Below are 72,089 nucleotides of genomic sequence, written 5' to 3' on the forward strand. Positions count from 1 at the left end.
CTCCTGTACTCAGGAGCGAACCTGCACTTTCAACGGATCTGAAGGGAGAACCATAGTGCAGAACTGGTGAGGGGGATGTCTCTTGAAGGAGACAGCGTACCTGTGAAAGTCAACTTCCAGTACCCATGCGTCTGAAGTGGTCGTAAGCCAGACCTGAGCGAACTGTAGTAGTCGGCCTCCCACCCTGGGGTCCCCCAGGTAAAGGTCCGCCACACGTCATGCAGCAGGCTTATCATGTTTTGCAGCAGGCTGCCCAAGACTGTATCACTTTGGGCTTGGTGGTTTTGGGAGCAGAGATTATCTCGGGTATGTCCGACCTTTTGCTTCCCCTTGAGGCCGATAGGAGCGAAAGGTGGTACCCTTTACCTTCTGTGCAGAAGGATTAGTAGTTGGGAGAAAATCTGTCAAAGCAGCTGCCAGTTCAGACACAATTTTATTTAGGTCTTCCCCAAACAAAATATCCCCAGTGAAGGGGAGGAGCTCCAAAGTCTTTTTGTAGTCCAGGTTCACTTTCCATAACCTCAACCACAGCATGGGGCATGCCAGGATAGACGTAGCCGACGCCTTGGCTGCCAATACTCCCACCTCAGAGGACTCCTCTTGAATGTAATAAGAGGCGGTGGCATACCTCCCAACATGACCCTCTCCAGGAGGGACACAATGCTCTGCTTCTGGACTTTTTTCTTAATTTGTGATTGCCAGCACCTGTTTTGAACAGGTAAATGGATAAGAAAGGTGTTACACCACAGGTGATGGCAATCATAAATTAAGAGGGAAGTCCAGGAGCAGAGCATTCTGTCCCTCCTGGAGAGGGTCATGTTGGGAGGTATGCGGTGGTAATGTGAGACAGGTAGTGTCTGGCATTGCCAGAAATATCCTCGGGCAGCTCCTCCTCTAACACCTGAACCCACACCTCAGTACCTTTTGCAGCCCAAGAGGCAGCTATAGTGGGTCTATGAATATCCCCTGTAAGGGAGTACACAGATTTCAGGCATCCCTCCACATGCTTATCTGTCGGTTCCCTCAGTGAGGTTACAGTGGTGACAGGCAGAGTGGACGACACCACTAGGCTGGTGACATGAGAATCCACCAGTGGTGGAGTCTCCCAGTTGTTACACAACTCTGTAGGGAGAGGGTAGCGAGCCAAGGCCCGTTTGGGTATAGGGAATTTCTTTCCTGGATTAGACCAGGGTTCCCGTGGATGTCCACTAAATGATCAGAATGAGGTAAGAAAGGTTTAACCACCTTCTGCTGTTTAAATTTATCAGTTGTCTTTGCCACAGCAGTGGAATCCTCCTCATCTGTGATTTGAAGGATATGTTTAAGAGCAACCACCAGGACAGGGACATCTATTTGTAAGGGAGAATCCTCATTAGTAACACAGGATTCAGTGTCTGACAATACCGTATGCTCCCCCTCCTCTTCAGATGAGACATCAGAGCGATTTGTAGATTGTGAGGAAGAAGCAGCCCGCTTAGAAGGCCCAGGGGCACGGCAGTGACCCGAGGTAGATTTCTGTCTAACCATAGACTGGTTTAGTTGTTGTAGTTGATTAGACAAATTTTCCACCCAAGGCGGATTAACCATAGGGACAATATGAGGAGGTAGTGGCACAGGCGGCCCCATAGGAGGTCAAAGACGCTCCACCAGAGTACCCAGCAAGGTAGTGAAAGCTGCCCATAGTGGCTTCTGACTAAGTGCAGGGGCTGCGGACTGACTGGGAGGTGCATGACAAGCAGTACACAGACCATCACACAACACTTTCCTCTCTGATAAATCCTTGGAGCATGCTCTGCATGATGGAGGAGCTTCCACAGATTTACTGCCCTTTCTGATAGACATTATACAGTATATGCAACAAATGGGCTGACACAGTACGTTTATAAAGCCAGACAAAAGCAAAAACCTGTAAACACTTTGTATAACTGTATTGTTAGACCCAAACGCACCTAGCCCATGGTACAGAAAATAGTGACAGTTATATCTGGGAAACAATGAAAGTGAAACCACACAGCAGATACAGGCACACAGTCACATGCAATGCAGAAATTATTATTACAATAAAGCTGCACTGGACTCACAGTCCGGAAGATATAGCAGATATAGCAGAATACTCAGATTTACCGCCGGACACAATACCGACGGCCATAATCCCTACAGCCATTGAACGACAGTCAAAATACCGACACGGTCAAAATACCGATATTCATTATACCTACATGTCCAAAATGCCGACATAGCCAGAATACCGACATTTAAAATGCAGACGGGTCAAAATGCCGACATGTGTTTTTAAGGAATTTTTGCCCCAAAACAGACTTGTTCATATTTTACGATCCCAGTGGACCTGGAGGGGCAATATAATAGTGTGCTGAGCGCAGCGAGCCATGCGAGGGGACGCGGCACACTTACATGGTGTCCATGTCGACCTATGTCCCCATTGACACCAAAAAACCCAGAAAAAAATCATGTCGGTATTTTGAAATGTCGGCATTTCAAATGTCGGTATTTTGTTTAGGTCAGCATTTTGAACATGTCGGCATAATGAATGTCGGTATTTTGACTGTGTCTGTATTTTGACTGTCGGTCAATGGCTGTCGGGATTATGACCGTCGGTATTGTGTCCGTAGGTAAATCATACCGAACCCATTCTCAGCAATGTACACCTTTTCTCAACTAACGCTGTCTCTAAGACATGTAGGATACTCAAGTGAATGTAAAGTCTCAGGGCTATACACAGGCAGCTTTACATGGGAGACCTTGCCCTGCAATCCCGGAGACCTTCTGCAGCTATGCTGTTAAGATGGCACCCAGAGTCTCTGTGACGGAGAGTGAGGTAGCTCCAGGGCGGGAAATCTGCAAGGAGATGGCACCCTGGGCCAGGAGAGGGGCTACAGGTCGCCTCCCCTATGCTGGTCTTCCACCCCAGGTACTGTGGAGCCTTATTAAACAGGTGTTAATACACCTGACCTGTGCTCGGAATGCCCTGGTAGTCTAGCGTTGTCCCCTGCCCAGTGACAGTGTCTACGCCAGCGCCGTGGTCCTTCTCCCCAGACCGCGGATGGAACGCAATTTAATGGCGGGTCCCACTTAGGAGACCCTTCTTCCTCCTCCCCGTAGCAGCCGTGCAGCCACTTGATACAGGAGAGCAGTCTGCGACTGTGCCTAGGTTGGGATGCCTCCGCCGCAGGTACCCGGGAACCAGGCCAACGGGAGTATGCGGCACCGCTTGGGAGGTGATGGAGCTGCAGCGCTGAATGTCACCCTGACATACAGTGCTGCCAGCCCAGTCTGAAGAGCCAAAAGTCTTTCTTGTTTCAGTCTTTCAGGCACCAACTCAAAACTGAGCTCTCAGTGCCTGGAGTAGGGGTTATGGAGGAGGCACCTATGCATCTTGGGATAGCTTTACCTGTTGGTGCCTCTGGATCGAGATCCACTCTACACCCCGATGTTTCCCTGTGGAAACCAATGTACCCTGCATCAAAAAGTGCATAATAACCCAAACCCTTTACATTTTCGGTAATATACATACATTTACAATATCTGGCCTGATATACTGTAGAGGTAAAAGCTGTGTTACATATAGAATATGGGTTCACTTAGTATCTCGTTAAGGACAGTTTATCTAAATTTTCTTCCTGCTGCAGCTGCATGAAAAGCCCCATGTAATAATCCACACTATACATAGGGATCAGGTGCAGGGGGTGCACTGAGGGCTGCCTGCATCACTTTCACAATCCCTTATGTACCTACATGACCTTTCCACCATTGGGAGGTATATTTTTGCTATGAGGCCCCCAAATGTGTAGTTATGCCCTTAATCAACATGTAGCCATTCGGGAAAGGACAATGTGCAACTTTTTAAATATTGACCTTGAAGACCTTTTTACAATATTCCCCACCACCTGCTGCCTGTGTCTTGCCTCAGTGTGAAACCAAAGAAGCAGCACCAGCAATGACGGGTCAAACTAAACCAAACGGTACAGCTGCTTCCGGAGACAGACACAGAGGATGCCAGAGGATGTTCACCACAAGCTGCACAAGCCTAAATTCAGACTCAAGGTCATTGCTCTGACCTTCAGAGAAGCACAACAAATCATGCATCTGCTGTTTCAACAACTGTTTAGAAAATGCAGTAAGGACAAGTATTGCCCACAGGAGATAATGAAGCCAATCTAAGTGTAATGCTAATGCAGTAGACCAGGCATGTCCAAACTGCGGCCCTCCAGCTGTTGAGAAACTACACATCCCAGCATGCCCTGACACAGCTTTAACATTCTCTGACAGCAAAGTGGTGTCAGGGCATGCTGGGATATGTAGTTTCTCAACAGCTGGAGGGCCGCAGTTTGGACATGCCTGCAGTAGACTGTCGGTAGCACAGTCATTTGAACAGTAAATAATAAATAGTTTTGCATGTGCAATGAAATGCAGGCGGTATGTAACAGGTGTGCAACAGGTTCTGATATCATGAAATGGGTGTGATATTAGCAAGTTTGCAGCTAAATTTAAAGTGGCAATTGGTTATAAGGCTGGTGTTGCCTTTTAACTGATTGGCGCTTTAAATCTAGCGGCAAACTCTCCAAAATGTTGTAATCTCAGAACCTACTCAACCTCTCTACAGCTGTTCCCCATGCTATGTCACATATAGGGGCATAACAAGAACTTTTCTAAGGAGGAACACCTTAACTCATAGATGCATCATGGGGGTCATTCCGAGTTGTTCGCTCGCAAGCGGATTTTAGCAGATTTGCTCATGCTAAGCCGCCGCCTACTGGGAGTGAATCTTAGCATCTTAAAATTGCGAACGATGTATTCGCAATATTGCGATTACACACCTCGTAGCAGTTTCTGAGTAGCTCCAGACTTACTCGGCATCTGCGATCAGTTCAGTGCTTGTCGTTCCTGGTTTGACGTCACAAACACACCCAGCGTTCGCCCAGACCCTCCCCCGTTTCTCCGGCCACTCCTGCGTTTTTTCCGGAAACGGTAGCGTTGTTTCCCACACGCCCATAAAACGGCCTGTTTCCGCCCAGTAACACCCATTTCCTGTCAATCACATTACGATCGCCAGAACGATGAAAATGCCGTGAGTAAAATTCCTAAGTGCATAGCAAATTTACTTGGCGCAGTCGCAGTGCGGACATTGCGCATGCGCATTAAGCGGAAAATCGCTGCGATGCGAAGATTTTTACCGAGCGAACAACTCGGAATGACCCCCCATGTTCTTCTGCTTCCGCTTCACACCCTGGGGTAGATGTATGAACTGTTTTTCTGTGTAAAAACGGTAACTGCGCACGCTATTTGCTGCAGTTACCGCACCTCCCGATGTATGAATGAGGATTTGGTTGTTTTTTTCGTGCTGCGCTATGGGCCCCTCCCCTTTTCGCCGTCACCACCCTCTAGCTGGCGGCGGCAGGACTTACCAATGTATGAAGGGCTTTTTCGGATCTCCACTTCGGCGCCTGCAGTCTTCGACTTCGCTGTTGTTTTCCATGCGGTGCGGCTCCCAAATGTATTTTTTTCTGCCGGCGGCCATGTTTGTTTGTGATATTTTGAATAAAGTTAATTGTAACCCGCCACCTCGGCACACATCCACGGCATCACAGGACAGAGGACGCGCATGCGCACTACTACAGGAGCGGAGGACAGTGGGAAGGAGGTCTCGTGTGCATGCGCAGACCCACACCGACAGCCGCAAGGACACAGGAGCACACTTCACCAGCGGGCCAACATAGCGCAGCGGTAAAAGACCTCACCAGGGGGACATACATTCAGGTGAAGTGCGAGAGCATATCGCCGGTAAAAAACTGCGATATGCTCCAGCATCCATAACGCACCAAAAATAAAAATTTATACATCTACCTGTCTGTTCATAAAGAAAGAGAATACCAGAGGGCAGCAGGACCCCAAAACAGAACTGGAAGTTCCCAATCATCTTTGGCTTTTGGATTTGCTGGATGGCAACTTCCATAGATTCTGAGGATTTTGCAAGTCCTATTAGTGGAACCCTGAAGTGAAAACTGAAACATAGCTTTGTGAAGCTCCTATGTTTTCATGGCACACGAATAAGTAATAGTTTGCTATTAAAAAATGGTTGTAAGTCAGAGGACCAATAGCAATTCACAAGCCTTGGACTCCCGGCTTCTCATTGGTGCATACAGTCACACCCCCATAGGTATTTGCAAACTGTATCAGCTCTCATTTCCTTATGTTTCACTGAGGGGAATGAGCAAGTCAGTCAAAGTTTAACAGGTATCTTGGGCTTTCACTGTAACACTATCATCCATACAAAGTGGGGTGATGCAACCGATTCCTAAAAAGGATAGCTGTAGGTAGTTTAATATTATCAAAACATAGAAATGTGTATAGTATGTTCTGCAATGCAATTCCTTTGTTATAATAATAATAATAATAATAATTAAAAAAAAAGTAACTTGAATATACTGTATTTTTGTGTATGCATAGAGCACTAGGGTATAATTTGCAGTAAAATCTGAGAATCTGAGAATATAGGGGACAAAGGTGTAATCAACTTTAAAAAAATAAAAATAATAACTGCTTTATTCCGAGTAGCGGTGGAACGTGACAATTCCACGTGGGCCGCAAGCATTATGAACCTGAATAGTTGTTCTCAACAGTGGAACAGCGTACAGAATTTAACCATTTACATTATAATTACAAAGCTTCATAAAGTGCTCAGAATGGAAGAAAGAAATCACTTATGAAGTATATATTTATTGTTCTTTTCTAGAGCCCTGCAGGAGACAGAATATATAATAGTACAAAGAACACTGAAAAGGTTTGATAGGTAGAATGCTATTAAGCGAAAATAAACAACCTTGTTTGTTCTGCAAATATCACTATCCAGATACTGTAGTTTGATTGACTTCCGTGACTTAAGCAGATTACTAATACTAACAACTACTCCAGCGACTCATTATAATGCTGTAAATGGCACAAAAATTAATAATTCTGAAACAAAAAGCCACTTTGTTTAATTATTATGTGCAACTATAAAAAAATATACTATTTTATTATCATCCCTTATTTGAAAATCACCAGCATCCTGCACTACACTTAACAGTGGTAAGTTACATATTTTACACAGACACACAAAAAAGCTAATTTAGCATTCCTTACACAGGTTGCCCATTAATACAGTAACAGTATATATATATATTTTTTCGTTTTGCAAGCTAGCCACTAATTTATTCTTAGAGGTCATGACAGGGGCATGTTAACGCCTGAGAGGACCCATGTGCAGCAGGCGTCCTCCTCTGAGTAGTGGGCCCCCCATTCCCACTGTATCTTACCAAGCGGGTCCCTCCTTCTCATGGCTCCATCTTCCCAATGATATTCGGGAAGATGATGCATGCACACAAGAGAGCAAAGGTTCTGGAAACAGAGCCAGTCTTTGCATTCACTGCACGGCGCCATCTTTCCGAAGATGTCACTGGGAAGAAAGCGCAGGGAAGCAGGAGGGACTGGCTTGCCGTCAAAAAATAAGTATACTCTGGATGCAGGCTGTGCAGTGCAAGGCTTCTCTCAAACACAGGGGCCCATGTGCACCAGACACCTTGCACCCATTATATGGTGTGGGTATGTTTACCGGTGGCATACCTCCGCCGGTATCTCGGCAACGGAATGCCGATGGTGGGAAGGGGGTGGGAGAGAGCGCAACAAACCCCTTGTGGGCTCGCTGCGCTCGCCATGCTGCGGGCTCGGTGACAAGTGGGAATAGTCCCTGCTAGTCAGCATGCCGACTGTCAGGATTCTCAGGGAGTGGGATGTAGGGGGAGGTATTGTGGCCGGTGACTGCATATAACTACATCCCCATTATAAACATGCCTATGGGTCATGATAGAGGAGGAAAGGAGGAAAAATTTATTTTTTCATCCTATGCAAAGATGCCAAACCATTCGCACGGCTTCAAGTCAAACGCATCACATAACCATTGCCTACTGAATCTTGCTGCATTCATAGCAGCCGCCTGTTCTGCCTAACACTTGTCCTGGCCCAGTGCCCCGATATAACATATACCATCTAACGCTCATATTGAGGACTACATAAAATGATTGTCACAAAGAGCCTATAAACAGGGACATTATATGATATATATATATTTCAAATAAACCTGATGAATTGCGCACTTCACTGAAATGTAGTCTGTCTGGACTTGCTATCCTGGAGTAATACTTCTGTGGGATCTCCTGTCACTCCAGTTGCACAGTCTACTTTTCTATGTCCTCAATAAATGCTTCTGAGGGAGTGACTGACTTTCACCATAAGAGAAACATGAGTGTTGCTTACAGAGAGTGCACCCTGGTTCTGTTTTAAATAAAATATGCAATATATTTGCTTTAACATCAACATAATGACTACACTGAGTATTGGGTCTGACACAAATGGGAGCCAGTTACTAGAGATGAGCGCCGGAAATTTTTCGGGTTTTGTGTTTTGGTTTTGGGTTCGGTTCCGCTGCCGTGTTTTGGGTTCGACCGCGTTTTGGCAAAACCTCACCGAATTTTTTTTGTCGGATTCGGGTGTGTTTTGGATTCGGGTGTTTTTTTCAAAAAACCCTAAAAAACAGCTTAAATCATAGAATTTGGGGGTAATTTTGATCCCAAAGTATTATTAACCTCAAAAAACATAATTTACACTCATTTTCAGCCTATTCTGAACACATCACACCTCACAATATTATTTTTAGTCCTAAAATTTGCACCGAGGTCGCTGTGTGAGTAAGATAAGCGACCCTAGTGGCCGACACAAACACCGGGCCCATCTAGGAGTGGCACTGCAGTGTCACGCAGGATGGCCCTTCCAAAAAACCCTCCCCAAACAGCACATGACGCAAAGAAAAAAAGAGGCGCAATGAGGTAGCTGACTGTGTGAGTAAGATTAGCGACCCTAGTGGCCGACACAAACACCGGGCACATCTAGGAGTGGCACTGCAGTGTCACGCAGGATGTCCCTTCCAAAAAACCCTCCCCAAACAGCACATGACGCAAAGAAAAAAAGAGGCGCAATGAGGTAGCTGACTGTGTGAGTAAGATTAGCGACCCTAGTGGCCGACACAAACACCGGGCCCATCTAGGAGTGGCACTGCAGTGTCACGCAGGATGTCCCTTCCAAAAAACCCTCCCCAAACAGCACATGACGCAAAGAAAAAAAGAGGCGCAATGAGGTAGCTGACTGTGTGAGTAAGATTAGCGACCCTAGTGGCCGACACAAACACCGGGCCCATCTAGGAGTGGCACTGCAGTGTCACGCAGGATGTCCCTTCCAAAAAACCCTCCCCAATCAGCACATGATGCAAAGAAAAAGAAAAGAAAAAAGAGGTGCAAGATGGAATTATCCTTGGGCCCTCCCACCCACCCTTATGTTGTATAAACAAAACAGGACATGCACACTTTAACCAACCCATCATTTCAGTGACAGGGTCTGCCACACGACTGTGACTGATATGACGGGTTGGTTTGGACCCCCCCCAAAAAAGAAGCAATTAATCTCTCCTTGCACAAACTGGCTCTACAGAGGCAAGATGTCCACCTCATCTTCACCCTCCGATATATCACCGTGTACATCCCCCTCCTCACAGATTATCAATTCGTCCCCACTGGAATCCACCATCTCAGCTCCCTGTGTACTTTGTGGAGGCAATTGCTGCTGGTCAATGTCTCCGCGGAGGAATTGATTATAATTCATTTTAATGAACATCATCTTCTCCACATTTTCTGGATGTAACCTCGTACGCCGATTGCTGACAAGGTGAGCGGCGGCACTAAACACTCTTTCGGAGTACACACTTGTGGGAGGGCAACTTAGGTAGAATAAAGCCAGTTTGTGCAAGGGCCTCCAAATTGCCTCTTTTTCCTGCCAGTATAAGTACGGACTGTGTGACGTGCCTACTTGGATGCGGTCACTCATATAATCCTCCACCATTCTATCAATGTTGAGAGAATCATATGCAGTGACAGTAGACGACATGTCCGTAATCGTTGTCAGGTCCTTCAGTCCGGACCAGATGTCAGCATCAGCAGTCGCTCCAGACTGCCCTGCATCACCGCCAGCGGGTGGGCTCGGAATTCTGAGCCTTTTCCTCGCACCCCCAGTTGCGGGAGAATGTGAAGGAGGAGATGTTGACAGGTCGCGTTCCGCTTGACTTGACAATTTTGTCACCAGCAGGTCTTTCAACCCCAGCAGACCTGTGTCTGCCGGAAAGAGAGATCCAAGGTAGGCTTTAAATCTAGGATCGAGCACGGTGGCCAAAATGTAGTGCTCTGATTTCAACAGATTGACCACCCGTGAATCCTTGTTAAGCGAATTAAGGGCTGCATCCACAAGTCCCACATGCCTAGCGGAATCGCTCCGTGTTAGCTCCTTCTTCAATGCCTCCAGCTTCTTCTGCAAAAGCCTGATGAGGGGAATGACCTGACTCAGGCTGGCAGTGTCTGAACTGACTTCACGTGTGGCAAGTTCAAAGGGCATCAGAACCTTGCACAACGTTGAAATCATTCTCCACTGCACTTGAGACAGGTGCATTCCATCTCCTATATCGTGCTCAATTGTATAGGCTTGAATGGCCTTTTGCTGCTCCTCCAACCTCTGAAGCATATAGAGGGTTGAATTCCACCTCGTTACCACTTCTTGCTTCAGATGATGGCAGGGCAGGTTCAGTAGTTTTTGGTGGTGCTCCAGTCTTCTGTACGTGGTGCCTGTACGCCGAAAGTGTCCCGCAATTTTTCTGGCCACCGACAGCATCTCTTGCACGCCCCTGTCGTTTTTTAAAAAATTCTGCACCACCAAATTCAAGGTATGTGCAAAACATGGGACGTGCTGGAATTTGCCCATATTTAATGCACACACAATATTGCTGGCGTTGTCCGATGCCACAAATCCACAGGAGAGTCCAATTGGGGTAAGCCATTCCGCGATGATCTTCCTCAGTTGCCGTAAGAGGTTTTCAGCTGTGTGCGTATTCTGGAAAGCGGTGATACAAAGCGTAGCCTGCCTAGGAAAGAGTTGGCGTTTGCGAGATGCTGCTACTGGTGCCGCCGCTGCTGTTCTTGCGGCGGGAGTCCATACATCTACCCAGTGGGCTGTCACAGTCATATAGTCCTGACCCTGCCCTGCTCCACTTGTCCACATGTCCGTGGTTAAGTGGACATTGGGTACAACTGCATTTTTTAGGACACTGGTGAGTCTTTTTCTGACGTCCGTGTACATTCTCGGTATCGCCTGCCTAGAGAAGTGGAACCTAGATGGTATTTGGTAACGGGGGCACACTGCCTCAATAAATTGTCTAGTTCCCTGTGAACTAACGGCGGATACCGGACGCACGTCTAACACCAACATAGTTGTCAAGGACTCAGTTATCCGCTTTGCAGTAGGATGACTGCTGTGATATTTCATCTTCCTCGCAAAGGACTGTTGAACAGTCAATTGCTTACTGGAAGTAGTACAAGTGGGCTTACGACTTCCCCTCTGGGATGACCATCGACTCCCAGCGGCAACAACAGCAGCGCCAGCAGCAGTAGGCGTTACACGCAAGGATGCATCGGAGGAATCCCAGGCAGGAAAGGACTCGTCAGACTTGCCAGTGACATGGCCTGCAGGACTATTGGCATTCCTGGGGAAGGAGGAAATTGACACTGAGGGAGTTGGTGGGGTGGTTTGCGTGAGCTTGGTTACAAGAGGAAGGGATTTACTGGTCAGTGGACTGCTTCCGCTGTCACCCAAAGTTTTTGAACTTGTCACTGACTTATTATGAATGCGCTGCAGGTGACGTATAAGGGAGGATGTTCCGAGGTGGTTAACGTCCTTACCCCTACTTATTACAGCTTGACAAAGGGAACACACGGCTTGACACCTGTTGTCCGCATTTCTGGTGAAATACCTCCACACCGAAGAGCTGATTTTTTTGGTATTTTCACCTGGCATGTCAACGGCCATATTCCTCCCACGGACAACAGGTGTCTCCCCGGGTGCCTGACTTAAACAAACCACCTCACCATCAGAATCCTCCTGGTCAATTTCCTCCCCAGCGCCAGCAACACCCATATCCTCCTCATCCTGGTGTACTTCAACACTGACATCTTCAATCTGACTATCAGGAACTGGACTGCGGGTGCTCCTTCCAGCACTTGCAGGGGGCATGCAAATAGTGGAAGGCGCATGCTCTTCACGTCCAGTGTTGGGAAGGTCAGGCATCGCAAACGACACAATTGGACTCTCCTTGTGGATTTGGGATTTCAAAGAACGCACAGTTCTTTGCGGTGCTTTTGCCAGCTTGAGTCTTTTCAGTTTTCTAGCGAGAGGCTGAGTGCTTCCATCCTCATGTGAAGCTGAACCACTAGCCATGAACATAGGCCAGGGCCTCAGCCGTTCCTTGCCACTCCGTGTGGTAAATGGCATATTGGCAAGTTTACGCTTCTCCTCCGACAATTTTATTTTAGGTTTTGGAGTCCTTTTTTTTCTGATATTTGGTGTTTTGGATTTGACATGCTCTGTACTATGACATTGGGCATCGGCCTTGGCAGACGACGTTGCTGGCATTTCATCGTCTCGGCCATGACTAGTGGCAGCAGCTTCAGCACGAGGTGGAAGTGGATCTTGATCTTTCCCTAATTTTGGAACCTCAACTTTTTTGTTCTCCATATTTTATAGGCAGAACTAAAAGGCACCTCAGGTAAACAATGGAGATGGATGGATTGGATACTAGTATACAATTATGGACGGACTGCCACGGTTAGGTGGTATAAAAAAACCACGGTTAGGTGGTATATATTATAATAATAATACAATTATGGATGGACGGACTGCCTGCCGACTGCCGACACAGAGGTAGCCACAGCCGTGAACTACCGCACTGTACACTGGTTGATAAAGAGATAGTAGTATACTCGTAACAACTAGTATGACACTATGACGACGGTATAAAGAATGGAAAAAAAACCACGGTTAGGTGGTATATATTATAATAATAATACAATTATGGATGGACGGACTGCCTGCCGACTGCCGACACAGAGGTAGCCACAGCCGTGAACTACCGCACTGTACACTGGTTGATAAAGAGATAGTAGTATACTCGTAACAACTAGTATGACACTATGACGACGGTATAAAGAATGAAAAAAAAACCACGGTTAGGTGGTATATATTATAATAATAATACAATTATGGATGGACGGACTGCCTGCCGACTGCCGACACAGAGGTAGCCACAGCCGTGAACTACCGCACTGTACACTGGTTGATAAAGAGATAGTAGTATACTCGTAACAACTAGTATGACACTATGACGACGGTATAAAGAATGAAAAAAAAACCACGGTTAGGTGGTATATATTATAATAATAATACAATTATGGATGGACGGACTGCCTGCCGACTGCCGACACAGAGGTAGCCACAGCCGTGAACTACCGCACTGTACACTGGTTGATAAAGAGATAGTAGTATACTCGTAACAATTAGGATGACACTATGACGGTATAAAGAATGAAAAAAAAAACCACGGTTAGGTGGTAGGTATATAATAATAAATAATACAATTCTGGTCGGACGGACTGCCTGCCGTGTGCCGACACAGAGGTAGCCACAGCCGTGAACTACCGCACTGTACACTGGTTGATAAAGAGATAGTAGTATACTCGTAACAATTAGGATGACACTATGACGGTATAAAGAATGAAAAAAAAAACCACGGTTAGGTGGTAGGTATATAATAATAAATAATACAATTCTGGTCGGACGGACTGCCTGCCGTGTGCCGACACAGAGGTAGCCACAGCCGTGAACTACCGCACTGTACACTGGTTGATAAAGAGATAGTAGTATACTCGTAACAATTAGGATGACACTATGACGGTATAAAGAATGAAAAAAAAAACCACGGTTAGGTGGTAGGTATATAATAATAAATAATACAATTCTGGTCGGACGGACTGCCTGCCGTGTGCCGACACAGAGGTAGCCACAGCCGTGAACTACCGCACTGTACACTGGTTGATAAAGAGATAGTAGTATACTCGTAACAATTAGGATGACACTATGACGGTATAAAGAATGAAAAAAAAAACCACGGTTAGGTGGTAGGTATATAATAATAAATAATACAATTCTGGTCGGACGGACTGCCTGCCGTGTGCCGACACAGAGGTAGCCACAGCCGTGAACTACCGCACTGTACACTGGTTGATAAAGAGATAGTAGTATACTCGTAACAATTAGGATGACACTATGACGGTATAAAGAATGAAAAAAAAACCACGGTTAGGTGGTAGGTATATAATAATAAATAATACAATTCTGGTCGGACGGACTGCCTGCCGTGTGCCGACACAGAGGTAGCCACAGCCGTGAACTACCGCACTGTACACTGGTTGATAAAGAGATAGTAGTATACTCGTAACAATTAGGATGACACTATGACGGTATAAAGAATGAAAAAAAAACCACGGTTAGGTGGTAGGTATATAATAATAAATAATACAATTCTGGTCGGACGGACTGCCTGCCGTGTGCCGACACAGAGGTAGCCACAGCCGTGAACTACCGCACTGTACACTGGTTGATAAAGAGATAGTAGTATACTCGTAACAATTAGGATGACACTATGACGGTATAAAGAATGGAAAAAAAAACCACGGTTAGGTGGTAGGTATATAATAATAAATAATACAATTCTGGTCGGACGGACTGCCTGCCGTGTGCCGACACAGAGGTAGCCACAGCCGTGAACTACCGCACTGTACACTGGTTGATAAAGAGATAGTAGTATACTCGTAACAATTAGGATGACACTATGACGGTATAAAGAATGAAAAAAAAAACCACGGTTAGGTGGTAGGTATATAATAATAAATAATACAATTCTGGTCGGACGGACTGCCTGCCGTGTGCCGACACAGAGGTAGCCACAGCCGTGAACTACCGCACTGTACACTGGTTGATAAAGAGATAGTAGTATACTCGTAACAATTAGGATGACACTATGACGGTATAAAGAATGAAAAAAAAACCACGGTTAGGTGGTAGGTATATAATAATAAATAATACAATTCTGGTCGGACGGACTGCCTGCCGTGTGCCGACACAGAGGTAGCCACAGCCGTGAACTACCGCACTGTACTGTGTCTGCTGCTAATATAGACTGGTTGATATTTAAAGAGATATTAGTAGTATACAACAATACTATACTGGTGGTCAGGCACTGGTCACCACTCCTGCAGCAAAAGTGTGCACTGTTAATTAATATAATTGTACTCCTGGCTCCTGCTAACAACCTGCAGTGCTCCCCAGTCTCCCCCACAATTAATTATAAGCTTTTAATTTATACATTGATGACTGTGCAGCACACTGGGCTGAGCTGAGTGCACACAGACTGAGTCACACTGTGTGACTGACTGTGCTGTGTATCGTTTTTTTTTTCAGGCAGAGAACGGATATAGCAGAGAGAAGTGAACGGATATATTATATTAAATAAAAGTTAACTAGCAACTGCACTGGTCACTGACTGTGGTAAACTAACTCTGTCTGCGACTCTGCACAATCTCTCTCTCTCTATCTAATCTATCTCTATTCTAATGGAGAGGACGCCAGACACGTCCTCTCCCTATCAATCTCAATGCACGAGTGAAAATGGCGGCGACGCGCGGCTCCTTATATAGAATCCGAGTCTCGCGATAGAATCCGAGCCTCGCGAGAATCCGACAGCGTCATGATGACGTTCGGGCGCGCTCGGGTTAACCGAGCAAGGCGGGAAGATCCGAGTCGCTCGGACCCGTGAAAAAAAACATGAAGTTCGGGCGGGTTCGGATTCCGAGGAACCGAACCCGCTCATCTCTACCAGTTACATGGAGGAAGATGTACAGGTATGAGATACTACTACTATCCCTGTACTTGCTCTATTCCAGGTGGTAGTCTGTATTCTTGGTTTAGCTACCAAATCTCCATCTTATAAAGCATGTAATTCAAAAATATACTGGCAGGTTAACTGAATTCTTATTAAACAGACCCCCGTGTATATGCGTAGGTTAAACTCCACTGGGCAGAGGGGGCTAATCAGAGATAGACACAGATCTTGGTTTTGCAGAAAGATCTGTGTCCATATACTCACATGCTGGGGGCTGCCCAGGACAGGGCAAGGCCACCCAGCATGTGTGTTGTGCCGCCCCGCGATGTGTTTGCAATTGAATTGCGAATGCATCGACTAAAGGATGACCCCTGCCTGCGCAGGTGGGCGGGCACCATCTTTTTTCTCAGAGCGGCTGCATGTGATGTCACGCAGCTGGCCCGAAAGCAGTCCGGACACGCCAGCGTTGTCCAGACCACACCCATGAAACGCTGTGATGCCACCCCCCGGGGCTGTCAATCATGATGTGATCGCATCATGACAGCCTGTGCACGCACACTGCAGCCAGCGCAAATTCGCAGGCTCTGGATGCAGACTGGAAATTCTCTATAAAGTGTAACATGTCTGTGTTAATATAAAGTTTCAAAATAATAATATTAGTGATGTGCACCGGACATTTTTCGGGTTTTGTGTTTTGGTTTTGGTTCCGCGGCCGTGTTTTGGATTCGGACGCGTTTTGGCAAAACCTCCTTGAACATTTTTTGTCGGATTCGGGTGTGTTTTGGATTCGGGTGTTTTTTTACAAAAACCCCTCAAAGACAGCTTAAATCATAGAATTTGGGGTCATTTTGATCCCATAGTATTATTAACCTCAATAACCATAATTTCCACTCATTTTCAGTCTATTCTGAACACCTCACAATATTATTTTTAGTCCTAAAATTTGCACCGAGGTCGTTGGATGACTAAGCTAAGCGACCCAAGTGGCCAACACAAACACCTGGCCCATCTAGGAGTGGCACTGCAGTGTCAGACAGGATGGCACTTCAAAAAATAGTCCCCAAACAGCACATGATGCAAAGAAAAAAAGAGGTGCACCAAGGTCGCTGGATGGCTAAGCTAAGCGACCCAAGTGGCCGAAACAAACACCTTGCCCATCTAGGAGTGGCACTGCAGTGTCAGACAGGATGGCACTTCAAAAAATAGTCCCCAAACAGAACATGATGCAAAGAAAAAAAGAGGTGCACCAAGGTCGCTGGATGGCTAAGCTAAGCGACCCAAGTGGCCGACACAAACACCTGGCAAATCTAGGAGTGGCACTGCAGTGCCAGACAGGATGGAAGATTTAAAAAATAGTCCCCAAACAGCACATGATGCAAAGAAAAAAAGAGGTGCAATGAGGTAGCTGTGTGACTAAGCTAAGCGACCCAAGTGGCCGACACAAACACCTGGCCCATCTAGGAGTGGCACTGCAGTGTCAGACAGGATGGCACTTCAAAAAATAGTCCCCAAACAGCACATGATGCAAAGAAAAAAAGAGCTGCACCAAGGTCGCTGGATGGCTAAGCTAAGCGACCCAAGTGGCTGACACAAACACCTGGCACATCTAGGAGTGGCACTGCAGTGCCAGATAGGATGTGATAAAGCCTATTCTTTACCTTATAACATTCACTATATATTTGTAACAGACTCAGTACGCAATTGGCGTATGAAGTACCGTAATGGTACGCACTTAGCGTAGCAGACGCTAGGCCGTGGTCGAGACGCACGAGCGGCACGTTTGCTCACAGCTTACGCTTAGTATCGAGTACGCTATAGGCGGCTCGAGTACCGTAATGCTACGCTATTGGCGTAGCGGACGCTGTACCGCGAGAGCGGGATACGAGCGGCGCTAACGCTCACTGAATTACACACACAAAGCCTTGTTATCAACACACTGTAAGGGTATGCTTATGCTGTAAACCTTATTACTGTAATATTACCACAATGTAACACTGATTAACCCTTATCATATGAAAGCTGTTGGAGCGATTAAGACGCTCAGAAACCCTATATAATAACTAGTAAAACACACACTCCTTGCTAAGGTTCCAACACCTTTACTAGATGATTTTAGTAAGTAAAAGGGAAAAGTACAGTTAACAGCTTATACACTACAAAACTAACATTAATATCTAAACAGAACAACTAGACATGAATATACAATAGCGGCACAATCGCAAACAATAACAGAGAGAAAGAGTAAATGGCTAACACAGAAGGAGAACAAGATGGTCACAGAGAAACTTACACACGTGGGAATGATCGCAAGCGCAGTCCTGGAAACCAGCTCTCAGTCATCACAGAGAAAACCTTGTAGAGAGAAGTGAGTGAGCTGTCCCAGGCTGGCTGCCTTATATACACAACATACAGTACATTACAAAGGGCCCTACAATCTCATTGTTCATTGGACACAGGAATGTCCCTCTGCATTATAACAAAAGGTCATAGGTGGATTCGAACAGGTGGGCTGTGACTATTTCAAACTGCTCAGATGAGAGGTATCCTCAGGATTCCCGCCGCATGGATAATGAACCGCAAATACAGTAAATGTCCATAAACTACTCATAGACATAACTATACGCAGGAGCGATTAATCTCTACCAAACCAGCACCGGGTTGTTTCTAATAAAATACTCTTCAGTTAGGTACCAGACACCACTGTTCAACTTTTGTCAGACCCTTCGTATCATGAAAAGAGGAATTCCCAAGTCCATGAACCATTTACACTAAACATACTTACAGATATGATTAAGGGGACTATTACCTATAAAACACATTATATTGGTTACATATGTAGCGATCGAGTTGCCCGCCAGACGCACACAAACTCTACCGTACATGCGCATACCATGCGCCAAAGCGCACGGCCGTGAAGGCATCGTCACGCAACTGCGAATATGCGCACGCACGGGAGAGCGTGTGCACGCGCAGCGGGCATGTGTAGGGGGTTAGTGCAAGGCATTGTGGATCATGATATTTTTCGACTTTGACAGTCCACCCTTTGGCAGTCACCAATAACTGCCACTTCCTAAACAATTCAAACAGAAAAATATATGTCATCATGTAAATACCTTTTTATGATTGGGTAAAGGGAGGAGAGGAGAAGGTGGGAAAGGTATGACCTAGTGAGATAGTAAAAGCATGTGTGTATGAATCCATGTCTGAGGGGTCATGTATCATCGTGCCGAACGTGTTCTAAATCAAGCTTCGAGGTATTGCGAAGTATACATTTGAATCCTTCTTATCCCGTATTAAGGGTCTGTGGATGGGCTGTCAAACTCTACCGAGCTCTTCTCGGCTTTTGGTTGCAACAAATGGGGTGCACATTAGTTGATGATACATGAAGGGGGAGAGTATGTGGATGCTAATATGTGAGAATCACCTGTCGACTATGTGGGATACTACCTGGAGGTTGTAGAGATGAAGATAAGAAACAATTGTTATAAATGCAGTCATATAACTATGTGAGTTTTAGTAGACAGTCGCCGATTGGGGTCTTGTTGATGTCTTGTCTGATGTACGTGTTGTCTGATGTCTCGCGGTGCTTTTGCTGTAAGTGGCGAACAAAAGCTTTTCCAGTGTCCATAAAATTACAGTCTCTAAAGTATTGGGTTTCCAGTAGATAGTTAAAGTCACTAAAAGTATTGGGTGTCTGTGACACAGTTCATCAATGGTCTGTATAAAAGAGGTTGTCAAATTCTTCTTCCAAGTGGATGTCCTTGTACCTCGGAGGAAAACAAAGGAGAAATGGGTGAAAGAAACGGACCGGGGAATCACATTTTCATCACAACATTGGCCCTCATTCCGAGTTGATCGCTCGCAAGGCGATTTTAGCAGAGTTACACACGCTAAGCCGCCGCCTACTGGGAGTGAATCTTAGCTTCTTAAAATTGCGACCGATGTATTCGCAATATTGCGATTACTAACTACTTAGCAGTTTCAGAGTAGCTTCAGACTTACTCTGACTGTGCGATCAGTTCAGTGCTTGTCGTTCCTGTTTTGACGTCACAAACACACCCAGCGTTCGCCCAGACACTCCCCCGTTTCCCCGGCCACTCCTGCGTTTTTTCCGGAAACGGTAGCGTTTTTTCCCGCACGCCCATAAAACGGCCTGTTTCCGCCCAGTAACACCCATTTCCTGTCAATCACATTACGATCGCCGGAGCGATGAAAAAGCCGTGAGTAAAAATACTATCTCCATTGTAAAATTACTTGGCGCAGTCGCAGTGCGAATATTGCGCATGCGTACTAAGCGGAATTTCACTGCGATGCGATGAAAAATACTGAGCGATCAACTCGGAATGAGGGCCATTGTCTCTATCGTTGGGTCGTAAATTAAACCAATTGGTATTACAGTGTCCTTGCTCCTCAGACTCATCACTCTGGTACTACGTTTACACTTCATTAAAGTCCGAACGCATCTAAATATCAGACCAATCAATATGACGACTCCCAGAATACACAAGAGAAATTTCCCTACATCCATGATAATGCCTTGGGCCCATTCTCCTAAACCAGAGAACCAATTTCGTGGGTTCAACCATGACACCCAGCCGGTCAGCTCATTACCCACTGCAGCGAGTGTAAGGTTGTGTCTCCTTCGGAACTCCCACTTCAATTGCAAAATGTCATCCATCTTTTGGTCTATGACCTCGTTCGGGTCCTCAGTGCTGTTTGTAATATACGTGCAGCACTTTACACCATACTGAGTTGCTAGGGTAACACAATACCTGCCTGTCACTGCTGTGAGGTAATTGAGAATCATCCTATGCTGAACCAGCTCTGTTTTGTAGGCTTGTAGCTCTCTCCCAGTATACCTGAACGTGTCGTCATACATTTCGGTGATATTGTCTATCAGGTTCGCAAGCGCGTTTATATACCTAAAGTTTATCACTCCTCTGGCGGTACGAGTGATATTTAACGCGAGTAGGAATTGAATCCCGGTGGATTCATGGATCAGATCAGAGGCCGAATGATCTGTCCTCTCTATCGGGTGCCTTTTAACGATGTGCTCGTAATGAGTGTGAGTATAAGGAGCTTGGGCACCGCGGTGAATGTCTTTCATTTTGTTATGGGATACAGTCATTACTTCAGGCAGTACTTTTCCAATGTAACACAATCCCTCTGAGTTTGGGGCAAGCCACTTATACGCCTTCCTCCCGCATATGAAATATGCATCATCGGGGAGAACATATGGGACGGAGTATGACATAACCATGTTACAAACTTTCCATGTGAAATCTCCTAACCCTAATTCTCCCATCTGTCTAGTACACGTATCCGGTTGTACGATATGTGCACAGTATCCTGGTGATACTTCTCCAACTCGCATGATCCTACTTCCTAGAGTGTACCTATACCGGAAATATTTTCCACTGTCGGCTATCTGGCGTATAAGCTCTGAATCTATGGGCATTCTATCGGCTCTATGTGAAAATGTCATGGTTTGGTTGTTCCATGACACTTCCCAATTTCCTGGCTTTCGGGGATTGGAAATGTTAAAGCATACTAAGGACCTATCTACATGATATTGGTGGAGCTTCAAACTAGGAGGACTAGAGATATTAAACCTCTTGTCCACCGGCCTCCCACCACTTAACTCAAGTACCTCTCCTATCGTTAAAGGGAATGGTACTAGTCCTGATTTGCTATGACCTTGAGGTACTTGAGAGCACACCCAACAGTCTGTCTGGTTTAACACTTTACCCACTAAGGAGTGATAGTCACTCAATGGATGCCGGTCCATGTGGATATTAAAACTGGACTGACATTTCTTGATGCACCCATCCTCGACTATACTATCACAATGCCTACAGATGCAGTTCTCTTCAGCTAACAATCCTTCACAATTTCTTCTATTGTCAATGCTACCAGATCGTTTTCTGATACTCGCCTTTACTCAGTGATTGTGTTGCTCTTGGAAATCTACGCCTCCATCCTGGTCATCAGAACCCATTCCAGATCCTTTCTCGACCTCCATGGTACTCTCACCGAAACAGACTGCTCTGGTCAACAATAGGGTCAACAGGAAAATCCGGATCACAGTCTCTTGGGGTAAGTCCTCCTTATAGGAGGAAAAGGAGAAAAATGAGGAGGGGGAAGGAGAAACTGAGGGAGATGGGAAATGGAGAAAACAATAAAAGGGAAAAAGAAATCTAGCTCGACAACCGCCTCCGATCTTATTATTCTCAGTGCTCAGGTGCCGTCTCAACCTTCCTGAAACAGACACTCTAGTGATACAACTTCCTCTACCGTCTGTTCTTTGTCACGAGACCTCTCTGGACCAGCAACATTCTTACAATGAGACGAGTGGACCCAAGTCTCCCTCTCGGTAACCTTCAATGCTGTTGTGCTGGTTAATAAGACTTGATATGGTCCTTCCCATCTGTCAATAAGGCAACCTGTGCGTAGAAAATTCCGTATCATTACATAATCCCCAGGTTCAATGTCATGACAATTACTGTCTGGCAGATCAGGAATCACCAACTTTAGATTATCATTCTGATTCCTCAATTGCTTACTCATCTTAACCAAATACTTTACGGTTACTTCATTGTTACACTTCAAATCATCCTGGGGGTTAATCATAACATGGGGTTGTCGACCAAACAGAATTTCAAAGGGGGACGGATTAAGAGGGGACCTGGGAGTGGTTCTGATGCTATATAGTACAAGTGGCAAAGCTTCCGGCCATAACAATCCTGTTTCAGCCATCACTTTGCTTAACTTGTTTTTAATAGTGCTGTTTACTCTTTCCACTTTCGCACTCGCCTGGGGGCGGTACGGAGTATGCAGCTTACTATTAATTCCCATTAACTTACACATTGCTTGAAAGACGTCACCTGTAAAATGGGTACCCCTATCACTTTCAATGATTCTAGGGATACCATACCTGCACACAAATTCCTGCACTATTTTCTTTGCAGTAAACACAGCGGTATTTGTGGCCGCGGGAAATGCTTCAACCCAATTTGAGAACACGTCAATACAGACCAATACATACTTTAAATTTCTACAAGGTGGCAATTGTATGAAATCAATTTGTATTACTTGGAAAGGGCCATCTGTAGGAGGGATATGGGATGGCTCTGTTGGTATTGCCTTTCTGATATTCTTCCTCAAGCAGGTGAGACATGTCATCGCTCTTTTACCCGCATGGGAAGAAAATCTTGGGGCGCACCAATAAGCTCTTACCAACTTACACATTCCTTCATTGCCTAGATGAGTCAGCCCATGTGCCGCTTCCGCTAGACTTGGAAGGTATGCTCTGGGTGCCACTGGCTTACCCTGTCCATCTGTCCAGAGTCCTGAGGACTCCTGGCCATATCCTTTTGACCCCCAGACTGCCTTTTCTTGTGGTGAACACAAATGTTGCATTTCACACAATTTCTGTGTGTTGACAGTATTGAATACCATCAGTTGTGTGATGTCTGTCTGTATGGGGGTACTGGCTGCTGATTTAGCAGCTTCGTCTGCTCGGCTGTTACCAAGTGATATCGGGTCTTGGCTATACGTGTGAGCTTTACACTTGATAACAGCCACTCTGTCGGGTTCCTGTATCGCTGTTAGAAGTCTTTTGATGTGGGCTGCATGCGCTACGGGTGTGCCAGCTGCCGTCATGAAATTTCTGAGGCGCCATAGGGCCCCGAAATCATGGACTACTCCAAAGGCATACCTAGAATCCGTGTAGATATTGGCCACTTTACCTTTAGCCAATTCGCATGCTCTGGTTAGGGCCACCAGCTCAGCAACTTGTGCTGAGTGTGGTGGGCCTAGGGGTTCCGCTTCTATGATACCTTGGTCATCTACAACTGTGTATCCAGTACACAAGTCTCCCGAGTCCGTCTGTCTGTGACAGCTACCGTCAGTGTAGAAAGTAAAATCTACATCTTCCAGTGGGTTGTCACTGATGTCAGGCCTTGCCGTGAAATTTTGGGTCAAATATTCCATACAATCATGCATGTCGTTTCCTGTACTAAATCCTCCTACACCATCACTCTCATCCTCCACCCTTTGTGCCTGTCCAGGCACACCTGGGAGATATGTTGCAGGATTTAGTGCGCTGCATCTCCTTATGGTGATGTTTACCGGGGCCATCAATGCCAATTCCCATCTCGTAAACCATGCTGATGAGACGTGTCTGGTTTGGGCTGAATTCAGTAAGGCTGACACTGCATGTGGTGTATGAATTGTGAGGTTGTGTCCTAGCACTACATCTTCGCTTTTACTTACTAGCAATGCTATTGCTGCAACACTTCGCAAGCATGTGGGGAGGGATCGCGCTACCATGTCTAGCTGAGCGCTATAGTATGCTACCGGCCTGCTGGCATCACCATGCTTCTGGGTTAAGACACCTGCCGCGCACCCAGCACTCTCTGTTCCATACAGCTCAAAGGGTTTCCCATAATCTGGCATACCTAATGCTGGTGCCTTCGTTAGGCACTGTTTAAGTCTTTCAAATGCCATCTCAGACTCGTCTGTGTGCGAAATCCGATCTGGTTTGTTTGATGAGACCATCTCCTGCAAAGGTAGGGCTAGTATGGAAAACCCTGGGATCCAGTTACGGCAATACCCACACATTCCTAAAAATGTTTTAATCTGTTGCTGGATTTGTGGCAGAGTCATGTCATGAATTGCTTGAATTCTATCAGCGGTGAGGTGTCTCAGTCCTTGTGTCAGACAATGTCCTAAATATTTTACCTTGGTCTGGCATAATTGTAACTTATCTTTTGAAACCTTGTGTCCTGTGTCTGAAAGATGAAACAGAAGCTGTTTCGTATCTCTCAAGGACGATTCGAGTGAATCAGAACACAGCAATAAGTCATCTACATACTGTATTAATACTGATCCGCTCTCAGGTTGAAAAGACTGTAAACAATCGTGCAAGGCCTGCGAGAAAATACTTGGACTGTCAATAAAACCTTGTGGTAAACGAGTCCAGGTGTACTGAACTCCTCTGTATGTGAATGCAAATAAGTATTGACTGTCAGGGTGCAGAGGTACCGAGAAGAAAGCGGAGCAGTGGTCAATCACAGTGAAAAATTTGGCAGTGGGAGGGATTTGCATAAGGATGACAGCTGGATTTGGCACTACGGGGAATTGACTCTCAACTATTTTGTTGATCCCCCTTAGATCCTGCACTAGTCTGTAACCCCTCCCCCCACTCTTTTTAACAGGGAAGATGGGACTATTGGCAGTGCTGGACGTCCTTACCAGAATGCCCTGTTGTAGCAAGCGTTCTATTACAGGGTAAACTCCTAACTCCACCTCTGGCTTCAGAGGGTATTGTGGGATTTTTGGAGCTATCCTACCATCTTTTACTTGTACAACTACTGGGTCTACATTTGCCATTAATCCAGTGTCTTGTCCATCCTTGGTCCAAAGTGACTCCGGTATCTGGGAAGTCATTTCCTCTACCTTGGACGGACACCTATCTACAACAACAGTGTGTGACATTAATCTTGCTGGGGAATCTAGCATATCCTGCACTTCCTGAGCGTGGCCCTCGGGTATGTCCAAGAACACACCTTCAGGAGTACAATATATGACACATCCCATTTTGCACAGTAAATCTCTCCCAAGTAGATTAGTCAGAGCCGATGCAGCCAGCAAAAAGGAATGCTTGGTATGCAAAGGCCCTATCGTAATCTCTGCAGGTTTGCTTAAAGGATAGTGCTGTACTACTCCTGTTACTCCCATGGCTGGAATTGTTTTACCAGTGGTTCTCATGCCCATGGTCGAATTTATCACTGACTTGGCCGCCCCCCGTATCTACAAGGAAAGGTAGAGATCTACCAGCTACATCAATTGTGACTTCGGGTTCACTTCCAAGGCTCGCAATCAATTTCACTGGCTGCAAACTACAGGTGTGGCCCCACCCCTATGGTGTGTGGTGACCTCCCTGCATTGCGCTGGCAGCTATTACCTGTGAAGCGGGTAAATGGGAATTGTCAGAGACTTGCCAGTCTCTTCTTGGGGGATACCTTCTTGTTTCCCCTGCGTGTGGCTCATAACTCCGTCTCTGCGGTCCTTGATCCCAATTTCGTGTTTCATGTCGTTGCCTAGGGGTTTGATATGATTTTTGTGTATTTTTCAATCTACAGTCTCGTGCAAAATGTCCCTCTTTGTGACAGTGATAACAAGTTACCACATTTGACTTACCCACAGGGGTCTGAGACTTATGCTGAGGTGGCCTTGTGGTAAGTGCCTGTATACTTACGGCCATCAGCTTATCGCTCTGCGACTCCCTGTGTCTGGTGATGTTCCGATCATGCCCAACAGCGGCCTCTCCCAAAGCAGCCACTGACATACCTCTCCAATCTGGTCTAGTGGTCTGTACCCTAGTCCTCAAAGTTTCTTTTAAACCATCCATTAACACAGAAACTGCTACTTCCCTATGATGTACATTTGTCTTGATGTCTTCTATACCAGTGTACTTAGCCATTTCCTGCAGTGCCCGATGGAAATACTCAGAAGCAGTTTCCCCTTCTTTTTGTTTTATGGAAAAAAATTTGTTCCACTTAACAACAGCAGGGAAATATACTCCTAGCTGTAGATTGATTCTTTTTACATTATCTTGATTGTACTCCTCCGTGAGGGGTACCTCTTCATCTAATTTACAGTCAGCGATAAATTTCACTGAGTCGACATTGGGGGGTAAACATGCCCTCAGCAATGTCCGCCAATCTTTGTTATTGGGCTCTGCAGAATTACCTAGCTCTCTAATGTACCTCTGGCTTGCAACTAGATCTTTCCTAGGATCAGGGAATTCAGACATCATTGATCTTAATTCCGTTCGGGAAAAGGGGCAGTGCATGGCGATGTTTCTGACAGGAGTGACTCCTGAAGTGTCAGTTTTCCCATTTGGGACCGCAATTACCCTAACGGGATTAAGTTCAATAACATCACTCTGGGTTGATTTTACAACATGTGGTGTAATGGTTTCTGCATAGTGTACTGTACCGTACTTACCTGCCGACACGACCTCACCTGTCCCTCCACTAGGGGCCTTTGATACTGCTCTTACTGGTTGGGACATACCCACTGTAGTCTCTTGTATGGTGGCTGCTAGAGAGAGTGCCGATATTGTGGTGGGCTCATCTTCCTGGTCGCAATCCTAGGGAAAGTTTAAAACAGGGTACAGCTTGCACGGGTTAGTATTAGCATCAACAATCTTAGTTACGTTATTCTTAACATCTATACATTTACTAAGTGCATGTTTATCATACACCAGTGTGCCATTCTCTGTAACCACTTTCTCTCCTGTCATGTATGGTGGTGGTGGTGCGGTGGCTATCAGTTTCCTGATAGGGTTTGAACCAGCCGCTTGAGCCAATCCTCTTTGTATTTCACCTTCCTGTTGCCATAACTGTAAATAATCATAATGTCTGATCCGTCTCTTCGCGGATTTAATTAGACATATCCTTCTCCTTAGATTTTGTAACACCTCAGGACTAAAACTGCCTACTCTTGGGAACTTTTCCCCGTCATGTACAGTCATTCTTTCCCATTCATTGCACAAAACCTCTGTGTGTGATCCGTATTTTTCACACATGATATACCTGGCCGACTCGACTGGTCGCGGTACTAAATCAACCTGAACCTGGGTTGATCGTCCCTTACCTGAACAACTGGCCTCCATCTTTGCAGGTGTTGCTTTCACTACCTCTGACCTTCAAATCAGGGTCTTCAGCGAACTCTTACAAAAACCAAGTTGCCCGGGGTAAGCCGATGGTGAAAGTTCAACCGAGTGCTTCCACCCACTCTCGCCCACGTTGACCAATACGTCCAATCACTGTCGCAGCGCTGTCGTACCCAACCTAGGGCCCCTATGAACCTTTATTTACTGGGGCGCGTGGGAGTAGGTTACCCTCCCCAGTAAGTATCGGTTGTTAGAGAATTCCTGAGTGATCAGCGAACCTCCCTTAAAATAAAAAAAATCTACACAAATCATGTTAGAATGTACAAATAGCGTTTATGATCCCACAGCAAATTTTTAGTGGGTATCAAGGTAACAAACTAATGCACACAATTACATGCGGTACAGTCGCACTGCGTATAAGTAACTATACTTATGCGCTGAACGACCAGCGGAATCGATAATTGCGGCTGCGAATTCCTTTCAGCCAGAGCATAATGGCCTATATGGGTATTGCACCAACCCTCCCGGGGTTGTGCCTATTGACTCTATCTCTAGCGGACTTCCTAGTCTGCTGTACCTGGACCTCCTGGTCTGTATCTACAGTAGACTTCCTAGTCTGCTGTACTTCTAATGCTCTTATTTCAATATTAACAAGGGATGCCTCCCAAGCCACCACGTGCTATCACTTTCACGGATGTACCTCACGAGAACTCGACTTCCGGGGGTTCCAACTAAAATGAGAAACTTATATATGTATACACACTCTTTCACCTCATATACTCTTTACTTTTTCTGTACAGAAAATTCCTTTCACTCAGGTAACACAGGCTAGTCCCAGAGGAGTTGCAACTAGAGAAGGATTAAAATTTTGGACACTGAGATTAACTTGCGCTATTATCGCGTTGCTTCCGTATCGCCTTACTAAAACAATGCTATCGTGTGATTTGTATTAAGTGGGCGTACCTGTACGCTCCGTTGCGTAATATACGCTACATGTGTAGGCCCTTGCGTCGCGTTCGCTTGTCCCGCCCTTTGTTAGGGACACGTGAACGCAGGCCAGACACGTCCGCAGTAACACAAATAACACGTGTCTATCAATGCAAATGATATTTAGCTATAATCATTTACCGAACACCACACAGATTCCACTGTATCAACCTTTAACTAGGCCAGGCTGTGTGCGTGTTTTTATAATTACTCCCTTAAGTATGAATTTTATTTTTTTATTTTTTTTAACTACCAATAGCAACAAATCTTTCTCAGCACGTTATCAATGATAAATGGCAAACAGGAAAGCGAGATATGTGAACGTACACAAATGAAAATGCAGGTGTGTGCGTGTGTTGCGTACGCAATGTGTATCAAACATAAATAAACAGTTTTAAAAGACAATAGCGTACTGTTCTTACCTTCCGGTTCCGGATTCCACCAGCACTCCTACAACTAAGCGATGCAGACGCTTATCTAGTCAGCACTACCGTATCCCCAACCACCAACACGGATACAAGGGATACTGTCTTTCCGCCCTTTGCTGACGGATAAATTCTGCGTGTTTTCGCTAGTGCGGATATGTGGAGGACGGACGAGGCCCCAATTGATAAAGCCTATTCTTTACCTTATAACATTCACTATATATTTGTAACAGACTCAGTACGCAATTGGCGTATGAAGTACCGTAATGGTACGCACTTAGCGTAGCAGACGCTAGGCCGTGGTCGAGACGCACGAGCGGCACGTTCGCTCACAGCTTACGCTTAGTATCGAGTATGCTATAGGCGGCTCGAGTACCGCAATGCTACGCTATTGGCGTAGCGGACGCTGTACCGCGAGAGCGGGATACGAGCGGCGCTGACGCTCACTGAATTACACACACAAAGCCTTGTTATCAACACACTGTAAGGGTATGCTTATGCTGTAAACCTTATTACTGTAATATTACCACAATGTAACACTGATTAACCCTTATCATATGAAAGCTGTTGGAGCGATTAAGACGCTCAGAAACCCTATATAATAACTAGTAAAACACACACTCCTTGCTAAGGTTCCAACACCTTTACTAGATGATTTTAGTAAGTAAAAGGGAAAAGTACAGTTAACAGCTTATACACTACAAAACTAACATTAATATCTAAACAGAACAACTAGACATGAATATACAATAGCGGCACAATCGCAAACAATAACAGAGAGAAAGAGTAAATGGCTAACACAGAAGGAGAACAAGATGGTCACAGAGAAACTTACACACGTAGGAATGATCGCAAGCGCAGTCCTGGAAACCAGCTCTCAGTCATCACAGAGAAAACCTTGTAGAGAGAAGTGAGTGAGCTGGCCCAGGCTGGCTGCCTTATATACACAACATACAGTACACTACAAAGGGCCCTACAATCTCATTGTTCATTGGACACAGGAATGTCCCTCTGCATTATAACAAAAGGTCATAGGTGGATTCGAACAGGTGGGCTGTGACTATTTCAAACTGCTCAGATGGGAGGTATCCTCAGGATTCCCGCCGCATGGATAATGAACCACAAATACAGTAAATGTCCATAAACTACTCATAGACATAACTATACGCAGGAGCGATTAATCTCTACCTAACCAGCACCGGGTTGTTTCTAATAAAATACTCTTCAGTTAGGTACCAGACACCACTGTTCAACTTTTGTCAGACCCTTCGTATCATGAAAAGAGGAATTCCCAAGTCCATGAACCATTTACACTAAACATACTTACAGATATGATTAAGGGGACTATTACCTATAAAACACATTATATTGGTTACATATGTAGCGATTGAGTTGCCCGCCAGACGCACACAAACTCTACCGTAAATGCGCATACCACGCGCCAAAGTGCACGGCCGTGAAGGCATTGTCACGCAACTGCGAATATGCGCACGCACGGGAGAGCGTGTGCACGCGCAGCGGGCATGTGTTGGGGGTTAGTGCAAGGCATTGTGGATCACAATATTTTTCGACTTTGACAGATGGAAGATTTAAAAAATAGTCCCCAAACAGCACATGATGCAAAGAAAAAAAGAGGTGCAATGAGGTAGCTGTGTGACTAAGCTAAGCGACCGAAGTGGCCGACACAAACACCTGGCCCATCTAGGAGTGGCACTGCAGTTTCAGACAGGATGGCACTTCAAAAAATAGTCCCCAAACAGCACATGATGCAAAGAAAAAAAGAGGTGCACCAAGGTCGCTGGATGGATAGTATACTTGACGACACAGAGGTAGGTAGAGCATTGGACTACTGTACCGTACTGCTATATATTATATACTGGTGGTCAGCAAAATTATGCACTGTCCTCCTACTATATATATACTGCGCAAAACTTAAATGCATCACAGGTATGGATGGATAGTATACTTGACGACACAGAGGTAGGTAGAGCAGTGGACTACTGTACCGTACTGCTATATATTATATACTGGTGGTCAGCAAAATTATGCACTGTCCTCCTACTATATATATACTGCGCAAAACTTAAATGCACCACAGGTATGGATGGATAGTATACTTGACGACACAGAGGTAGGTAGAGCAGTGGACTACTGTACCGTACTGCTATATATTATATACTGGTGGTCAGCAAAATTATGCACTGTCCTCCTACTATATATATACTGCGCAAAACTTAAATGCACCACAGGTATGGATGGATAGTATACTTGACGACACAGAGGTAGGTAGAGCAGTGGACTACTGTACCGTACTGATATAATACTGGTGGTCACTGGTCAGCAAAATTCTGCACTGTCCTCCTACTATATACTACAATGCAGCACAGATATGGAGCATTTTTCAGGCAGAGAACGTAGATATTTTCACTTCAGCACACTGAGCACAGATATTTTCAAGCACACTGAGCACAGATATTTGCAGCACACAGATATTTGCAGCAAACTGAACACAACTGAGAGAACGCTGCACACGTCCTCTCCCTATCATCTCCAATGCACGAGTGAAAATGGCGGCGACGTGCGGCTCCTTATATAGAATACGAATCTCGCGAGAATCCGACAGCGGGATGATGACGTTCGGGCGCGCTCGGGTTAACTGAGCAACGCGGGAGGATCCGAGTCTGCCTCGGACCCGTGTAAAATGGGTGAAGTTCGGGGGGGTTCGGATTCCGAGGAACTGAACCCGCTCATCACTAAATAATATTAATTCGATTTGCACAGGTACACCACTGCTTCCCCTCATGGCTATTAGACTGCTTCTCAGTGGCATAACTAGACCTTTGTGGGCCCAATAGCAACATATTAAAGGTGCCCCTGTTCCAATGCTTCTTGAGAATCACCTTTGTGCAATAGTTATTACTTTTATGCCCCATAGTAGTGCCCAAGTTCATTTTATGAACCATCATAGTTCCCTAGTTTACATATTGTCTCATTGTAGGGCTGCCAGTAGTGGGGTAAATTTACTAAGATGGGAGTTCTATTTAAGATGGGATGTTACCGATAGCAACCAATCAGATTCTACTTCTCATTTATCTAGCACCTTCTAGAACATAATACCTGGAATCTGATTGGTTGCTATGGGCAATATCCCATCTTAAATAGGACTCCCATCTTAGTAAATATACCCTAGTGTCTCCAAGCTCAATTTATGCCATGTTACAGTGTTCCATTTCATATTTTGCCACACTACTTGCCTCCATTTCATTTTGTGCCCCATTATGTAACATTATATTGCCCTCTACATTACAATGAGCAGATTAGAATAAGACACATTACAGTGGCTGCCAGTTCATATTGCGCCACATTACAGTGGCTCTGAGTTCAAATTATGCCACATTAATGTGCCCACTTACCATTATAACGTCCATTACACACACATGTCACTGAAAATGTAATGTCACACAATTCGGGCTGGGCAATGGATCAAACTCTATTGCTTAGCAGGCAAATCTGGGAAATTGGTATGCAACATAACCTGGGTCCAGGTCCACTAAGCCTCTGGGCCCCATGCTGCTCCTCATATCAGTCATACCGTCCCAACACCAGTGTAAGATGGCGGGGGTTGGCGGAGACATTGAGGTGCGTAGTGTGATCAGATTTTGTGAAATACATCGCCACCTTGTCGAGGTGTACGTTGACAACGTCATGTCATGGGAAAGGGTTTGGTGCAGTGCCTTTGAGACCTTTCATCGCTGATCATCTTGAACGCCTGTCCTGATCTTATCAAAGACAGTGCATCAACCTTAAAACTATTTCCTGTTGGCCATGAATTTCAGCTGCTGATATGCCCTTTAGACTGGTGGGAAATTAGAATGAAACGGAGAACATTAGACACATGAGGGGACTTGTTACTTATTGAGCCACCCTCGTACCGTTTAAGACATTGAATACAGTCATTAAAGATACATATGCAAAGATAAAACCGTAAACAATGAAGGTTGTCTTCACCCATACATTTCATTAACTGATTTATTGATTTCAAATTTAATTAAAACTTGAACATTTACTCCAAAAACAGGGCAAACAGCAGGATTGCTGGCTCACAGGGCAAAACATATAATCCACAACCAATCAAGAGTTTACATACTTCAGAATTTCACTATTTGTGGCCTGTAGATGGTAGGTTATGGTAGGTCATAAGCCATCTATGATTAACAACTATCGATGGTTGGATGGTGGTGATGAATGATTTCACTATCGATGGAAGGCCACCAGTGGTAAACATTTGTGGCTGATCCCGGATGATGAGCATCGACTCCGTTATGCATGGGTACCGCCTGCGCATTGGCAAACCATCAATGGCTCACTGATGGATAACCAGACCATTGATGGCCTCCATTATCAAGCTATACATGTAGGATATGTTATTTACTTTGTCACCAGAAACTTACTTACCCTCCTAAATGTAGCCGATGATATTAATGACCATTTCTGGGAATTCATGCCCCTGCCTGAACACATGGAATTGTGACACTAAACTAAATTGTCCCCCATTTACGTATTTCAAAGAAATAAAAGGAAACTCTAGCACTATAACATTTAATATGCAGAAACAAATGTGGCAACTCGTATGATAAAAGTCATTTAACAAAGTAGACAGCTGGTTTGGGTACATAATGGCTTTCCGTAGATGAGAATAAATTATTGCAAAATGCATCATCACTTTTAAATAAAACTCCCACATGTTTAAATTCTACCTTTGGGTAAACTTTGTGGGTGACCCAATCTACAGACAGATGAATAACTGAAACACATGTGCTATCTGCAATTACGGCAGAATCTAGCGTTGCTGGGAAAGTCCATTGTCATTTTCTAAAATCTCCAGCAATATCTACTTTGTACTAATAAATATCCTACAAAACCAGCTGATTGCTTTCTTCATTGCACAACAATATTTGACAATCCTTTGGAGAATGTGTGTTGAAATTGTTGTTATTTTTGGGTTGCTATTTGGACAGTGTCCCGTGTTTATACCTAGCTGTGAGAACAATAGGAATCCCATTCGTTTTTGGAACAAACACGTTTGCCAAGCTGTTTAGGTGTTCGTTGTTGTAGGATTGTGTAGGAAGATCTGAATTGCCAAAATTGAATCATACAAGTTAACATTTGTACATCCCCGCTGTTAGCTACTGTGCTACATTGTTACACAATACCAGGGGGGGGGAAACTTTTTGAATGAGTGCAATATAACATGATTCTAAAATAACTCTGCCAAATTGTTCCTGACTTCCCTGCTGAGTCATTTAACCTGCAGAGCACTTGTGATTCTTTCATTTTGTCCCTTGGAAGTGAGAACTCCCACAGTGGCAATCTTTTAAGCCCAGCTCTCCCATAGATGTACAGTGCTTTCATTGTTCCAAAGCTGCTTTAGAACATGACTAATCCCTGTTTTCAATTTCTCCCTGTCAACAGCCTACAGCACACATTGGGACTACCTACTTTCCGAAAAAAGGCGTTTCTATTACATTTAGTGTCGGTCACTTTCTAATACTGGTAAATGGTAGGAAACCATATTGTCTACAAATATATGTTGCCAGGCAGGCACTGCAGCAATATGTTTACTGAATATAATAAACAAATGTAAAAGTATATTATAACTCTGACAAAAGAAATCTAATCATTTATTTACCATAAAATTAAATAACTTAATTAACGCTCCCCTGTGTTGAAGCCATTTTTCCACGTATGGACTCCTCACATTACAACTTCAATATCAATTATTTTTTTATGAGGCACCCACGCAAATTATACCTTTGTTTCTTTTCAGAAGACTTTGTAAATACAGAAAATACCATATCTTTTTTTCTCATTCCAACACATTAAAGGCCAAAAAAGTGTGTGGGGGGGGGGGGTTTAAATGAAATTTCAAGAAAGTGAATGGAAAGCAATTTTTTTTTTTTAGTTTTTTGTAAACACCACAAAAGAATAGGGATAATATTGCACCCAAACAAGTCCTACCATTTATCTAAAGTAGTAAAACTTCTGCAATAAATAAGGGGACCTTTTTTTTATTTTATTTGATACAATATAAGGGAGATTTGAGCTTTAGATACCCAACCCAACCTACCCCCCTGGGGTAAATCCAGAGGGGGTGGTCGCTCCCCCCTACACACCCGCACAGGCAGAAGAAAGCAGGAAGGCTGCTACCTTCCTGCAACACCACAGACCTGCCAACACACAGCAGCGTGTGCTGACTGTAGCACAATGCTGCTGCTGTTGCTGGCAGGACGGGGGAGCTTCAGAGCTGGGACATCTGTCTGTCACCACTGTTTTGTCCCTAATACTAATCTCTCCCATGCCCTGTGTTCTGTCATGTCCCTGTCACCCCTGACCTGGCCCCGTCACCCCTGTTCTGACCCTGTCACCCCTCTCCTGGTCCTGTTACTGCATACCCTCTAACTACCTTTTTGGCAGGTACAGTACCTGCAGTGCCTCCAGACCCCTCCCCAATGCACCACACCTCCGCACCTTCCCCTCCACCACATGCGGCACTCCACCCCTCCCCACACGCTGTGCCTCCACACACCCCTACACCACCCGCGGCTCCTACTCCCCTCCACCACCCAAAGCACCTCCAGACCCCTCCACCATCCACCCCCCCTATATGTCTCCCCCCACACCTGCCCCCCCTCCACCCACAGCATCTGCAGACACCCTCCCCCCCTCACCCACCCCTCCCCCACCCACGGCACCCCTGCACCTGCTCCTCCGCCACCTGCAGCGCCTCCAGACCCCCTTCCCCATCCGCCGCACCACCCGCACCTGCCCCTCACCCACCTGCAGTGCCTCCAGACCCCCTACCCCACCCCTGGCACCCCCGCCCCTTCCCATCCCACAGCATCTCCGGAACCCTTCACCCATCTGCAACATCCCTGCACCTGCCCCTCCCCCACCCATGGCACCCCTGCCCCTCCCCCACCTACAGTGCCTCCGGACCCCTCCTCCATCTGCAGCCCCCACTCCTCTGCCCCTCCCCCACCTGCAGCACTTCCCGACCCTTCCCCATCCGAGCCCCCTCCCGCGCATCCGCTCCCCCCCTCCACCCGCAGCATCTACAGACACCCTCCCCCATCCGCAGTCCCCCCGCACCCGCTACATACTGTACATCGTGCCCTGCAGGCGCTGTTCACACCGTCGCAAGGGCCTGCGCCTCCTTCACCATTGCACGCTCTTTCATCGTGTAATATTTAACCACTAACAAAGTAATGTAGGTAATACTCCATATAATACAAATATTGAACCCCAGAAAGGCATGCAAGGGTTAAGGGGGCATAGCCCCTTGTGACGGTGTGAAGAGCGCCCGTAGGGCGCAATGAAGCACCTAGTATATATATATATATATATATATATATATATATATATATGTGCAAAAGCCCTCACTCAATGACATATTGACGTAATTACCAATGTGTGGCTTGCGTTGCGTGAACAATAATGCCCAAATGGACAATCGGATAAAAATTTGGATTGCACCTCCAGTGTGTAGAATTTAATAAACTACAAAAATGGTCCTGTCACTTTTTACTGTTTTTGCTATGGGTGCACCTCGGGTAATGCCAAGAACCATGGATTAATATTTACTTACATTAAGACATCTCAAATTCACATCTCTATAGATTTACCAAATTTTTAACACTCATTTATATTTACAACCGTGAAAATCAGAAACTTCCGAGCGAAGAATGGGTAGAGCAGCTAGTTCTATATATAGTTAATGTTAAAGTAGAAATGCTATCTAAATATATAAACTTTAAAACATCTTCAGAATAGATAATTGACACTTATTATGCACCTATTATCTTTTCTAACTACAGACCACCTTCTATATATGTTGTCTGTTAGGGAACTCCAGTTCAATTGTGTAAGACCCCTAAAGCCCACTTCATGGTCTTCTGCCTATAACATCCAACGACTGTTCCCTTAGTGTTTGGTATACACACCGGTACTTAGGTGGGCACCAGGACTTAAAAACTCTAGCAGTAGGGGCATACACAATTGGCTGTAGACCGCAGGATTATTTGCAGGAGTAGCTACTGCAGGCAGACAAAGACTTGCAGGGAGACAATTGAAGAGTATAACTGTAGGTAACAAAGTGTGCTCATGAACTAGGTGTAGCAAGGATCTCTCAGTGTATTAGTATGAAGACTGTGGATGTGGTCTTTTCCATAAGAATAATGTGTATTCAGGAATGCAGCAAGATACTTTAACACAGATGGGATGCAGCTGAGGGATGAATGCACATATCTGAGTCAGAGCTTGAATGTAGTACATGGATATAAAAAAAATGGCTACTGCTTATTGAACCAATATACAAGGTAATGGAGATATAGGGGGGCATCCAATTACCTGCAATGAAACATCGAGAGCAAAAAATGGGTGTTTTTTGAGATATTTCCCAATGTTTCACCAATATGTTTTTTTTACAGGGTATCCAATCAGATCTCCTGGAAAAAATACTTTTTCGAGCGAAAACAGACAGGTTCAGTTAAATCTGTGTGTTTTCGCTGCTGCAGCCCCGAAAAGCTTGCGCTTATTGCGGATTTTGCTTCACCTGTTTGAGGCAGGGGAAACAAAATCCCAAATAAGTTGCGGCTCGTGCTGGCTTAACGGGGCTAATAGGATAGCCCCTGTGAAGCAATGACCACAGGTAATTGGATACCCCCCACAGGAGGTCATTCAGCAGTCGCTGCTGTTGCGTACACACAGATTGGCCAATTTTTGATTGACAGCAGTGGGCGTTGGGGGGGATAACGTTGCGGGGCATGTCCGGACTATTTTAGGAGTGCCCGCTATGAAGTGAAAGATGGCGGCACTGTGTCTTCATACCCAGCCTTGCTGCGTATGCAGGGGGCTACCGCTATGCAGCCACCTGCGATGCGGTCCTCAGCAAGAGATTTTTTTCAGTAGCAGATTCTCTTTAGCAGAATCTGCTACTGAACCTTTGTTACTGAAACAGCAGAGTAACAATACATGAAACAAGAAACCACAATTGCAGTCCAAGGCAGAGAGATATGTATTACTAGCACAGATATCCAATGTGAGATGGCAATGGTAATTAGCCTGGGATTCCAGAAAAGCACAGGTGGGAACCACAGCAATAGTAAATGCATTGAGCACACAGCAACGTATAATAAAACATGCTTCCAATGTCAACATCCGAAATGTCAACATTCAGCAAATTTCGGAAATTAGGTGTAGGCTGCAGGGGGGGGGGGGGGGGGGGGGGGGGGGGGCTAGGTTGCAGAAGTGTGAGGTTAGGCTGCAGGAGGGGAGGGTGACATGACCTATAGACCCAGAAGACGCCACCAGGGACCTGGTAGCGGGTACATGAGCACTTTACTGAGACACACTGCTCTGTTGACATTTTAATCATGTCAACACTTCATCTGTGCCAACCTGATGAATGTCAACAAAATAAACCGAATCCCAATTGTATGATTTCACACTGCAGAATCAGCCTTTACCATCATTGTTGGTTCCCTGCAAATGCAAAGGAGTAACAGCAGAGGCAAAACTGCTTTCACATTGCAGCACTAATCTCACCTATGCAGTAATACCGCTATCATGTTATAGTAGGACAATACTAACCTTGTACCTTGCAAGTATTACAACTATCAGATATCCTGTTTTGCGTGACTACTATTTTATAGGTCTCATGTGATTTGATTTGTACTATATTTAAAGTTAATAACCAAATTCAGTATGGATTTGAGATTGTGGATGACAATTTAATATGTGTTTTATACCTTATTAGTCTATGCTATTCTATATATTTCACCACTTTTTCACCTATCTACCATCTTTTTTATGTGTTTTTTTTGTGTTAATGTAGGCTCCTTTGTCATTTTGGAACTGTTTAGTTTAATTGTCTATAAATTAAGTTTTAATACTAACCATTCTATTCCAAGGGCCAAATGTAATAGAGTGAGAGTTTAAAAAAGTAGAGATTTGGTAAGATTTTGCAGGTTTTTTTAAAAGTGGCATTCATTTACACAGCAAGATCAACCTGGTTTTGCAGTGTAAATGATTGCCACTTTAAAAAAAAACCTGAAAAACCTTACCAAATCTCTTGCTTTCTGAAACTCTCACTCTATTACATTTGGCCCCAAGTGTGTTCCAAGCCAAGCTATTTTCTTTCTCATTCCATATTGGTGCCTGAGTGTTCTAAGCATCCATATGATGAACTGGGTGGTCTTCAGTTTGCCGGCTGTCGGTATCCCGGTGCACAGTATACCTGCGCCGGAATCCCGACAGCCGGCATGCCGACACTTTTTCTCCCTCTTGGGAGTCCACGACCCCCTGGAGGGAGAATAAACAGCAAAAGGGGCTCATTTGCGCTCGCCATGCTGTCGGTATGCCGGCGGTCTGGATCCTGGTGCCGGTATGCTGGTCACCGGGAGCCTGGCCGCTGGCATACCATACTACACCCGGATGAAGTAGGTGGCCTCTGTATATATGTGTCCTGCATAAGCTCACAGGAGTGGACATCAAACACACTGGTGTGAGGGTCAAGGTTCAGGCCATCTGTTATTGTATTACTCCTGCACATTTGCCGTCAGTCTTTATCAGTACAAGTCTACACAGTGCCAGAAGCAGGATGACTTGGCTAAAGGTCTATGCTGCATCAATCCATTTAAACTACATGTTGTTAAATTTGGCTGAATCGGAGGTAGTTGAGAAGTCTGATAGGGTGAACTCTGACATTCTCTTATAAAAGTTTGAGGAAATATGTTTAGCAGTAAAGTACACTATAGTAAATATGCAATGCTCTGTTACATGCATGAGGCTAGCTAAGAGATGTCAGTCTCAGTCTGGCTACAGACGGCACCTGCTCTTGTCTTTCTTTGCAGTCCAGTGACTCTTAGTAAGTCTACACTACACCAGGACTGCGCTGTAGCCCCACATCTGGAACCACCACTGTTGGAATTATAACTTTAAACATGAGGGTTTACAATCATGTTTAAATGCCAACATGGTCAAAAAAGATAAATAACATCACAGCTGTGTCAGCATTGTCCTGTTGACAGAATACTGTTAGCAACATTAATGTCGGCAATACATATTTATCATATCATCCTCAGTTTCGCCACAGATTGTGTATACTCACCAGTCCTGTGTAATGATTTTACTAGGCCTGAGTGTCTGAAATTATGCATACAGCAGGTCAGCTCCTGGTACCTATTATTCCCTGGATAATATATTATGGCTACAAATAGGTCAGAAAAAAAGAGGTCTCTTTGGGATACAGCTCTTTAGATCGCCTCATGAGTATAACAGAGCTGTCACCTAATTGCTTCCGAACTGCCCTGAAGTAACACTCTGCATTTGCAATGCATCTTCCCTCTCTCCATATGCTTGACAGTCATCATCACCCGCAGATTACACTTGCATCAGCCTCTATGGTCTGAAAACAGGCATATTTACTCTTCCGCCCAACTCTGCATAGCTTGCAACTGTGTGGACCCACCCTTGGTAAACATTATATCCAGTTACAATCCTTCAGTTGTAAGTGGTGTTACAAAACACTTGTCGCCCCAAGACTGGCACTTACCGCAAGACACTTCTCCATAGGGTTACCGCCCGTCCATGATTTCTCCATATAGCCCAGAAATTCACCAGGCTGTCCAGGAATCCAGAGGTGTGGTCATCCTGGAAGTACATGCAGTGGTGTAGAAAGCACTGGCGGGCCCAGGTACTTTTTTGGGCGGTGTGGCCTAATTGCAGCAGGTGTGGCCACACCCCTTATGCAAATTAATGTTTACAAAATCTTGTCACCCTGAGCACAGATTTGGGGGTGCTAATGCCCCTATCAGCCAGGGGCAAATCCTCACTCAGGCAGAAGAGACAGCTGCTTCTGCTAAGCAACAGCAGCCTCCCTGCACCACCACAGCCAGGGCTGGCTCGACCATTAGGCAGCTTTAGGCGGCTGCCTAAGGGCACCAGTCACTGGAGGGCACCACTGAATTCATCTACCAAAAAACTGAAGGATGTGTCTGTATGCGGGTTAGTAATGAACTTACAGATGGGTGCTTGGAACACAATAAGGTGCATACAAATATATGTATGTGCGTATATATTTATGTATACGCACATACAATTAAAGGGACAACTGGCATCCTGAATGTTAGTATGACGGGGAGGGTTAGGGTTTGGCTGCACGGAGGGAGGGTTAATTAATTTATTTCAAAATGTTGGTATTATGTTGGTCGGGATTCGGCTGTGGCTGTCGGTATTCTGACCGGCGGCATCCCATACCCAGCTCTAATTAAATATCCACACCAGACCCCAAATACAGTATTATACAGTATATAAAGAATAGACGGCACTCAAGGACTTTTAAAGTGAAAGTATATTTCGAACAAAGTCACAACATTTTGTGACTTGTTTACAATATATTTTATCACTTGAAAAGTCCTTGAGTGTTGTCCCTTTTCTCTGTATATGTATAATGATGCAATTCACCCCAGCCCACCTGGGAGGTGGTGGTGGTGGGGTTTTCAGGATAGGGGGCGCTAGGCTGAAGAATTGCCTAGGGTGCAGGGAGTCCTTGCACTGGGCCGACCACAGCCCAGCCAGCACACAGCAGCATTGTGAAGGCTGGAGAAGAAGCAGGGGGCGCAGTGAGTACATGTCCAGCAATCTGTGCGCAGCCAGTAGTGTGTATGCGAGTCTCGCCTATACTCGCATATTATGCAAAACTTCCACAGCTGTCACCTGTGCCAATCAAGGGGCGAAACAGCGCGGCTGTGTACTGCAGCACTCTCTCTTCTACCGCGTCCCTGGCCGCAGCATTGGGTCAATACCACATTGTCTGGTGGGGGTGAGTGCACTTTATAGCAGGGCTGATTGTTCCCGTGGTGCATTTACATCGGAATGCTTATCAGTAACACTAATGCAGTCTGTATATATATCACATCTGGTTAGTATAGTGGAACTATTCTCTCTCTTTATAACAGTATATACATGAAATATGTATTTTTATAGTTTCACTCCTACAGGTCTATTGAAATGGTGCCAGTTTTTCCGACAGTCGGAAAGAACTGCACTTTTCAACAGAAATAGGTCAAATTTGCATTCGACCTATTCAATGACAGTGCCGTTTTTCTGACAGTCGGAAAAACCGGCACTTGTCGAAAACATGTGGATCGGCGGATTAGTCGCGGATCCACATGTTTTGTCGAATTAGTGGCCAATTCCGACAGGTTTTTGCCCTGTTTTCAACAATGCTGATCCGACTTCAAAAAGTCTGGTCAGCATTGTCGAAAATGGAAAAAACCTGTCGGAACTGCCTGCTAATTGAATACTGAACACATTGAATACATTGAATACTGAATACATTGAATAGACCCCTTAGTAGTTTATTTCGTTCTTTACACATATCAATGGCCCTCATTCCGAGTCGTTCGCTCGGTAATTTTCATCGCATCGCAGTGAAATTCCGCTTAGTACGCATGCGCAATAATCGCACTGCGACTGCGCCAAGTAATTTTACCATGAAGATAGTATTTTTACTCACGGCTTTTTCTTCGCTCCGGCGATCGTAGTGTGATTGACAGGAAATGGGTGTTACTGGGCGGTAACACGGCGTTTTAGGGGCGTGTGGATAAAAACGCTACCGTTTCCGGAAAAAACGCAGGAGTGGCCGGAGAAACGGGGGAGTGTCTGGGCGAACGCTGGGTGTGTTTATGACGTCAAACCAGGAACGACAAGCACTGAACTGATCGCAGATACCGAGTAAGTCTGAAGCTACTCTGAAACTGCTAAGTAGTTTGTAATCGCAATATTGCGAATACATCGGTCGCAATTTTAAGAAGCTAAGATACACTCCCAGTAGGCGTAGGCTTAGCGTGAGCAACTCTGCTAAATTCGCCTTGCGAGCGATCAACTCGGAATGAGGGCCAATATTTTTTGAGATACCACTATTATTGCTGACATTTACCCTATACATTGCACAAATGGTGATGCGATTGCAGTGCGTACAACTGTCCATTGCCCGTTCTCGCATATGCCTTGTTCCGGAGTATGAGTCGTGTGATAACATTTTAAATACACTCCACAGTCACAACCGTATATCAGTACCGGAACAGTGATCGCTGCTTTTTTTTTTATTATAAAAGAAACATATCTTAAATAAAAATATTTATACAAACATTTTTAGTATATAAATTATTTATTTTTTCATTTAACATTTACAATCATGTAAAAACAATGTTTTCATTTATAATCACGTGCATCATATAAATAAATGATTAATGCAAGGTTATTTAAATGTAACAGATCTCATCTATTGATCAATCTCAGTGTAATGTGTAATGCAAACAGAACCTAGAACTCCTACTGATGAATCCCGCTTTGCTGTGTGAAACACCTAAAGGGTTATGTGGACAATGTGAAATGTGAGGACTATCAAATGGGATTCTGTGGCTCAGTAGCACTGGGTAATATTGCACTGATATTGGAGAGGATACGTGTTCCTATATCTACATAATACATACACACTACCCAAGTAGTACATTAGTACCATCCATTAACCATGGTGTCTATTTACTAAGCCTTGGAGAGTGATAAAGTGGAGAGAGATATGTTAGGAGCTGATTGGCTGTAATTTTATCTCTCTTCAAGGCCAGTTAACAGACCCCTATGTCTCCAAAAGGCTTGTTATCACAACCTTAATATGTAAATCTGTGTACACATTCATAAAATTAAAGTACATTGATTATACTGACTCCTAGTGGTCTCATTTCTTCCTTTGAGCTTATGTTTTAATACAAACGACCTGGCAGATGGAATCAGAGCTGAAGGGAGAATTTGGTATTAGAAACAGCAAATCTGCACAGAAAACAACCTCTACACAAACGGGAGGAGCCAAATCCTGTTACTAGTATGATTCTTGGAGCTATGACTTTATGAGCTGGATGTACATCAAAGTATTTACTTTGCGGTTTTATACAACCTCTTACACTGTACAAATACAATGCAAAAAGCCATTAGGGGACAGGAAAGACCTGCCTGATTCTTCTTATACATAGCAGCCATCACAGAAACAGTGACTATGGGGGTCATTTCGAGTTGTTCGCTCGCAAGCTGCTTTTAGCAGCTTTGCACACGCTAAGCCGCCGCCTACTGGGAGTGAATCTTAGCATATCAAAATTGCGAACGAAAGATTAGCAGAATTGCGAATAGACAGTTCTTAGCAGTTTCTGAGTAGCTTCAAACTTACTCGGCATCTGCTATCAGTTCAGTGCTTGTCGTTCCTGGTTTGACGTCACAAACACACCCAGCGTTCGCCCAGACACTCCCCCGTTTCTCCAGCCACTCCCGCGTTTTTCTAGGAAACGGTAGCGTTTTTTCGCACACTCCCATAAAACGGCCTGTTTCCGCCCAGAAACACCCACTTCCTGTCAATCACACTCCGATCACCAGAACGAAGAAAAAACCTCGTAATGCCGTGAGTAAAATTCCTAACTGCATAGCAAATTTACTTGGCGCAATCGCACTGCGGACATTGCGCATGCGCATTAGCGACTAATCGCTCCGTTGCGAGAAAAAAATACAGAGCGAACAACTCGGAATGACCCCCTATGTGCAATACAGAAAACACTGCAAATAGGATTTTAATACCTATCGGTAAATCCTTTTCTCTTAGTCCATAGAGGATGCTGGGGACACTTCAAGATCCATGGGGTATAGACGGGATCCGCAGGAGACATGGGCACTTTAAGACTTTAAAAGGGGTGTGACCTGGCTCCTCCCTCTATGCCCCGCCTCCAGACTCCAGTTATAGGAACTGTGCCCAGGGAGAAGGACATTTCGAGGAAAAAGGATTTATTTTGATTTAAACTAAGGTGAGATACATACCAAAAGATATATACACAATAATGAAGCGCTGTCCAAATCAATGTATATTTAAAAACACAGAACATTTATTTAAACAATACATGACAAACATATATCACACGGCCGGTGTTTTCCTAATATATATCACTTAAAAAATATATAATATCATATAGCCACTCTGGGGTTAATAAGCTTACTTAGTGCACTAGATGTTAGTAGCCATTAATCATTGCTTAGTAGAAGGCTTGCAATCATTATGAAAGTTCAGAGCATGAAAACTCATTCAACTAATAGAAGGTTAATAAAGTTCAAAGCACGGAACTTGTTAGTGTAAAGCGTATTAGTGCAGGAATCCCTTTGCTTCGATAGATCCACTCCAACAGCTTTTAGTAGAATAGTTATATACTTAACAGTCCAGCGTGGCCACGCTTATTAAGCAGCAACTCTGCATGTCTTCAGACCTGGATGGTGATTAAACGGGGTGACGTCTGGGGACACTTCAAGAACCATGGGGTTTATACCAAAGCTCAAGAACGGGCGGGAGAGTGCGGAAGACTCTGCAGCACCGATTGACCAAACAAGAGGTCCTCCTTAGCCAGGGTATCAAACTTGTAAAACTTTGCAAAAGTGTTTGAACCCGACCAAGTAGCTGCTCGGCAAAGCTGTAATGCCGAGACCCCCTTGGCAGCCGCCCAGGATGAGCCCACCTTTCTGGTAGAATGGGCCTTCACCGATTTCGGTAACGGCAATCCAGACGTAGAATGAGCTTGCTGAATCGTATTACAGATCCAGCGTGCAATAGTCTGCTTGGAAGCAGGAGCCCCAATCTTGTTGGGATCATACAGGACAAACAGAGCCTCCGTTTCCCTAATCTGAGCCGTTCTGGCTACATACATTTTCAAAGCTCTGACCACATCTAGAGACTTCGATTCCGCTAAGGTGTCAGTAGTCACTGGCACCACAATAGGTTGGTTCATGTGAAACGATGACACCACTTTTCGGCAGAAATTGCTGACGATTTCTCAACTCTGCTCTATCTTCATGGAAGATCAAATAGGGGCTCTTGTGAGACAAAGTCGCTAATTCAGGCACCCGCCTTACAGAGGCCAAGGCCAACAGCATGATCACTTTCCAAGTGACGAATTTCAACTCTACCTTACGTAAAGGTTCAAACCAATGAGATTGCAGGAACTGCAACACCACGTTAAGATCCCATGGTGCCACCGGGGGCACAAAGGGAGGTTGGATGTGCAGTACGCCTTTCACGAAAGTCAAAACTTCCGGAAGGGAGGCCAATTCTTTTTGAAAGAAAATTGACAAGTCCGAAATTTGTACTTTAATTGAGCCTAATTTTAAGCCCACATCCACACCTGCTTGCAGAAAATGGAGAAAACGGCCCAGCTGAAATTCTTCCGTAGGAGCCTTCTTGGATTCACACCAAGACACATATTTTCTCCAAATACGGTGATAATGTTTTGCCGTTACTTGTTTTCTAGCCTGAAGAAGTGTGGGAATGACTTCACTGGGAATACCCTTTCGGGCTAGGATCCGGCGTTCAACCTCCAAGCCATCAAACGAAGCCGCGGTAAGTCTTGGTACACGCACGGCCCCTGCTGTAACAGATCCTCTCATAGAGGAAGAGGCCAGGGATCTCCTACGAGCAATTCCTGAAGATCTGGATATCAGGCCCTCCTTGGCCAGTCTGGAACAATGAGGATTGCATGAACCCTTGTTCTTCTTATGATCTTTATCACTTTTGGAATGAGTGGAATCGGAGGGAACACATATACCGACTGAAACACCCACGGTGTCACTAGGGCGTTCACCGCTATTGTTTGAGGGTCCCTCGACCTGGAACAATATCTCGGAAGTTTCTTGTTGAGGCGAGACGCCATCATGTCTATTTGAGGAATTCCTCAACGACTTGTCACTTCTGCAAAGACCTCTTGATGAAGACCCCACTCTCCTGGATGGAGATCGTGTCTGCTGAGGAAGTCTGCTTCCCAGTTGTCCACACCTGGAATGAAGGCCGCTGACAGAGCGCTTACATGTCTTTCCGCCCAGCGGAAAACTTTTGTGGCCTCTGCCATTGCCGCTTTGCTCTTCATTCCGCCCTGGCAGTTTATGTACGCCACTGCTGTTATGTTGTCCGACTGAATCAGGATGGGCAGATCGCAAAGAAGACGTTCTGCTTGTAGAAGGCCGTTGTAAATGGCCCTTAATTCCAGAATGTTTATGTGTAGACAAGCTTCCTGGCTTGACCATTTTCCCTGGAAATTTTCCCCCTGTGTGACTGCACCCCAGCCTCGGAGACTCGCATCCGTGGTCACCAGGATCCAGTCCTGGATCCCGAACCTGCGTCCCTCTAGGAGGTGAGAGCTGTGCAGCCACCACAGGAGTGAGATTCTGGTCTTGGAAGACAGGATTATCTGTCGGTGCATGTGCAGATGGGACCCGGACCACTTGTCCAACAGGTCCCACTGAAACACTCTGGCATGGAATCTGCCAAACTGAATGGCCTCGTAGGCCACCACCATCTTCCCCAGCAACCGAGTGCATTGATGAATCGACACTCTTGCTGGTTTCAGAATCTGTTTGACTAGGTTCTGAATTTCTAGAGCCTGGAAGAAAAACTCTCTGTAATTCCGTGTCCAGAATCATACCCAAGAACGACAGACGTGTCATCGGAACCAACTGCGATTTTGCCAAGTTTAGGAGCCAACCATGTTGTTGCAGATTTGTCAGGGAGAGCGTAATGTTCTGCAGTAATTGTTACTTGGACCTCGCTTTTATCAGGAGATCGTCCAAGTACGGGATAATTGTGACTCCTTGCTTGCGCAGGAGAATCATCATTTCCGCCATTACTTTGGTGAAAATTCTCGGAGCCGTGGACAGACCAAACGGCAACGTCGGAAACTGATAATAGCAATCCTGCACTGCAAACCTTAGGTAAGCCTGATGCGGAGGAAAAATGGGAACATGCAAATAGGCATCCTTTATGTCTACCGACACCATAAAATCCCCCTCCTCCAGACTGGATATCACTGCCAGGAGGGATTCCATCCTGAATTTGAATTTCCGTAGGTAGAAATTGAGGGATTTGAGGTTCAGGATCGGTCTGACTGAGCCGTCTGGCTTCGGGACCACGAACAGGCTCGAATAGAAGCCTTCTCCCTGTTGCGACAAACAACCCTGACAATGACTTGATTTTGACACAATTTCTGTATTGCTTTGCATACCACCTCCCTGTTCGGAGGAGAAGCTGGTATGGGCGATTTGAAAAATCGGTGAGGGATAACGTCTTGAAACACTATTTCCAAAACCCATGGGTCTAGGGCCGAACGAGCCCAGAACTGACTGAAGAGTTTGAGACGTGCCCCCACCGGTGCGGACTCCCGCAGAGGAGCCCCAGCGTCATGTGGTGGATTTGGCAGAAGCCGGAGAGGACTTCTGCTCTTGGGAACTTGCCACAGCCGGTGACCTCTTTCCCTTTCCTCTTCCTCTAGAAGCAAGGAAGGAAGACCCTCGCCCTTTTTTGAATTTATTGGGCCGAAAAGACTGCATCTGATAGTGGTGCGGTTTCTTTTGTTGTGCAGGAACATAAGGTAAAAAGGATGACTTACTCGCGGTAGCCGTAGATACCAGGTCAGCGAGGCCGTCGCCAAACAAGACACCACCTTTATACGGCCATCGCCTTCTTAGAGTCAGCATCAGCATTCCATTGATGAATCCACAATGCTCTCCTAGCTGAGACAGCCATGGCATTGGCGCTTGATCCCAAAAGGCCAATATCCCTCGCAGCTTCCTTTAGGTAGGCTGCAGCGTCCCTGATATAACCCAGTGTCAAAAGAATGCTATCCCTATCCAGGGTATCTATCTCAGATGACAATTTATCTGCCCATTTTTCAATAGCGCTACTCACCCACGCCGATGCAATAGCAGGTCTGAGCAGTGTACCCGCAGTGACATAAATGGATTTCAATGTATTTTCCTGCTTACGATCCGCAGGTTCCTTTAGGACTGCCGTGTCAGGGGACGAAAGCGCTACATTTTTGGACAGCCGTGATAGGGCTTTGTCCACAGTGGGGGGGTGACTCCCACTTTTCCCTATCCCCAGAGGGGAACGGATATGCCACCGGCATTCTCTTGGGAATCTGAAACTTCTTGACAGGATTTTCCCAAACCTTTTCAAAAAGAGCATTCAGTTCATGAGAGGGAGGAAACGTTATCTCAGGTTTCTTTCCTTTAAACATAGAGACCCTTGTATCAGGAACAGCAGGGTCCTCCGTGATATGTAACACGTCTTTTATCGCCACAATCATGTACTGAATGCTTTTAGCCAGTTTTGGATTTAATCTGGCATCACTATAGTCGACACTGGTGTCAGAGTCCGTGTCGGTATCCTTATCTGCTAACTGGGTAAATGAACGCTTTTGTGACCCCGAGGGGGTCTGAACTTGTGACAACACATCCTCCACGGATTTTTTCCATGCCTGGCTCTGAGACTCAGATTTATCTAATCTCTTATTTAACAAAGCCACATTCGCATTCAAAGCACTCAAAACATTTACCCAATCAGGAGTCGGCAGTGCCGACAGGGTCACTCCCACAGCCGTTTCTTTCCCTAATCCAGTCTCCTCCTGGGAAGAGCACTCAGCCTCAGACATGCCGACACACGTGTACCGACACCCGCAAACACACTGGGCATATAGGGGACAGACCCACAGTAAAGCCTGTCAGAGAAACACAGAGGGAGTTTGCCAGCTCACAACCCAACGCTTATCCTGGTTCTGAAATCCCTTATATAGAGCCTCAGACCCGTTAGCGCTTTTATAATTACATATACAGCACCAAAATAACTGTGCCCCCCCGTTTTGCACCGTTACTTGTACAGCAGTGTAGAGGAAGGACCAGCGTCTCTGCAGCTCTGTGAAGAGAAAATGGCGCTGATGAGAGCTGTGAGGACTAAGCCCCGCCCCCTTAATGGCGCGCTTCAGCCCCGCTATTTTTTAAAAATATTTATACTGGCGGGGGTTCGGATTTAGTGCCTAGGCACTTAAAAACCACATTGCCAGTCCATATTGAGGATTTTTATGCTGCCCAGGGCGCCCCCGCCCCCTGTAGTGCCATCTGTGTGTGGGAGCATGGCGCGCAGCGCGGCCGCTATGCGGTACCTCAAAGCCGTCACTGAAGCCTTCAGATCTTCTTCTACTCACCCGTCTTCTGACTTCTGGCTCTGTAAGGGGGGTGACGGCGGGCTCTGGGAACGAGCATCTAGGCGTACCTAGCGTTCAAACTCTCAGGAGCTAATGGTGTCCTGTAGCCAAAGAAGCAGAGCCTTGAAACTCACAGAAGTAGGCCTGCTTCTCTCCCCTAAGTCCCACGAAGCAGGGAGACTGTTGCCAGCAGTTCTCCCTGAAAATAATAAACCTAACAAAAGTCTTTTTCAGAGAAACTCAGGAGAGCTCCTCAGAGTGCATCCAGTCTCACTGGGCACAGAATCTAACTGGAGTCTGGAGGAGGGGCATCGAGGGAGGCGCCAGTTCACACCCCTTTTAAAGTCTTAAAGTGCCCATGTCTCCTGCGGATCCCGTCTATACTCCATGGTTCTTGAAGTGTCCCCAGCATCCTCTAGGACGTAGGAGAAATGGTACTTACAGTAATGATCTAATCTAACTCTCTCTGCACATGTTATATCTGCCTCACCTGCAGTGCACATGGTTTTGCCCATTAGAGGAAGATTTTGCTTTTGCGATCAACCTTGAATTAGGCTATTCAGTAAGGATTGCAAATTCTGCTTTTTAGCAGAATTTGCAATTCTTTGCCTTGCATGCTGGGAGCCACCCGGCTGTGTGTGACGTCCACACCATAACCCCTGTTCGCGCCACCACGCCCCAGTTTCCATGCCGCCTCCACAACTTTCCTTCTCTGCCTTGGAAATGGAGCGTTGCTGCCCCCCTCCCGCCCCGTGAACACCTCTGCCTGTCAATCAGGCAGAGGCATTTGCAAATACTGCGGGCCACTGTGCATGCGCCTGCTGTGCGAACGCAGAAATTCCAGTTGGATCGTGATTTGCCCACTTTTATAAAACCACTAGCAAGGGTGTGGCCCGATGATATGGCATGCCATTCTGATTGGCTCTTCGCAGTGGTCCCTGATTGGTCTGCTGCAATGTCCTGTGATTGTTGCACAGCAAATTCATTCAGCCCTGTTTGTAAGGGTTCCGGCTGACTCGCCGACATGAAGAATACAAACAGCGAGAAGACCGACAACAGAAGACAGAAAGACACTAGTTAGACAGTAGTGAGAGACCGACAGTTAAAAGTCAGACAAAGTTAAAATAAAGACAAAGGAAAACCCGACAAGACCAACAGTCCGACAGAACAAAGACCGACAGTTCATAAGTCAGACAACAGTCACATCGACCACCCCTAAACCGACATCGCATAAATCGACAACAAAACAGACCGACAAGTCCTTCATCAGACAAGATTTATACTGAAACACAATAGACCAACAGTATATATGCAGACACACAAAAGACCGACAAAACACAAGTCAGACGTGCATTTGACCGACATGACAAAAACCCGACAGTGCATACATAGACAGTAAAAAAGGCAGACAATTAATCAAACAGACCTCGATAATATCGACAAGTAAAAGACCGACAGTGTATGCATAGACAGGCAAATGATCGACAAATCATAAAACAGACAGCAATAATACCGACACATAAAAGACCAACATCATATACCTAGACAATACATACATATAAAATAATAAAATAATACCGGCACGCAAAACACCGACAGATTATTAGGACAGGGGCCAATATATCGATATCATAGACTTCTGAGACTTTCATTTCCCCAAGACTACCCTCCTACATACATGTCGCCGCGTACACACCTGTACCCTCAGCTCCAAATAGGTTAGGTGGGTGGACGGTTGTCACCCCAACAGCCCACGGCGCTACCCTTATCCGTGGAACTACAGGTCCCAGCCACACCTGTCAGCTTTACAGCTACCAAGCCCAAACCATACAGGCCAAAGTCATGAGTGCAAGGCCAAACCCCCCACACCCCCACCCTTCCCCGCAAAGCACCCCATCCCCACAGTCACCCCTCTTCCGTCCGTCCCCCCGCGATGTCTGGGCGCCCTGTCCTGGACCCCTCCATCGTCACCCCAGCAACGGCACCATGCCGTCTAACCTCAAACGCGCCTACGCTAAGAGCGTTACTCCCGGCGCTACCCTCATCCGTGGAACTACAGGTCCCAGCCACACCTGTCAGCCTTACAGTCACCAAGCACAAACCATACAGGCCAAAGTCATGAGTGCAAGGCCAAACCCCCCACACCCCCACCCTTCCCCGCAAAGCACCCCATCCCCTCAGTCACCCCTCTTCCGTCTGCCCCTCCCCTGCGATTTCTGGGCGCCCTGTCCTGGATGCCTCCATCGTCACCCCAGCAACGGCACCATGCCGTCTAACCTCAGACGCGCCTACGCTAACAGCGTTACCCCCGGCGCTACCCTCATCCGTGGAACTACAGGTCCCAGCCACACCTGTCAGCCTTACAGCTACCAAGCCCAAACCATACAGGAAAAGTCATGAGTGCAAGGCCAAACCCCCCCCCCCCCCCCCCCCCCCCCACCCCCCGACACACACACACACACACACCATACTTGCCTACCCTCCAGGAATGGCCGGGAGGCTCCCGAAAATCGGGTGACCCTCCCGGCCCCCCGGAAGAGCAGGCAATTCTCCCGATTACAGGGCCCCCCCCTGCCCGGCTGCCCACTTAGCGAGTGAAGTGGGCGGTCCGGGCAGGCGATGACGCGATTCTTGTTGAATCGCGTCATGCAAGCCACGCCCACCACTGTATAATGCCGGTAATTGCGGCATTACACAGTGGGGGGCGTGGCTTGCATGATGCGATCCAGCAGCCACGCCCCGTCCCTCCTCTGGCCCGCCTCCAGCCCACCCCCGTGCCGCCTCCGGCCCGCCCCCCTCCTCACATCAGCTCACTGCCCGCCCCTCTGCTGAGCCGACTGGCTGCTCTCTCCCGGAGAGAGCAGCCCAAAAGTCGGCAACTATGACACACACCCCTCAGTAGCTATTGCTGGCGACGGGGGGCCGTCCAAGATGAGACGCTATGAGTCCCGTCCACCCGCAATAGCTATTGAGAGCATTGCGTCCAGGTATGGTGGCGACGCCGTGACTAAGTGTACAGGGGTGGTTAGGAGAACTACAAGTCTCAGGACAGATGATAAGGGCCTGTTTCGGAGTAAGAATACTTGTCTAAGAACTGTTTGTTATGTGTAATATTATTTTTTGATAATTAATGTGTGTCGGTCTTATGTGTGTCGGTCTTGTGCTTATCTGACATGTGGCCTATCTGATTTTTAAATGTCTATCTATATATGTTTTGTCGGTCTTTTGTTTGTCGGTCTTGAGCTTATCTGACTTATGTCCTGTCGGACTTTAAAATGTCTACATATGTTTTGTCGGTCTTGAGCTTATCTGACTTATGTCCTGTCGGACTTTAAAATGTCTATATATGCTTTGTCGGTCTTCAACAGTGTCTGTGTAATACGTATCTAATTGATAATTGTTGGGCTTTTTTAATGTCTGCATACACGCTGTCGATCTTCGAGAGGTCTGTTTACTTTCGTTGTCTAAGTTATCTATGTCGAGGTATGATTAATGTCGAACCATAGTTTGACGGTAAAACTACATTGTCTGACAATCACTGTCGGACTAATCTTTGTCGGGAAAAATAGATTCGAACCGCTATACCACACCCGTTTGTAAAGACATGCAGAGACACTGTCTCTGTACTGCAACCATCCAACACCCATTGCAGAGCTAGGAGGCAATCACTTATGCCTACCTACCCAGTAGTACACTGGGCATAGGAAACCCCTGGTTGTCACTGCCAGAAGGAGGATAAATGCAAAAGGGTGATTCTTACACACAGGTGATATCTACTGTATACAAGCTACAGAGACATCATTAGACAATATGCACCAAAGATGTTAAGACTTATTAAAACCCAAGGTAATATTCAAAGATGCCAGCTGCAGAGCAATATAGCGCAAATGCACAATACGTTAACAAAACCTTGTTACTGATGCTGTTATGGAAAAGAATATTATAAATGCAACAGATACAATGTATCAATGCAATGATTTATAATTTGGCTAAATGAAGTAAAACAAATGGTGAATGGGGATTTTCACATTGTAAATTCCAATACTGTAACCTTTATAGTCCGAATCCACCCCCCCCCCCCCCCCCCCAGAAGGCAGCTTTGGAAATAGGATTTACCTCCCCTCTAACAGCCATTATCATTGTACTGTGCGGCTGTCTATATTTAGACTGATTTGTTTATTTATATCAGAACTAGTAGTGATTTATGGATTACGCTTTATGAAAACGTTCCCACGACTTGCTACATGTAGAAAATCAAATGGATTTCTCGGATTTTGCCACAATGGGAACCTTCTTGTAAATTAATAAATGACCCAAGAGATGTACTAATGACATAGTAATCATAGGCAGACATGTGCGAGAATGGGGCTCGAACGTCAGGGGAGTACAGAGGGAATTACCTGTTCTACCGATGCTGGGGTTGGAGGAACAGCAAAATTAAAGATATTGGAAAACCTTGAATCTCAGATTCCGACCCAAAAATGATCAGATTCTTTTAACATGTAATATTTTATCAATCTGCCAACAAATTGCAATCATCGAAGTCCGCCAATTGGTGGATCAGATCGGTATAAAGGGGCCTAATTAGTGTGTACACAAATGCATAAGCAGCTGCGTTTTTCTAGGTTATGGAATTGCTAATCATTGTAAGTGAAGCTGCTCCCAAGGAAAGAAGATAGACGCCTATCGGAGCCATCGCAAGTCCTCCGCAATTGCATACTCATATGCTGCATCATAACAAGGAACATCGACTTCTTGGGTTGACCCACGGCTATGCAGACTGGCCACGGCAGTAGCGACACTGGTTTCTCTAAGTACATGATTGCAGCTGAAGGTAGATACACGCCCCAAAAATGGCCATGACACACCTTTATTCTCGCCGCCACTCCCACCTTAATTCCCCTATACGGTCCCTTCCTGTAAATCACTCTGCGTATAAAATATCAGTGCAAGTGAGATCCTAAAGGTACTTTGGCACGTACACAGTGCGATTATGGCACATGCGCAGTCTGCTGATAATCGCCCAGTTACAAAAACATCGGCATTACGTACAAAGATGAGTTAGGCCCATGGGCTGTAGATGTATGGCCCACATTAGCCTGACACTTCACCTTTGTACCAGGTCTCAAAACTGTAAATGATCTTTAGCAAACCAATCTCTCTCTCTCTAGGTATAGAGAGAGAGAGGTATATACCCAATATTAATATCAGGGAGAATTTTCTTATTACATATTGTTTGAGAATATATTATTTGACACACAGTATTGCATTTAATTGCCAATGGTTGGCCACGTGCTGCAATATCACAGATGATACACAACTAACAAGCCCAAATGTATGCTGGGAGCAATATGCCGGCATAGCTGACCAAATTTGAGACCGGATCCTTGGCTATTGAACCAAACAGCAGGATAAACCCCTGTGTGGCCGGCTGGTTCATGGTAGATTTACTTCAGGTAGTCTAACTCTACATGGGCTTTTTGGTGAGCATAAGCAATAGTCGTATGGACCCTAACAATTCACTAGTAATCAATGACTTGACGGAGGCACTTTTGGCCTCAGTGATAGCCCTAGTTTGTAATGAACCATCAGGCGGCGTTCTTGTGAATCGTAACTTAGTGACGTCACTGGTTCTTAATGAAGTTATAGGCTCCATTCTCACAACTGCTAGCTGGGTTCATTACATGGTCAATTCAATTAGGTTCAGATCATGTTCTGGAATACAATCCCATATCGCACATAGATCAAAGAATTTTGCTTGCCTCCATAGAGGTGTGCACAAGAATCCATGATTTTTCCATAATTCCAGGGGTACCGTATATGGAAAACATGTGGCCACCTCAGCCGTTACAACCTTCAATTGAAATGACCCCTAAATGTCTATCATCTTTGTCTAAACTCATAATTTTGGTTTTATTTGAAAAGACTGCTGTCATACAATTTAAATGTAAATAAAAATACTTGGGTGTAAAAAAAAACACCACAGCAAGTGGGTCAAATATAATGATTTGAGAAGTGACATGGAACTTAAATCCAAGTAAACCATCAAAACAAGGTCAACCAAACTAGAGTACACAAAGTCACAAACACTTGCTAACCTATGCCTACAACAAACAGTTTATATATATATATATAGACGGTAGGAATGTCCAGTCAGTCATCTTAGCCTTTTGTGTAGGTCAAGACAAGTTTGCTTAAACATCCATCTGGATTTCTCAGATGACCTGCAGGACTCCTATTCATGGTTATGTAGCATCTGCCACATACGAGACTGCAAAGCAGGTTTGCAGTACAAGCCAAATTGTTTGGAAACATTAACGTAGCAAAAGAAATCTCTCATTGTATTAACACCACTTGGTGTATTCTACTGCTAATTTATCCAGCACTTTTCAAAATCCATAGAAATAACAGGAAATGTTTAGTATGCTTTTCATAGGGGGGATGTTCCCTTTATACCATTAATAGTAAACATTTTATGGCCCTGTATTGATTATTCAGTTCTTGTTCTTTATGATTACCGGCCGTGCTGTTAAAGAAATCTCTACTAAAACATATTTATTTTATTTCTTTTTTTGTGGCAGGAAGTCAGACTTGGGAATGTACATGGTAAATTCACAGCAAAATACTGCCATCTAGAGGTAGTAACCAAGAGCTGCAAAGAGCATGATCAATCTGAAACAGTATTTTGCATCATGTTAATATAAAATTCCTCTCTGAACATAAGATAAGGCATATTGGTAAGCTACAATTTAGTGTTAATACATAAAAACGTGTAAGAAAACATGTACATTATCTAACATTTCCCATGTAATGAAATACATAATGTTATAATACCACTAATGTTTAAAAAGATCAAAAGATTCATTACCTGCAGCCTCACAGACATGGGTACACTAGGCACCACAGCACTGGCCCTCATTCCGAGTTGTTCGCTCGCAAGCTGCTTTTAGCAGCTTTGCACACGCTAAGCCGCCGCCTACTGGGAGTGAATCTTAGCATAGTAAAATTGCGAACGAAAGATTCTCAAAATTGCGATTACACACCTCTTAGCAGTTTCTGAGTAGCTTCAAACTTACTCGGCATCTGCGATCAGTTCAGTGCTTGTCGTTCCTGGATTGACATCACAAACACACCCAGCGTTCGCCCAGACACTCCTCCGTTTCTTCAGCCACTCCCGCGTTTTTCCCAGAAACGGTAGCGTTTTTTCGCACACACCCATAAAACGGCCTGTTTCCGCCCAGAAACACCCACATCCTGTCAATCACATTACGATCACCAGAACGATGAAAAAACCGTGAGTAAAATTCCTAACTTCATAGCAAATTTACTTGGCGCAGTCGCACTGCGGACATTGCGCATGCGCATTCGCGACTAATCGCTCCGTTGCGAAAAAAAAATAACGACCGAACAACTCGGAATGACCCCCACAATGTTTGAAGTGATCATGAAAACACAGATAAATAGAAAAGTACAAAGCGGAACCACAAAAAGGTACAGATGTGTCCTCTGTTATTACCGCAGTCACGTTAAACAGTCTCAAGCGCGTTTGCTAATGCAGAGTGACATTTTGAGCGTATTTTCCAACGAAAATGCATCTTATTCACATTGCTATGTGAATAAGATACACAAGCAGACTACGCTGATTAAAATATGCACATGTGTATATTCTGTGTGCCAAATGCTACGTTACAGTTTTCCACAGACACCGTAACATAGCATTTCGTTTGCAGGTACAGCTTCAGGCACACACAGAATATACACATGCCGCATATCAATTTCATTAGCGTAATCTGCTTGTGCATCTTATTCGCACAGCTTTTTTTTGGGAAAACAAGACACCCGTCGCTGGGCGAGTCGCTCTCATGCACCCTGTGTGCCGTAACTATTAAGTACAGACCTAGACCAGGAAGGATGGATCAGTAAATGGTTTATATGTACGTATTATACTTAACTGAGGAGCCAGATATGTTTACAATCTATTGGAGTTTATTTATAGAGCCTAGAAATAAACATCATACCGCCAAAAAGGAGCCTTTGGAAGGGCAGAGGGACAAATAGGTATTTAAAAGAGGCATACCTGTCACACACTAAATTGTGGCAAGATACAGAACTGGCCACAACAGACCCCACAAATTGCTGGAACAATTAGTGTTAACTAAAAACAAAACATAACTGCGACTATAAGCAAAGCAACAATGACCTTAAGGTGCTTTCTGATCAGCAACAGTAAGATTTGTCTAAACACACTTCGCAATATATGCCTGATGATACAGAATCACCAATCAGCCTCAGCGGAGCATCCGAAAACAGACAATCACAATCAGTTAGCTTGTCATACCCCGCTATGTCTACCTGCCCTGTTCACCTGCAAATAATATGGCTTCCTTAGGCGCAAATACACATTTTCCTTGATCTGCTGTGTTTACAATTGCACAAACACAGCCTTACTGGGCCTGTGCTAGAACGGGATGTTGTCAAAAGATTGACAATAATGTGAACATTCATGATGTTTTAATGTCGACATTGTTATGATGTCAACCGGCAACGTGTCAACACTCTCAGACTATCTATGGGTGAAATGTTGACACTGTCAGAATGTCACACATTAGGATTACACTGCGGGTGTGGGAGGGTTAGGGTTAGGCTGCAGGGGGAGGTTAGGGTCAGGCTGTGTGTATGTCGGGGGTGGGGATTAGAGTTAAGCACTAAAGTTAGTGTTACAGGTGGGGATTTGGGATAGCCGAGAAATACCAGAAGGCCACAAGATTGGAGGTGACCCGGAAGTGACGGTCACATGACTGCCCGGACCCAGAAGATGCTGCTGGCCCGCCAGGAGAATGTAAGTCCCTGCTGGCCCATCAGGGACGATGTGTCGACATTTTATCATTGTGTACACATGGTTAACATCACCATTGTGTAGACATGGTTAACATCACCATTCATCATGCTATCATGCTGACTGTCGACCTACCACACAAAACCTACTAGAATGCCCCAAAGTGCCTGTCTAGGTATAACTGGCAGCCTGACGCAAATCTGCATGGGCACACTGCAGAGCAAATTCACACATGGCATGCTATGATAACTTGCGTAGTATTAATTGTGCATCAGGCCCTGTGACTGTAAAAATAAGAATTTACTTACCGATAATTCTATTTCTCGGAGTCCGTAGTGGATGCTGGGGTTCCTGAAAGGACCATGGGGAATAGCGGCTCCGCAGGAGACAGGGCACAAAAAGTAAAGCTTTAGGATCAGGTGGTGTGCACTGGCTCCTCCCCCTATGACCCTCCTCCAAGCCAGTTAGGTACTGTGCCCGGACGAGCGTACACAATAAGGGAGGAATTATGAATCCCGGGTAAGACTCATACCAGCCACACCAATCACACCGTACAACTTGTGATCTAAACCCAGTTAACAGTATGATAACAGCGGAGCCTCTGAAAAGATGGCTCACAACAATAATAACCCGATTTTTGTAACTATGTACAAGTATTGCAGATAATCCGCACTTGGGATGGGCGCCCAGCATCCACTACGGACTCCGAGAAATAGAATTATCGGTAAGTAAATTCTTATTTTCTCTATCGTCCTAGTGGATGCTGGGGTTCCTGAAAGGACCATGGGGATTATACCAAAGCTCCCAAACGGGCGGGAGAGTGCGGATGACTCTGCAGCACCGAATGAGAGAACTCCAGGTCCTCTTTTGCCAGGATATCAAATTTGTAGAATTTTACAAACGTGTTCTCCCCTGACCACGTAGCTGCTCGGCAGAGTTGTAATGCCGAGACCTCTCGGGCAGCCGCCCAAGATGAGCCCACCTTCCTTGTGGAATGGGCCTTAACCGATTTAGACTGTGGCAGGCCTGCCTCAGAATGTGCAAGTTGAATTGTGTTACAAATCCAACGAGCAATCGCCTGCTTAGAAGCAGGCGCACCCAACTTGTTGGGTGCATACAGTATAAACAGCGAGTCAGATTTTCTGACTCCAGCTGTCCTGGAACATATTTTCAGGGCCCTGACAACTCCTAGCAACTTGGAGTCCTCCAAGTCCCTAGTAGGTGCAAGGCACCACAATAAGCTGGTTCAGGTGAAACACTGACACCACCTTAGGGAGAGAACTGGGGACGAGTCCGCAGCTCTGCCCTGTCCGAATGGACAAACAGATATGGGCTTTTTTGAGAAAAAACCACCAATTTGACACTCGCCTGGTCCAGGCCAGGGCCAAGAGCATGGTCACTTTTTATGTGAGATGCTTCAAATCCACATATTTGACTGGTTTTAAACCAATGTGATTTGAGGAATCCCAGAACTACGTTGAGATCCCACAGTGCCACTGGAGGCACAAAAAAGGGGTTTGTATATGCAATACTCCCTTGACAAACTTCTGGACTTCAGGAACTGAAGCCAATTCTTTCTGGAAGAAAATTTACAGGGCCGAATTTGAACCTTAATGGACCCCAATTTGAGGCCCATAGACACTCCTGTTTGCAGGAAATGCAGGAAACGACCGAGTTGAAATTTCTTTGTGGGGCCTTCCTGGCCTCACACCACGCAACATATTTTCGCCACACGTGGTGATAATGTTGTGCGGTCACCTCCTTTCTGGCTTTGACCAGGGTAGGAATGACCTCTTCCGGAATGCCTTTTTTCCCTTAGGATCCGGCTTTCCATCGCCATGCCGACAAACGCAGCTGCGGTAAGTCTTGGAACAGACATGGTACTTGCTGAAGCAAGTCCCTTCTTAGCGGCAGAGGCCATAAGACCTCTGTAAGCATCTCTTGAAGTTCCGGGTACCAAGTCCTTCTTGGCCAATCCGGAGCCATGAGTATAGTTCTTACTCCTCTACGTCTTATAATTCTCAGCACCTTAGGTATGAGAAGCAGAGGAGGGAACACATACACCGACTGGTACACCCACGGTGTTACCAGAACGTCCACATCTATTGCCTGAGGGTCTCTTGACCTGGCGCAATACCTGTCCCGTTTTTTGTTCAGACGGGACGCCATCATGTCCACCTTTGGTATTTCCCAACGGTTTACAATCATGTGGAAAAAACTTCTCAATGAAGTTTCCACTCTCCCGGGTGGAGGTCTTGCTGAGGAAGTCTGCTTCCCAGTTTCCATTCCCGGGATGAAAAACTGCTGACAGTGTAATCACATGATTTTCCGCCCAGCGAAAAGTCCTTGCAGTTTCTGCCATTGCCCTCCTGCTTCTTGTGTCGCCCTGTCTGTTTACGTGGGCGACTGCCGTGATGTTTTTCCCACTGGATCAATACCGGCTGACCTTGAAGCAGAGGTCTTGCTAAGCTTAGAGCATTATAAATTTACCCTTAGCTCCAGTATATTTATGTGGAGAAAAGTCTCCATACTTGATCACACTCCCTGGAAATTTTTTCCTTGTGTGACTGCTCCCCAGCCTCTCAGGCTGGGCTCCGTGGTTACCAGCATCCAATCCTGAATGCCGAATCTGCTGCCCTCTAGAAGATGAGCACTCTATAACCACCACAGGAGAGACACCCTTGTCCTTGGATATTGGGTTATCCGCTGATGCATCTGAAGATGCGATCCGGACCATTTGTCCAGCAGATCCCACTAAAAAGTTCTTACGTGAAATCTGCCGAATGGAATTGCTTCGTAGGAAGCCACCATTTTTACCAGGACCCTTGTGCAATGATGCACTGTTTTTAGGAGGTTCCTGACTTGCTCGGATAACTCCCTGGCTTTCTCTTCCGGGAGAAACACCTTTTTCTGGACTGTGTCCAGAATCATCCCTAGGCACAGCAGACGTGTCGTCGGGATCAGCTGCGATTTTGGAATATTTAGAATCCACCCGTGCTGATTGTAGCAGTATCCGAGATAGTGCTACTCCGACCTCCAACTGTTCCCTGGACTATGCCCCTATCAGGAGATCGTCCAAGTAAGGGATAATTAAGACGCCTTTTCTTCGAAGAAGAATCATCAATTCGGCCATTACCTTGGTAAAGACCCCAGGGTGCCGTGGACAATCCAAACGGCAGCGTCTGAAACTGATAGTGACAGTTCTGCACCACGAACCTGAGGTACCCTTAGTGAGAAGGGCAAATTTGGGACATAGAGGTAAGCATCCCTGATGTCCCGGGACACTATATAGTCCCCTTATTCCTGGTTCGTTATCACTGCTCTGAGTGACTTCATCTTAATTTGAACCTTTGTAAGTGTTCAAAAACAAATTTTTAGAATAAGTCTCACCTAGCCTTCTGGCTTCAGTACCACAATATAGTGTGGAATAATACCCCTTTTCTGTAGTAGGAGGGGTAGTTTAATTATCACCTGCTGGGAATACAGCTTGTGAATTTTTTCCCATACTACCTCCTTGTCGGAGGGAGACTTGGTAAAGCAGACTTCAGGAGCCTGCGAAGGGGAAACGTCTCGACATTCCCATCTGTACCCCCGGGATACTACTTGTAGGATCCAGGGGTCCTGTACGGTCTCAGCGCCATGCTGAGAACTTGTCAGACGCGGTGGAACGCTTCTGTTCCTGGGAATGGGCTGCCTGCTGCAGTCTTCTTCCCTTTCCTCTATCCCTGGGCAGATATGATCTTATAGGGACGAGAGGACTGAGGCTGAAAAGACGGTGTCTTTTTCTGCAGAGATGTGACTTAGGGTAAAAAACGGTGGATTTTCCAGCAGTTGCCGTGACCACCAGGTCCGATGGACCGACCCCAAACAAGTCCTCTTCCTGTATACGGCCATACTGTGCCGTTTGGAATCTGCATCACCTGACCACTGTCGTGTCCATAACATCTTCTGGCAGTTATGGACATCGCGTTTATTCATGATGCCAGAGTGCAAATATCCCTCTGTGCATCTCGCATATATAGAAATGCTCTATAGTCAATAAAATACTGTCCCTGTCAAGGGTATCAATATTTTTAGTCAGGGAATCCGACCAAGCCACCCTAGCTCTGCACATCCAGGCTGAGGCGATCGCTGGCCGCAGTATAACACCAGTATGTGTGTATATACTTTTTATTATATTTTCCAGCCTTGTCAGCTGGTCCTTGAGGACGGCCCTATCTATAGACGGTACCGCCACTTGTTTTGATAAGCGTGTGAGCGCCTTATCCACCTTAAAGGGTGTTTCCCAACGCGCCCTAACTTCTGGCGGGAAAGGGTATACCGCCCATATTTTCTATCGGGGGGAACCCACGCATCATCACACACTTCATTTAATTTATCTGATTCAGGAAAAACTATGGTAGTTTTTTCACATCCCACATAATACCCTCTTTTGTGGTACTTGTAGTATCAGAAATACGTAACACCTCCTTCATTGCCTTTAACGTGTGGCCCTAATAAGGAATACGTTTGTTTATTCACCGTCGACACTGGATTCAGTGTCCCTGTCTGTGTCTGTGTCGACCGACTAAAGTAAACGGGCGTTTTAAAACCCTTGACGGTGTTTTTGAGACGTCTGGACCGTACTAATTGTTTGTCGGCCGTCTCATGTCGTCAACCGACCTTGCAGCGTGTTGACATTATCACGTAATTTCCTAAATAAGCCATCCATTCCGGTGTCGACTCCCTAGAGAGTGACATCACCATTACAGGCAATTGCTCCGCCTCCTCACCAACATCGTCCTCCTACCTGTCGACACACACGTACCGACACACAGCACACACACAGGGAATGCTCTGATAGAGGACAGGACCCACTAGCCCTTTGGAGAGACAGAGGGAGAGTTTGCCAGCACACACCAAAAACGCTATAATTATATAGGGACAACCTTATATAAGTGTTTTCCCTTATAGCATCTTAATATATATATAAGCATATCGCCAAATTAGTGCCCCCCCTCTCTGTTTTAACCCTGTTTCTGTAGTGCAGTGCAGGGGAGAGCCTGGGAGCCTTCCCTCCAGCCTTTCTGTGAGGGAAAATGGCGCTGTGTGCTGAGGAGATAGGCCCCGCCCCTTTTTTGGCGGCCTCGTCTCCCGCTCTTAACGGATTCTGGCAGGGGTTAAATATCTCCATATAGCCTCCGGAGGCTATATGTGAGGTATTTTTAGCCAAAATAGGTATTCATTTGCCTCCCAGGGCGCCCCCCTCCCAGCGCCCTGCACCCTCAGTGACTGCCGTGTGAAGTGTGCTGAGAGGAAAATGGCGCACAGCTGCAGTGCTGTGCGCTACCTTTAGAAGACTGAGGAGTCTTCTGCCGCCGATTCTGGACCTCTTCTTACTTCAGCATCTGCAAGGGGGCCGGCGGCAAGGCTCCGGTGACCATCCAGGCTGTACCTGTGATCGTCCCTCTGGAGCTGATGTCCAGTAGCCAAGAAGCCAATCCATCCTGCACGCAGGTGAGTTCACTTCTTCTCCCCTAAGTCCCTCGTTGCAGTGATCCTGTTGCCAGCAGGACTCACTGTAAAGTAAAAAAACCTAAGCTAAACTTTCTCTAAGCAGCTCTTTAGGAGAGCCACCTAGAATTGCACCCTTCTCGGCCGGGCACAAAATCTAACTGGCTTGGAGGAGGGTCATAGGGGGAGGAGCCAGTGCACACCACCTGATCCTAAAGCTTTACTTTTTGTGCCCTGTCTCCTGCGGAGCCGCTATTCCCCATGGTCCTTTCAGGAACCCCAGCATCCACTAGGACGATAGAGAAATGTGCTGCACAGTTCCATGTAACCTGCTTCATATGCATTCAGGTATGTCCTCACACACCTGGCCTTTATTTGCCATGTGTTGCGAGATGGATGGCGCAACTTAGAGGCTCCAACACGGGTAGCAATTCCCAGACAGTCGTACTTATTTCTGAATTTAGAGTATTTGGGCCTTGTTCAACATCAGTTGCAAATAATGAGTATCAGCACACTGCACATGACACAAATATACACAACACAGCGCGCACGCACCACGTCTGGTTTTTATGATCGTACATAGCAGTGACGTGCGGTGAGATCATAGGCTGAGGAGGCACTGTTTATATATATATATATATATATATATATATAAATCAATGCAATACCCAGCCCAACGGCCCCCCTCTCTTACCTGCGTGTATGGGACAGTGTAGGCGCTGCTGCTGGCTGGGAGGGCAGAGGAAGGAGAGGGAAGAGCGCCGGCCTCTGCCGCACGTACTATGGGCTTTCCCACCACCATCGCCTTCAGGGCCACCGCTTCTGAAGCCGTAACAGCTCCAACGCCAGTCACCGTCGGGTCCCGCAGCCACTTCCGCCCGCCGCGTATGGGTGATTGGACAGTGGATCCAGCACTGGATCCGCTGTCCAATCACAGCTGCCTCGCTGACATGGACGTGTTGTCCCTGTCAATGATGCACTTGTAGAAGTGCCGCTTTCAGCATCTTTTTTAATGGACTTTTACAGCCCAGTGCTTGGCCCCGCCCCCCGCTCTATCAGCGCCTCCCAAACTAATTTAATAAGTTAAAATTATTAGAATAAAATAAAGAAGATACTTATGACACAGAATATGTGTCATAAGTATCTTCTTTGTATTATTTTAATAATTAATCACAGGGGAGGCACTGCCTCCCCTAATTGCACGGCCCTGGTACATAGGTATCTGCAAACACAGTAGAGATCGCATTTAGCAGCAATAAAAAGGAGTGGTGGAGGCGTGTCAGTGGGATAGGTATGCAATCTCTGCAATGAGGTGCATGTTGTGGGCATTGTAATCGCAATATATTGCAGGAACGCCAAACGCATCAACACAGTCTGAGTAGCTAGAGAGCTGCGCAGACTGGAAGTACTGATGGCAGCAGCAAAAGTTCGCATGGTCAAGGCAAATAATTGCAAAATGACAGTCAGCTGATGGTGTACATAGTGATGCAGGGAAGGCAGTTTAGTGCGCTGCATGCCTAATTAAACAAATTAGCTTTTTACAACTTACTAAACACTTTTCTTTAGGTACATTATGTGGTCATGCGTATGCTCATTTTAGCACAGTGCTGTGCATAACTTATTACTATTGTGTGTATTGTGCTTACACCATGACACTTAATGCTTGCCTAACATTATTCCGACAAGACACAAACCATCCCAGCACATTACTGCAATATGATTTTTGAACGCCATATTTTAACATAGGTACATTATTAATGTAGAAATCATTTATAAATGTTTACACATTGTTTTCTGCTGACATTAATTTATTCTCATTATGTTTAGCGACTGTACGCAGTGTTGTGTTTGTAGCTGTGTGTGCAATGGGAGAGGGCTATATGCAGATAGATAAAGGTCTTCGCAGATTTGCGACTGCAATCCGTACTGAATGAGGCCCTCTATCACATTGTAGCCGCATCCAAAGTCACTTATACAGTAGTGTCCCGGGCACTTGTGAATAATATTTTTGTTACAATGGAGTTGGCACTCTACAGTATATAGTCACGGGATCTATTCCCACTCTACGGCTGTTGTGGACACCCACGAGTGGGAATAGTCCTTGTGAGCTAGTATTCCCAGCTGTCGACATTGTTGGCATTCCGGCGTTAGTATCCTGACTGCCGGGATCCCGACAGCCGGCAAACTGTTTGCCTCCCCTTTATCCCTTCTCCAGGTTAATACATTTGCCCCCATGAGAGGTTCAACAAGTGAAGTGGATTGCCTGCAATCCTCCAACTGAGCAGCTAAATGGGAGGAAGATCAAGATTGGACAGGTTTAATAAGGCAGTCATTAGATGAGATCTACGGGAGAGCATAAGACTAGGGAATTTTCCCACAAGTCCTTACAGCAGTGGTTCCCAAACTGTGTGCCGTGGCACCCTGGGGTGCCTCAGGAGACTTGCAGGGGGGCCTTGGATTGGTGTCAAGAACCAATTCAAATATTTATGGTCAATGTAATAGGCAAAACCAGTGCTGATGTCTTCCAATCATATATTATGTGGACAACCAGAAGTGAATCCTGTCCCTCACCACACAACTGAACCTAAGGATGACATATAAGCACATTTTACTTAATTTAATTTTTTTTTCTAAATTTCTCAATAAGAAACTTTTGGCCTAGGGGTGCCATGAAAAAACATTCTGATACTCTAGGGCGCCGCGATTCAAAAAAGTTTGGGAACCACTGACTTAGATGAACAGTTATCAGCAGTGACGCTTTAAGTACAGTAGCTCTCAGTCTAGTCAAATTCTCTTTCACCACAAAATAGAAGAAGCAGCGCACATCACTTAGCTATAAGCTCTGTGCACTATATTTTAAAGAAAGCAGCATCCTGCACTCACTAGGGTGGAGTGGGTTGGGTATGAATTACCGCTGCTTGGGATCCTGACGGTCAGCATACCGACAGCAGGATTCCGGTGAGGGGGCGAGCACAACAAGCCCCTTGCGGGTGTGGACACTCACGAGTGGGAATAGTCCCTGCTAGTCGGCATGCCGACTGTTGGTATATAGAGGGTGGTGGGATGTAGCCATCGATAATGTGACCGGCAGTCTCCTGCCGGTCACATAACTACATTGGTATCCGTTTGGATGGTCGACTATGTTAAAGTCAACAGTCATTAGATCTACCACTATTGACATGGTCGACATGGACAGATTTTCACCACATGAAAATGGTCGCCACCTGAAAAGGTCGACATGGCTTTTTTTTTTTTCTTTAAATAGATTTTTAACTTTTTCATACTTTACCATCCACGTGGACTATGATTGGAAACGGTAACCTGTGCCGAGCTCAGTGGTAGCGGAGCAAGGCATCTTGCCCGCAGCATGGCGAGCCATGCAAGGGGACGCGGTACACTAATTGGGGTTCCTGGTCGTGTTACAGAAAAAATGACACCAAAAACAGTTAAAAAAATCCATGTCAACCTTTTCATGTGTCAACTATTAGCCCATGTCGACCATGTCTATGTCGGCCAATAGTGGTCGACCTAATGAATGCAGACCTTAACAAGGTCAACCATTCATACTAGAACCACTACATTACAGGTGGAGTAGTTAATAAAACTGATAACAGGCTGAGGACTGATATGGAACAATGCCCTGACTGAGTGACAGCATACTTCCCAACTTTACCTTTGGGGCCGTTGGGACTATCACGAGGTGAAAGAGGGCGTGGCCTCAATTGTGAGGGGCGTGACCTCACCAAACGACCATTTTACGGCCTTTTGGGGGCATGCCCAGCAGCCCCCTGCTCCCTTCCTAGCACTGAATACATGCCATGCGCACAGCATACGTTCAGTGGTCACCGGCTGCTTTGCTGGGTGATTAAAAGCTCTCCCAACAGCCCCCCCGCCCGCGGGACACTGCTGCCCTAGGAGGGACAGTGTCTGAATAGTGGAACTGTCCCGCTGGAATCGGGACAGTTGGGAGGTATGTGACAGGGTCCTAATGCAAGATGACAGCCCCTCCTCCTGTGCCATGCTTGTAAGCTGTGTATATCAGTATTTACACACGCTGAAAATTGTGTAAATCATGTTTACTGGTAACGGATCTCCTTCAGGAAAGCATAATAGTGGCTGATTTTATGTTAGCTTGCTCACATTCCTGTGGCCCCAGATTTTCCTCCCATTCAGGCTACGGGTTTGGGGTAATGCCATCTTGGCAAGACAAAAAATGGTAGAAAAACATTTGTTAAATCTGGGTCATGGCATTTTGGTGGTCTGTCTGGTCTTTTAGCTTTGCCCTATCCCTCAATGACAACGTAAAGGAGAGCTTATAGTCATATTCATGTGAAATACATGCCTGCGGTAAGCATTGCTGCTGTCCCCCCGCTTAAAATGTCTCCTCCTGTTTACGTGGGTTTCTTCCAAGTACTCCAGTTGACACCCACAACCCAAAAACATATTAGTAGATTGTTTGACTGCTGACAAAATTCTATGAGGAAGGGACTAATGTGGATAAATAAATATTCTCTGCAAACGCAAAGTAATATCGTAGCTTTATAGAAATAAACAAAATAGTTATAATTTTTATTATCAATTTCTAGTCAGTAAACATTTGTTTCATTGGCTCCTCCTAGTGGTTGCATGTTATAATTAAAGAAAAGTAAAATCTTGAAATCCAGCTCAAAGATAGCCTACGATGCAATTCATTTTATACCATATGCATTCTTTTGTACCATAATTCTAATTATAGTCAGGACATTTTATGGGATATCATAAAAGTTTTATAATCACCATGACGTTATTGAGATATCCAGATGTAATTTGAACATACTCATTGATCCTTATGTGCATGATGTTGTAAATTACAGCTACTTATGTCAACTTGTTTAGTTTCACGAGCTGGTAGATGTCAGTAACCTGCATGATGGACAAAACTGAAGTCTGCAGTGTTATTACGTTTCTCCATTTGAAGAGCAACAGGTCCTGCCAAATCCACGATGACATGGTGGCTGTTTATGATGATTAAAGTCCATCATATGACACTGTTGTGAGGTGGAAACACATCCCTCTCAGATGAGCCTCGATCCTGGAGACCCTCAATCAAGGATGATCCTGACAAGTGGAGGCTCTTGTCCTCGAAGACAGACGACTAACCATTGAAGTGATCAAGAAAGAAGTTGGTCTCAGTTATGAAAGCGTGTGGAAGATTATGTATGAACAACTGCACATCTAGAGTGTAATCGCGATGGGTTCCCCGCCTTCTGACCCCATTTCACAAGCAAACTCAATGTGAACTTTTCGCAGCAGATGCTGACTCTGTTGGAGCAGGATAAAGAGAATTTCTTTGCACGTATCATGACTATGGATAAATGCTAAGTCTACCTGTATGATCCCCTCCCCAAAAGGCAAACATGCAGAAATCTGCAGGGAAGGTCATTCTGTCCATTTTTTTGGACTGTTGTGGCGTAATCCTGATATATTACCTTCCGAAGAGTCAGACCATTACCAGCACTCACTAATGCACCCTTCTGCAGAAATTGAGACATGCCATGAAAGAAACACGCTGTGGTATGATCAGCAAAGACATCCGTCTCACAGCCAAGAATCCACCGGCACATTCCGCCCAAGCATCTGCTGTGGAAGCAGACAGATGTGGCTATGAAATTTTGCCCCATACTCCCTATTTGCTACTTCTTTCTTTTCCCTGAGATGACAGACGTCAGTTTGGGGTAGGAGATTTGACAACACAAATTATGTCATTCTGGAAGTGGAACAGTGGTTCTCGAGGCAATCGCAGAACTTCTATAAGGATGGGCTGCGGAAGGTCAAGAAACGCTGTCAGAGATGTGTGGCTCTGTAGGGCGACTACGTGGTGAAGACTCTAGGTCAACATACCACATTTAACTTGCCATCTCATTCTGTTCATGGTGACAAGTGAAACTTTAGGATACCCCCTCGTATTGATGGCATGGATTTCTACATATGCTGCTTGATCATGTTGTATTCCTAGGTTTTCCATCCTATTTCACCAAATTAAACAATAAGCTTCTAGGCATAGACTCGTACTCCTTGTCTTATATTCTTTTGTAAAAGTACCTGTATGTTGTGATTATTATTGTTTCCCATAAAGTATTTACTCCAGACCTGGAAAAGTTTTCAGTTTATTACTTTATTAATGAAAAGCCATAATTATTTTATTTGTATTAATTTTCTGGGTATACAATGTTATTCCCAATCTTATATCGTATTGTAAATCCTTGATTTTATAAAATAATGCAAATGAGAGCATCCATTGACTTTATTGTCTACCCTGACTGACCCCTGTTCAAACAAATTGGGCACAAACAATCGGAAATCATTAACTACACTGGAAGTTTTTTTAATTAACCATGTTTTGGCCAGAACCTAATTTATTGAGTTAAATGTAAAAGAAGAACATGATATACTGTACATCATTCTGATTTACGTAGCAAAAGGCAATATCAAACTTTTGTGGTTTAGCCTATAGAAAGGTAAATATAAAATACATGAAAATGCTGCAGTACTACTTTTTTTTGCAGTAGGAATTATTTTCTGAATGCATTTTTTTGTATTTAAATCACATTGTGCATCCAAAATGATACAAAACCCCCCCACAATATTTTGCATCTTTCAGTGAAAATACCATTAGATCAGTGGTTCCCAACCCCAGTCCATACCACCTCCAACTGTTAATTTTTGTAGATTTCTTTAATCACACACACAGGTGCATTAATATATTTTACTGGATCAGTAATTTTCCCACCTGTTTCCACAGACAGACTTCCTGAAAACATGACCTGTCGGTATACTGGAGGGTCAAATTTAAGAACCACTGTTCTAGATAATGAGTTATACATTAATACAATTTTGCGGTCATTCTCTTTGCTTTTGGATATTTAAGTAAAAAATATATACAATTTTGGCAGAGAAATGAATTAAGAGGAAGAATTTTAAGAGACAAATACAAATTTGTTTATATCCCTAATTGGAATTATAATGAACATATGAATTCCCCCATTAGCCTCTCCTTCCTTCTCGCACAGGAGAGGCATCGTCTGATGCCAGCTCTTTCTTTTTCTGTTCATATAGATCGGTGAGATATTGGTCAGGCTTTATGTTAGCCTCCATCAATTCTGACATAATCTTCTCAACTTTTTGAAGGTTTCGCGCGTTTTTCATCCTCCGCCCGGCGATGAATAACTTGAACTCTTCCAGCTGAATAAGTTTACAGGTGTCCGCCTCACAAATGTTCCTAACACCTTTAGATCTATCCACTTTCGGAAAGAAAATTAGCCCAGACAATTTCTCCAGCTCCTCCAGCTGGACTTGGTATTCAGGCAACTGGTGATCAAAGCTGATGGGTACATTGGGGACGATGAAAGCTCCTTCAGCCAGCAGCTCAGCAGACTGGTTCTTCTTGGCAAGGATCACCTTGTATAAGTGTGAGGGCACTGCTACATCATCTTTGCCAATCACCTGAAAATTGGGGATACAAACAAGAACCTTTCTTATACACAACTGTTTTCATAGTGTAAGTTTAACGCCTCATGACTGCACTCTATGGGCCTAATTCAGACCTGATCGCAGCAGCAAATTTGTTAGCAGTTGGGCAAAACCATGTCCACTGCAGGGGGGACAGATATAACATGTGCAGAGAGAGTTAGATTTGGGTGGGTTATTTTGT

General features: G+C 45.4%; 1 protein-coding gene across 2 annotated transcripts in view; it reads right to left on the reverse strand.

Annotated features, from left to right (window-relative positions):
- Positions 1 to 70,533: 70,533 nt before the first annotated feature.
- The window catches only part of EXOG (exo/endonuclease G), a 79,212-nt gene continuing 77,656 nt past the window's right edge, over positions 70,534 to 72,089 (reverse strand). For both annotated transcript variants that reach the window (XM_063921836.1, XM_063921837.1), the window contains one exon: positions 70,534 to 71,881. In XM_063921836.1, the coding sequence (XP_063777906.1) occupies positions 71,423 to 71,881 (459 nt within the window). In that variant the 3' untranslated portion in view covers positions 70,534 to 71,422. The remainder of the gene's footprint in view (positions 71,882 to 72,089) is intronic.

Source organism: Pseudophryne corroboree, chromosome 5 (assembly GCF_028390025.1).
Source record: "Pseudophryne corroboree isolate aPseCor3 chromosome 5, aPseCor3.hap2, whole genome shotgun sequence".
NCBI lineage: Eukaryota > Metazoa > Chordata > Amphibia > Anura > Myobatrachidae > Pseudophryne > Pseudophryne corroboree.